The 72,089-nt window shown below is 35.2% G+C and overlaps 3 protein-coding genes across 4 annotated transcripts in view; 1 reads left to right on the forward strand and 2 right to left on the reverse strand.

The window, feature by feature from the left end:
• The window catches only part of LOC127806239 (double-stranded RNA-binding protein 6-like), a 14,791-nt gene extending 10,506 nt beyond the window's left edge, over nt 1–4,285 (reverse strand). The window contains exon 1 of the mRNA XM_052343390.1: nt 1–4,285. This exon is cut by the window's left edge and continues 7,316 nt beyond it. The gene's annotated coding sequence lies outside the window, so the exon portion shown is untranslated.
• Nucleotides 4,286–39,335: 35,050 nt separating this feature from the next.
• Nucleotides 39,336–48,067, forward strand: LOC127806053 (uncharacterized). Its single transcript, XM_052343033.1, has 3 exons — nt 39,336–39,737; nt 40,082–40,481; nt 47,420–48,067. The coding sequence occupies exons 1-3, from the start codon at nt 39,542–39,544 to the stop codon at nt 47,691–47,693; spliced, it is 870 nt and encodes a 289-aa protein (XP_052198993.1). The 5' UTR covers nt 39,336–39,541; the 3' UTR covers nt 47,694–48,067.
• A 1,317-nt stretch (nt 48,068–49,384) lies between these two features.
• LOC127806054 (auxin response factor 18-like) lies at nt 49,385–53,261 on the reverse strand. Of its 2 annotated transcripts, none has more exons than XM_052343034.1 (4): nt 52,812–53,261; nt 51,439–52,571; nt 49,826–50,715; nt 49,385–49,725 (listed from the first exon to the last, which is right to left on the reverse strand). In XM_052343034.1, the coding sequence occupies exons 2-4, from the start codon at nt 52,528–52,530 to the stop codon at nt 49,656–49,658; spliced, it is 2,052 nt and encodes a 683-aa protein (XP_052198994.1). In that variant the 5' UTR covers nt 52,531–52,571; nt 52,812–53,261; the 3' UTR covers nt 49,385–49,655. The 2 variants fall into 2 exon arrangements, with proteins under 2 accessions (XP_052198994.1, XP_052198995.1); XM_052343035.1 differs by having other exon boundaries at nt 51,439–52,686.
• Nucleotides 53,262–72,089: the final 18,828 nt, after the last annotated feature.

A 72,089-nucleotide genomic window follows, 5' to 3' on the forward strand; every position in this document is an offset into this window, starting at 1 on the left:
GCATGTCCATGAGAAGAAAAGACCAGGACTAGTGAAGTTGTTAAGTGGTACCAAAACTCAGCAACACCTAATAAAAATCTAAAAAAAATAATAATATCAAAGTATGAGCCCCAAGGAACTCACAAGTAACAAAGTGATGCAGTATGGGAGGAACAATCAGCAAAAACAAGAGCAAAAATGTGCAAAAACAGTGTAAGATTAAATATGGAACCAAGATATGAAATTAGGGTTTAGGAAAACCTCAAAGTTTGAAATAGAATAAAAAAGGAAAAAGGTTCAAATCGGCCCTCCAACTATTTCAATTAGGTCAATTGAGCCCAAAATTAAGTTTTGGACCAAATAAACCCAAACCTTTTATTTATGGGCCAAATAAACCCAACTTTTGCCTAGCTCTCATGCATAACTTTCACATGCTGCTAACCTTAGGGAAAAAAAAATGAAAGAAAAGTAAAGCCCTAACTTCTCTCATCTTCCACAGTTCCACCCAAAACAAAAGCCCTAACTTCTCTCATCTTCCACCCAAAATCAAAGATCACATAATCGATGGACTCATCAACAAGATTGGCTTCAAGTGTTTCCACTGCATCATGATGATGCCAGAATAGCAATTAGCTTGACTTCAACTACGAGGGGTGTGCTAGGTATTGCTACTATGGTATGAAGGCACCAAGATGGGTATCTTGGAGTATCAGCAATCCAAACAAAAGATTTTACTCTTGCAAGGTATTTGTTTGCCAAAACAGTATTGTTTTCCCCTTATTTTATAAAAGAGTTTAATAAGAAGCTTGTATGAATAAAACTACTTGATTTTATTTTTGATTTTTCTCTTTTAAGATGATGAATTGTTGATTTTTTGAGTGGCATGATCCTGAGTTTACAATGAGGTCTGTGGAAGTGATAAATGAGCCTCTAATCTAGAGACTCTGAAGAATGCAAATGAAGAAAATGAAGGGATGAGCTTCAAGTCAAGAGATGAAGGTGACAGTGGAAAAGATTATAAGATTTTGAAGCTCAAGAGAAAAGTGAAGGATGAAAAAGATCAATGTAGCAAATATATGTGGAGGGCTAATGTATTGATTTTTTGTTTATTGTGTTCATGGATTATATTTGTGATTGTTGGTTTTGCTTGAAATGGGGTAGAAGCTGTGGTAGTTTTTCAAACCGATCAAATGATTCCATTGAGAAAAATGGTCGTGTCATAATCGAATTCTAACCGGGGCAATTCTCCTAGAATGGAGAACAATTGAGGGGCATTGGGGAGAGAAACAGAGGAAGAATTGAGAGGGAAAGGAGAATGAGAGAGAGAGAGAGAATTGTATTGAAAATTTGTCAAAAGATGGTCTGGGGGATGGGATCAGTCTATTTTTTATACTGATCCGTCTCACCCAAGGTGCCAAGGGCCACTTGCCCAATTACAAGGTTGTGCTTACCACATTGGCTCCCACTGACTTCTTCAATAACGAAACATGGAACACAAGGTGTATCTGAGAATTTGGGGGGTAGTTGGTGCTTATAGGCTACCTGCCCTATTCTTGCCAGGATAGGGCCCAAAATACTTTGGGCTCAATTTGGAGTGCTAGCTCTGGGCCAACATCTTCAAGTGGGCTTGTCTAAGCTTAAGGTAGACCCTATCCCAAACCTCAAATTCTCTGTCACTCCTCCTTCAGTCAGCATATTGTTTAGTCCGATTCTGAGCAATTGTCAGCTCCTTATGTAACACCCTGATCACTTGTTGCCTCTACTACAATTAGGATTCCACCGTATTCACTGTCACCTCTCTGGTTATAGCCAACAGTAAAGGAGGTTTATAGCCATACAAGGCCTCAAATGGAGTCATCTTGAGAGCACTATGGTGGCAAGTATTGTACCACCACTGGGCTAAGGTCAACCAACAATGCCACCCCTTAGGCTATAGAAAACACAAGCATCTTAGATGGGTTTCCAAGCATTAATTCACCCTTTCAGTCTGTCCATCAAATTTAGTTTAATTCTCTCATGCTCATTAGGACTATGATAGGATACCAGATAGCAAATTCAACAACAATCGAATAACAATGGTTTTCAATAATTTGCAGCAAGGAAAAATAAGAACAATAGGGCATTCGAGAGGCCCTTAACTCTCCCAAGAACTTAATACCAAAATCATCCTCTCAGTATTCTCCTAGCCTCTCTTATTTATAGTTTGTTATCCAGCGACACTCCCCTCCAACGGCCTCAGCTATCAGCCATGCTCCCTTGGCTGCTCTTCCCTTTTTTGCCCTTCAACTGTTTTTGTCACTTTCCCCCTCTCCCAATATCCTATTCTGCCCCCTGCTTCTTCCCTCCTATTTCTTTGCTGGTACATGTGACTAACAAGGGTTCTATCATTACTTCCGCCCATGAAACTCACCTTGTCCTCAAGGTGAGACTCCACCAAATTACCAGCTTTCTCATATTTTTGCTGGCCTAGATTTTTAAGATCAGAAGCACATGGCGCCCCAATCATCGGTAAGGTGCCCTCCTTGGACGTTACCAAATCCGCCATCCTTGACATCAGATTCCTGATCTTCTTCCTCGGCTGCTTCAATGCCTTGGCCGCTTCCCGTCTCGTCTTGAACTAGACGAAGTTGTAGCCCTTGGTCTTGCCCATGACCCGGTCGAAGATGACTTTGCAGTCCTCAATCACGCCATATGACTCGAAGGCAGAGACTAAGGTTTCTCGAGTCGTGTCCCATGGGAGGCCGTAGACAACGAGCTTGCGACGAGATATGTCGCAATCCGCGGCATCGCAGAGGCGAGTGAAGAGGAAAGTGTCGGGCACGGCGGCACCAACAAGGAAGTTAATCCGTTGGTACTTGGTGTAGCGCTCGAGAAGTTTCTGGATCTTCTCGGGTTTGGTCTCACCGAAAGAGGAATCATCGTCGGCGTCCGAATTGGACTAAATAGGCATCGCGGTGTCTTTGGTTGGGACTGGAGCTTGGTATTTATGAAACTTCTTCTTCTTCCTGCATTTCTTCTTGACGCTTTTGCCGTCACCTTGCGGTTGTCTAGTCACCAGCTTCTTCTTCTTCGCATTCCCCTTCTTCGCCATTGCTTGAGCAGAGACGAGATGGCGGCGCCTTATGGCTTCGTCTTTCAGGTTTGCTTTCTTACCCACACGAATCTCTCTTCATCTCCTTCGCTCCCACCGGGACCACAAAATGGCCCCTCCTTCGAAACCTAGAGTCGCAGACTCCCGTTTCTCGGCCTTTGTCAACTGGGTTACAAGGAGGTATCGCTCAACCTGAACAACCCAACTATCCGAGACATCTCCTTCAAACACAGGCATCTCCAGCCTCTGACCGTGGACCTCCTGTCGCCAGCTTCCACCCAATCCTCTATCAACTCCAGGCGTCACCCCTCGGCCCACTCCAACTCCAGGAGTCATCTCAGAATCCTGGGTGAATTTCGATGGCCGATCTCCGTCCTTCCCCTTGCTCTTCCTCGCCCGATCTTACTCTTCCCATCTCGCTCACATCCAAGCGAACTGTTCCAGCAAACTCGCTACCTTCTCCCTCACCGCTTGAATACTCCGTTGCATGCCTCCCACCCTCATCTCCAAGTCACCCACTCGATCAGTCAGGTTCACCATTAGGATCGGAGATGCTCTGATACCAAATTGATGGGATTCAACACAATAGGTAGGATTTTCCAGAGAATTAGGTGAGTTTCTGCTATATTGCAACTCTCAATTACAAGGAAAACAATGGAAATAAGCAACAAAACTAGGCATTCGAGAGGCCCAGGACTCTCTTGCCAGAAACTCTAAATTCCTCACACCCTCTCTCTCTTCTAACCTTCTTTTTATAGGTTGTTATCCCTCCAGCCCATACACATGTTGGTTTGCTACACAAACCAGCCAAGTGCCTATTCTACCCCTGGCGCACATGCTGGCCGTTACTCCCTCTCGCAGTGTCACCCATATTCCCTTGATTCTTGTTACGCCTTTGGCATGTTTGCAATATCAGTGGCCTAACAGACTAAAGAGGACTTTAATGTTAAGGAACAACTGCATTAGAGAGGTAGGTTCTTTATGGTATTGGGGTTGATCGGCCTTAAACTTGCACTCTTTCCAATTCGAGATCAGATACTAGCCAATCACACCTTGTGACAATTACTTAACCAGACATTTCTTTCACTATGAGTATAGTTAGCCAATTCCTACAATCTCCGTGTGACAGTCATTGGGATGCTATGATTCACATCCATAGATATATCAAAGGAGCACCAGGCCAAGGATTGTTGTATGAAGATAAGGGGCATACTTAGGTGATTGGTTATTCTGATGCAGACTGAGTAAGATCTCTTTCAGATAGATGCTCTACTTTAGGGTACTGTACTCTCATTGGTGGCAATCTGGTATCCTGGAAAAGTAAGAGGCAAGATGTTGTTGCTAAGTCAAGTGCAAAAGTTGAATATCATGCTATGGCTCTAGTAACATGTGAACTTATATGGTTGAGGCAATTACTTCAAGAATTACAATTTGGAGAAGTGGTGCAAATGAAGTTAATTTGTGATAATCAAGTAGCGTTGCATATTGCCTCTAATCCAATTTTTCATGAGAGGACTAAACACATTGAAATTGATTGTCACTTTATAAGAGAGAAGATTTTGTCCGAATGTATTGCTACCAGTTTTGTCAACTCAACTAACCAACTGGCCAATATCTTTACTAAGTCTCTTAGAGGTTCTTGCATTAGTTTCATTTGTAACAAACTTGGTGGATATGACCTGAAACAAGTCTTTGGAAAATTCAGGAATGCTTGCTTAATTAATTCCAAGAGGTTTTAGAGAATATATACAAGTTCTAGCCTAATCTCTTTCCTATAAAGTAGGAAAGGATTTGAGCTATCTACTCCTAAAATCTAGGAAACACTATCTCCTAAAAATTACGAGATAAAAACAGATACAAGATAATATTTACAACAATTATCTACCACTAAAAACATCCTAGGATAATCTTGATATCTACCAAGTCTTGTAAAGCTTCTCCACTCCTTATCAATTTAGACGACTTCTTCTTCTTTTTCTGAATTCTCGTCCAACATGACCTACATGCCCAAGCTTGAGGAGGAGTGTTAGAATAGTGTACATATATTATACTCTACTCTTGTACTACATTAGTATACTTGTACTACACCTATACTGCATGGTTACTTCCTATATATAATTGACTCGGCATGATCAATAATAGATACACAAAAACATTCACCCATAGGGTTTTACAAGCTCCTTAACTGAGGTTAATTGATTAACCCTTGGGGTTGGGTCTTTAGGCTGAGAGAATGATTTATTGTCCAGCAAGTATAAGCCATCAACTAGTCTACTAGAGCCAATCATTTACCTTGTGCTCAAATCTTGGAAAACACAATGAGTAGGGAAAAAGGTAACTTTACAGTTTAGGGAATTTGTGATAGAACTTGTAGATAGCAAGTTATTTTCAAAATTAGGAACATGAAGAACAAATGACAGTTTGAGGTTTTTGTTGCAGTTAATAGTCCCTTTTCTAGAAATAGGAGAAAGGGTACCATATACAATTCTAACTTTTTCCATGTCGAATCATGGAGTATAGGTCAAGTAGGAACTAGATCTAGTCATATAGGCTAAAGCCCCAAAATCTATGATCCAAGTTGGTTGTTCTATAGAATTTGAGGAATAAAATACTATAACAATACCTTGAGTAACAGCACTAGCAGCTATACCTGCTTGGGCATAGTGTGATGAAGAAGTGATGCTTGAGTCCATCTTCATCTTAGTCATCAACTATTGAATGAAATTTAATTCTTCCCTAGAAAGACTAGTTTTTTCAAGTTCTAATTGCGGCCTCCTTTTAGTTTGGACAGTTTCTGACAGATAAATTTGATAACATCCCTCCTACCTTTTATCCTTTCCCTTAGTAGGTCTGTCGTGTAAAGACCTACAAGTCTCCTTTGTATGCCTAGGTTTTCCACAATATTCACACCTTATCAAATTCTTACTAGTACTTCCGTGGCCAGTAGAGGTTTTGTCAAATGATGGTTTCACCATCATAGCTAATATGTTTGTTGTAATAGGCTAGAGCATAACACTCCTCCTACTCTCTTCTTGGTGAACATAAGAATAAGCATGCTTCAAGGTGGGAAAAGGCTCTCTACCTAAGATTTGAACCCTTATTTGGTCAAACTCTACATTCAACCCATCCAAAAATCAAATACTCTTTCTTTATCAATCATTATTTGGATTTTAGAAGCATCATTAGGACATTCTTCCTGGAAATCTTGATAATAATCCAACTCTTGCCATAAACTGTTTAATTCAAGATGGTATTGAAAAATTAACCACTCACCTTGTTTAGTTTCATATACCTTTTTTCAGATCTTGAAAATCTGTGCATCATGTCCTACTTGAGAGTAGGTTTGGGATGCAACACTCCAAATCTCCCTTGCTATATCCAGCATTAGATATCCCTTGGCAATGTTTGGCTACATTGAGTTAATTAGCCAAGACATCACAAGGGAGTTCTCTATCTCCCATTGTCGAGCTTGTACATCTCTAACAACAGGTTTTTGATTTTTCATGCCAATGATGTAGTCTTCCAATCCTCGGGCTTTGTTGAACAATTTGCAAGAGCAGGACCAGTCTAGATAGTTACTTCTACCTAGTTTCACTAGACTAAAGGTATTGCTGTTTTAGGCCCCTAGCTAGGCACTATAGCCCTACAACACTAAATGATCTAACCTCCTCTTGGGACACTTTCGCTCAAACTATTGTCTTTTCTACACCTAGCCTAGTTGTGACTCTAATACCATGTAAAAATAACAACAACTAGGCTTTGAAATTGTAGGTTGCAAAAGAACTTTGATGAATAATGCCCTAATTTAAAAGATAGTCTCCAAGGATAGAATTGAAGTATTCCTTGGCATTATCAGTCCTCACGATTTGAATCTTGGTGTGAAATTGACTTTGAATCATTAAATGAAAATTTTCAAAGATCTAACTAGCCTCAGATTTTTTTTCATAAGAAATACCCAAGTAAGGCATGTATGATCATCAATAAAAGATATAAACCAACAAGAACCAGTAACATTTTTTACTCGAGGGGCCCCCACACATCACTATGAATCATAGAAAAAGAATGGGATGCTTTGTAAGGTTGGCTAGGATAACTATTCCGAATATGTTTAGAACATTGGCAAATTTCACACTGAAACAAATGTGGATCTTTATTCTTAAACAAAGAAGGAAACAATTTGCTAAGATAGACAAAATTGGGATGAACTTGTTTGCTCTGGAGGTCATTCCTTTTGAGGAGATAAGAATCCCAAATATGCCTCAACACTGCCAATCGTCGTCCCCAAATTCAAGTTCTGAACTTCACATAGATTGTTTGAGAACTTGGCCACACAATTGTGATCATTGGTAAGTTCACTGATTGACAACAAGTTGCAGTCTAAGTTAGGAACCAAGAGAACAGATTTTAGTGTAAGTTCCTTGGACAAACCTATAGAACTTGTCCCTAATACCCTTGAAAGGAACCCATTTGCAATCTTTACAGTCTAGTTCTGATAATAGGGATTAAATCTTGTCAGTAGCTTGATATCTCCAGTCATGTGGTTAGATGCTCTTGAGTCAACAATCCACACATTTAATAGATCACGTTTAGCATTAAAAGCACTTACTAAATTACCTTTGTGAGCTATGGAACCAAAGGCAACCACTAAAGGTTGAGTAATTGGTGACTAGCTAAACATCTTTTTCATCCATTCCATCTATTCCTTGCAGAAAAGTGTTACGTTGTTGTCTCGAGTATAAGATAAAGTCATTCCTAGAAGAATCAGTGAAGGCAGTGCGCATAAGTGGCTATTGAAGATTTAGATAGGAAATTGTATCCCATGTGAAATTAGTGAAAGTTATGGGGTTAAACTGTAATTATCTAAAGTCTTCATTGGGATGTCTACCCTATTCTATAAATAGAGGGAAAGGGTTAGCCAAGAGAGACAGAATTCATTATTCTATGCAAGTACAACTTATGTTTCGTTCTGAGAGGAAAGGCTAGAAGGAAAGAGATACTCCTTTGTAATCTTGGTGAGCGATTGAGGGTGTACTCGGGTATTGCTTGTACTGATCGATTTCTGAATAAGATAAAGGTTACTCTTGGGGTGATTTGAAGGCTGAATGTAGCGTTGCTTTTTATGCAATCCGAACCAGGATGTATCGTGTGCCTTTTGTTTGTGGTTTGGTTGTTTCTTTCTCTGGTTTTTAATTCCTTTAATTCTGTCTTTCATTACAATTGCATATTTTATGTTGTTTGGTTTGATTTCAAGTGAGGAGTGTGAGAAATTAGCACTTGTAAACATTGTTTATCAAAAGAGCTCCTAATCATAACAAAAAGGTTTGGTTCTAAAGTTGTAGTGGTCTCTTCCATAGAAGCTATATTGCCTTGATTCTTCCTCTCATGAGCAAGTTTCCAATCTACTAGTTTACCGTGTATGTCCCAGCAAGTGTCCCTTATGTGACCTGTTTAATGATAGTGATCACACCCCATTTTTTCTATTTGGTTGGTTGTTGATTCCCCCAAGTGGTTAGGGCTGAAGTTTCCAAATTTGGAAAGGCAATCTTCATTTAGAAACGACGTCCCGAATACTTGGTAGAGATTTTTAAAATTCTCCCTCTCACTCCATCTAGGTTTTTATTTAAACCTATAAGGAACTTGTATAATCTTTTCTTTTCAACAACCAGCTTATATATAACTGCATCTATCAAACAATTCCACTGGATTGTATCATACTTATCCAGTTGAAGCCAGTACTTATTGAATGAATTAAAGTACTAGGTAACATTGGACTCTCCCTGTCGCAAATCCTCGGGTATACTTTCAATTTCAAACAGCTCCAATGCATTTTCGACATGTGAGTAAGCCTCCTTAGCAACTTCCCAAATGTCATGTGATGTGTCATATAGCAAAAAATTCTCATCAATCTCATTAGTAATGGAGTTAATAAGCCAGGACATTACAATGTTATTCTTGGATTTCCACATCTGAAACTTTGAGTCTTCCTCCCTCGTGTTGCTTGTGGCTTCAATTATGTAGTCATCCTTTCCTTTCCCACAAATGAAGATCATGACGGATTGAGACCACTATAAGTAATTCTGCCCATTTGACTTGTGACAAGTGATAGTAAACATGTTGTTGTCTATAACTCTCATGTAATTGGTCGAATAAGAGATGATCTCTAAAGACAATTTCTTTTTCCCGGCCATGTTGTGATTCTAAGATCTGACGATTGTAGGAGTGATTAGAAGGTTGGCAGCCGGCGTGGCAATCACTGTCTAGGTGTGGCAGTCACTGCCAGTGTGGATGTGGTGGTAAAAGGAAAGAGGTAAGGGTTGCCTAGGGTTTAACAAGAGTGAAGGATTCTTCCTTGCTCTGATACCATGCAGAAGTTTTAGGGAGAAGAACTTAACTTTATTCCTTACAGTGATCAAAATATATACAGCATACAACTTTACTGGTTTCCTAGTATGTACACCAAAATTAGGAAATTATATCTACACTACTTTAAGAAACCTACATCTAGTAACGAGAAGGAGAGAGAGATTTATTCTCTCTACACAAACTAGGAAATGTGTAGAAGATAAAGAAGAATTCAAAAGAGGACTGTCATGAAGACTCTTAAATTATAGGAGATAAAATTTATAAAGATAAGATTATCTAGTTCTAATTATTCTCTTAAATTTTAGAGATAGATTATTTGTATTTTAGATAACATAAATATCTTGTAAAGTAGATTAGATTAGACTCCTACATCATGTAGATGTCTTGTGTATATATTGATATCATATCTAAGGGAAATATAACGATTTATTTTCTCTAAGATTAATTTTTTGCATGGTATCAGAGCAGAATTCTCTTCTCTTTTTTCCCTGTTAGTCCTAGCCAATTTCCATCGATGCACTAAGGCGTTTCTGCCCAATTTGTTCCCTTTCATAGTCGTCAGACTTGATCAACTTGTGTCATGGCCAGAGTGAGCAGCCAACCCTCTGAGATTGTCCCTTTCCAAACCACCAATTCTGTGAACATGGACAACAACAGTCCATTCACAATCACCGGTCATAAACTAAATGGCCAGAATTTCATTCAGTGGTCACAATCCGTTATGATGTTCATATGAGGAAAAGGGAAGGATGATTACCTCATTGGAGCAATCAACAAACCGAAAGAGGATGCAGCACAATACCGGATCTGGAAGGCCGAAAACAACACGGTGATGTCTTGGTTGATTAACTCGATGAACAATGAGATAGATGAGAATTTCTTGTTATACAATACAGTCCAAGAAATTTGGGAGGCTGTTAAAGAAGCCTACTCCCACGTTGAGAATACTTCCGAGTTGTTTGAGATAGAAAGTGTTCTCAATGACTTACAACAAGGTGAGTCCCAAGTCACTCAATATTTCAATTCTTTGAATAAATTTTGGCTTCAATTGGATAAGTGTGATACTATCCAACGGAAGTGCACTGAAGATTCAGCCAAATACAAAGAAATAGTGGAGAAGAAGCGGTTGTATAAGTTCTTGATTGGTTTAAATAAAAACCTAGATGGTGTGAGAGGTAGGATTCTTGGCACACAACCTCTACCAAGCCTTAGGGAGGCGTTTGCTGAGGTTCGCAGAGAGGAAAGTAGGCTGAAACTAATGTTAAAGCCCTCAAATTCAGGCCTGGAACATTCTGCCCTATTTACCTGAGGAGGCAGCCTATCAAGTCCCAAGCAGAAGAAGGGTCGTCCTTGGTGTGATCATTGCCACAAACCTGGTCACACAAAGGATACATGCTGGGATATCCATTGCAAGCCCCTGGATTGGAAACCAGCACATGAAAGGAAGAGTAAGGGTAATTTTACAGCAACCGAAGAGACAACTTCGGCCTCAAACTCAAGCTTATTTAGCAAAAAACAGATGGAGTGGCTGCAGCATAATTTTGGGAAAACCCAGCTACAGGGTTCTACGGTGGCAGCAGGTTCTATAGCCCACAAAGGTAACCCTCTACATGCTTTTATTGCCAATAGTAAGCTATCTATCCTATGGATTGTTGACTCAGGAGCTTCCGATCACATGACTAGTAATGGTGGACTGTTAACAAACATTCAGCCATGTGACAAAGAGTGGAAGGTAAGGATTGCTGACGGATCATTAGCAAAAGTAGCAGGAATTGGATCAGCTGTTCTGTCCACTGGTTTGACACTAAAAGATGTCCTATTTGTGCCTAATCTAGACTGCAACATTTTATCTGTTAGTAAGCTCACTATTGATATGGAGTGTGTTGCAAAATTCTCAAAAGATGTATGTGAATTTCAGGATCGGATTTCGAGGAAGATGATTGGATTGGCAGTACTGAGGCATGTTCGGGACTTTACATTCTTCAAGGGACTGACTCCAGAAAAACTAAAGTAAAATCCAGCTATTGTCATTCCACTTCACCTCTTTGTTTCTCTAGTTTTCATTCCAATAATAGTGTAATTATGTTGTGGCACTATAGATTAGGACATCCAAACTTTGCTTATCTTCAGAAATTGTTTCCTTCTTTGTTCAAGAATTCAGATTTACACATGTTTCAATGTGAAATTTGTCAATATTCCAAGCATGTTCGGACTCATTATCCTAGTCTCAAGTATACTCTATCCTATCTGTTTTCTTTGATTCATAGTGATGTATGGGGGCCTTTTAGAGTCAAAGACATTACCGAGGCTCGTTGGTTTATTTCTTTCATTGATGACCATACCCATCTTACTTGGGTCTTTCTCATGAAAGAGAAATCTGAAGCTGGCCACATTTTTCAAACCTTCCATACCATGGTGAAAAGACAATTCAATGCTAACATTCAAGTTCTTAGAACAGATAATGCTAAAGAATATTTCAATTCAATTCTAGGCACTTATCTGTCCCAACAAGGCATCATTCATCAAAGTTCTTGTGTTAATACACCCCAACAAAACGGGATTGCAGAACGCAAAAATAGACACCTATTGGAAGTGGCCCGATCCTTATTATTTTCTGCTCATACTCCTAAACATTTTTTGGGTGAAGCTATTCTTACGGCTACCTATCTTATCAATAGAATGCCCTCATGCATCCTCAAATTTCAAACTCCTAGTCAGCTTCTTCTTGCCTCTTTTCCTCACACCCGGGTGCTTTCTCACCTTCCTCTCAAGATTTTTGGCTACACCTCATTTGTTCACATTCACTCTCAATTTCGGAGTAAACTTGACCCAAAATCCATCAAATGTATATTCCTTGGCTATTCTACACACCAACGAGGTTACAAATGTTATTCTCCCAGCCTTAAGCGGTGTGAATTTCACATCCATGGATGTAACCTTTTTTGAAACACAACCTTATTATCCCAAAACCAATATTCAGGGGGAGAATACTCCAAATCCTCAAGAATATCAGTTTTGGGATTCTTTTTGAGATCCTCAGCCTAACCACCAGCAACTAGAACTTGGAATTTCTCTATCTAACCAATAACAACAGCCTGAAAATCAGCCACTGCCACCTGTAAACCCTATAAATTCGTCTCCCTCTCCTCATGAACTTCAAGTTTATTCTAGGAAAAGGTCTAAACAGAAAGAATGTGGGGAACCAACATGTCCTGAGGCTGACAAAAATTCTGATCTAGATCCAGAACTGTTGGAAAAGGGGAAGACTATGCCTGCTGGACAAAATTCTGAAATTTCAGAAAATTCAGCCTTGGATGAGGATTTACATTGGCCTATAGCATTGAGAAAGGGAGTACGATCATGCACTCAACACCCCATTCACAACTACATTTCCCACAAAGGTCTCTCACCTAATTTCAGTGTTTTTATATCAAATATCAATAAGGTGCAGGTTCCTAGAACAGTTCAGGAGGCTTTTCAACATCCTAAGTGGAAGGAGGCAGTTCTTGAGGAAATGAAGGCTTTGAAGAGAAATGGGACTTGGGTAATTACTGAATTACCTCTTAGAAAACATCGTTTAGGCTGCAAGTGGGTATTTACAATTAAATACCGAGAAAATGGAGAATTTGATAGGTATAAAGCTCGTCTAGTGGCAAAAAGGGTTCAAATCTTATGGTATAGATTACCAAGAGACTTTTGCTCCAGTAGCAAAATTGAATACAATCAGAGTCTTACTATCCCTAGCTGTAAACTTGGATTGGCCACTCTACCAATTGGATGTGAAGAATGCTTTTTAAAATGGAGATCTCGAAGAAGAGATATATATGGAAATCCCTCATGGATTTGAAACTAATCTCACAAGGAATAAGGTATGCAAACTAAAGAAATCATTATATGGGCTCAAACAGTCTCCTAGAGCCTAGTTCGAGAAATTTACAAAGGCAGTCAAGAAATATGGATATGTTCAATGTCAGGCAAACCACACCTTATTCATCAAAAACTCCTTGGGGGGTAAAATATCCATACTTATTGTATATGTTGATGATATAATTGTTACAGGAGACAATATTTCTGAAATCAAGAAGCTTAAGGAAGTGTTGGCAAAAGAATTTGAAACCAAAGATCTTGGAAGCCTAAGGTATTTCTTAGGTATGGAAGTTGCAAGGTCCAAAGAAGGAATATCAGTTTCTCAACGAAAGTATATCCTAGATCTCCTCACTGAAACAGAAATGTTGGGATGCAAACCAGCTGATACACCAATGGAAACCACTTTAAAGCTGGATGTGGGCAAAGAAAGTGCTCCAGTGGACAAAGGAAGATATCAAAGATTAGTGGGAAAGCTTATATACTTGTCTCATACAAGACCAGATATAGGCTTTCCCGTGAGTGTGGTAAGCCAATTCATGAATGATCCTAGAGAAAGACATTTGAAAGCTGTTTATCGGATTCTGAGATATCTTAAGATGACACCAGGCAAAGGGCTAATGTTCAGGAAAACTACTAACCGAGGGGTGAAAATTTACAGTGATGCTGATTGAGCAGGATCAATTTGTGATAGAAGGTCAACCTCCAGATATTGCTCATTTGTTTGGGGAAATTTAGTTACTTAGCGCAGCAAGAAGCAATCTGTGGTATCTAGGAGCAGCGCAGAGGCTGAATTTAGGGCTATGGCCCATGGGTTCTGTGAGGGTATATGGCTAAAACGATTGCTACAAGAGTTACATGTATCTATGGCACAACCAATACAAGTATTATGTGACAACCAATCGACTATCAGTATTGCCAAAAACCCAGTCCACCATGACCGAACAAAACATGTCGAAATTGACAGGCACTTTATCAAAGAGAAGTTAGAAGAAGGAGTTTTTCAACTGAACTATACTTCCACAAATAGCCAAGTTGCAGATATTCTAACTAAGCCACTACCAAGAAGAGTGTTTGATGAGCTAAGTACCAAGCTTGGCCTGAATAATATATTCAGCTCAGCTTGAGGGGGAGTGTAGAAGATAAAGAAGAATTCAAAAGAGGACTGTCATGAAGACTCCTAAATTATAGGAGATAAGATTTATAAAGATAAGATTATCTAGTTCTAATTATTCTCCTAAATTTTAGAGATAGATTATTTGTATTTTAGATAACATAAATATCTTGTAAAGTAGATTAGATTAGACTCCTACATCATGCAGATGTCTTGTGTATATATTGATATCATATCTAAGGGAAATATAACAATTTATTTTCTCTAGGATTAATTTTCTGCAAAATGAGTTGACTTTACAGAAAATAAAGGTTAGGAAAATAGGAAATAGAATAATTAGTTGGTTGATGGCTAATATTGCTTGACTCTACATAGGCAAAAGACACCTTGCCTCTTCGGATTATCCTCTATTTATAATCTCAGAATTTACAGTTTATGAAACTAAAAAAGGAAAGAATGCATGAGAAAAGTATATACAAGAATTATCCTAATTATAGCATTATATAGTCACGATTGTTTTAGATTGATTGTTTTGTTGTCTTCCTTGATTACTGCCATAGAATCTGCCATTTACAGCCTTGCACCACTACAGTAACCTTTCCATAATAACCATATATTTACAACTATAATAGTTGTCTTGCCTGCCCTCTTTACTCAAGATTCCAACAGTATTAAAACACTATTTATTGTGCTTCGTCATCTTAGGTCTTATTTCTTATGCTTGATTGCATATTCTTTTATATCAGTGAGAGGAAAACCTATGTAAGCTGAAGGTCTGCCGGATCTCTCACTCACCGAGAACCTTTGGCAATGATGTCCACCCGCTAGAGACCTACTCCAATTTGAGTTCTACTTCATTTTTCTTTCTTTCTTCTAATTTCTTTTGTAATTTAGAAGAAACTAATTCTTTGTTACAATTGTTTTTTGCTATGTGTTCTAATATAATTTTTTTTTCTTTCTTTTAATTTATATTGCAACTTAGAAGAAACTAATTGCTAAGAAACAAACGTTTTCATTGTGTGCTATACTAATTTTTTTTTTCTCTCTTCTAATTTCTTTTGCAATTTGAAATAAACTAATTATTTTTTTGTAATTGTTTTGCTATGTGTTCTGATATAATTTTTTCTTTCCTCTAATCTCTTTTGCAGTTAAAAGAACCTAATTGCAAAAGAAACTAATTGTTTTTTGTAATAATATTCGTTGTTATTATAGGGTTGATTATTCGTCATTTATGATTTTATGAGTTTGCATCTACCTCATAATAGGTAGGTACTAAAAATAATAGTGTATAAGTATTTTATAAGTATTTTATGATGTGACTTATCAAAAAATGATGCTAGTATATAAACATGTGATATGATAATCAATGTCATCATGTGGTAACAATAAATAGATGTGGACATCATGCATCTATTACCAAATTAGTTTCCTTTCCTAGTGGATTTAAAACAGTTCATGTATGGAAGTAGTTTCTTTTTAAATCAAAGTTCAATGTTGAATATAGTAGTGAATAGCAAGTAGACTAGCACAATTTAAGTATCATGACAACATATAGTTTTTAACATAACGTGTTCAAGGTACTTGCCTGGCAAACCAAATAATCAGTCCAACTAAGCCCTCCATGTGCTAGCTCCTTAATACCTTGTTTAAATCTATAGCTTTGCCGTGATGATGCCACGCCCTAACTGGAACAAGTAAAGGTTTACCCTCAAACAACTTGAAGTCACAAAAATTAAGAGTCACCCTAACAATCGAGTCAATAATGCGTGAATGTGATCACATTGAGTAGGCTTACATTAGCAAAATAGAAAAGACTAGGCTTCATATTAAACCTGAGAATCCTCCCAATTTACAAAATCATATTTATATCTTATATTAGCTTGTGGAAAATATCTAAGCTTTCATAAAACTTAGAGCTTGCTTCTCTTAAATTAACTTGTCATTTCTAAAATTTTGATGAAGAAAATTGAGAGGAAATACCAAATCAAAGTTGGATAGCAGTTGGGATTCAAGCATCCCCAGCCAAACCTTCCTTTTATGCACATTCCAACATGAGAATCCATAAGCTTCACAACCCAAACATCCACACTGATACATATGCATCTATATACTTACTCATAAATCTATATATATAAACCAACCTCTTATATTATAATTATACCAGTGAATTAAATTAATTAAGTAAAATAAAATAAGATAACTTGACACGAGATTAAGGCTTTCAAGAAACCAATTTTCTATTATTTCTATACACACACACAAGTATATTAGGAATAATCCACATTTTAAAATGCATGATAATAAATTCATTAAGTAAATAAAAATACAATATACCCCAAAATCGAATATGTTCTCAAATCAGATCCCAATATGTGTGTGTGTATAAGTATGGATATATACACTAAAAACAGTAAAGCCGCATTTTGACTTTGTAACACATAACTTGGACTAATAAAACATATATCCAAAATCGATTTTCTGCATTTTCCAACATAATCCAATCAAAGCATTCGAGTATTTTCACAATCCCAGCCAAGGAGCCTCCGTAAGTCATCACAATTTCGAACCATATAAATATATACATGTTTGTGTGTGTGTGTGTGTGTGTACCATATATTAATAATAAACCAGTGGCGTAAATATATATACATAAAATGGAGTACACACATCCTGTAATCAACTGGCATTTCAAGCATACTGTAAGAAATAAGAAATTTAGAACTATATGAATAAAAAATAAAAAAATATACCAAGGTGGGCCACGGCCGACTGCTCAGATGGGGGACGACGATGCCGGTGGCCTGTGGCAATGGTTAGAGTGGGATGCTTGCCCGAGAACAAAAGGGAGAAGTTCGTGCCTGCGAACGTCAATGGAAGCGATGGGTTCTGCGGTGGTGCTCGCGACGGACGGTGGTCGCTGTGGCGAGGCGGTTGTGCTTGGTGACGAAGGAGACGGCGGAAATGGCGGGCACGGAGGGCTCGAGGTGGTGCCCGGTGGAGTGGCAACGCTTGTGGTGGTCTCCGGCGTCGACGACGTCCGCGGCTCCGAACAGAAGCGGAACGGGGAAGTCTCTGCGTCGGCCATTGCTTAAACAGAGAGAACCCAAGGTTGCCACTTTATACGCCAGCCCGCGGCCTAACTGGGTTCAGGGTCGGGCCTCTTCTGCAGCGGGCCACAGCTCTCTTCTCTCTGGGCCGGTCACTTGGCCAGCCCAATCCCCTTTTTCTCTTTTTTTTTTTTTTTTTCTCTTTCATTTTTCTAATAAAATAAAAAAGTAAAAATTTTCCCTTAAAATAAATTTAAAACTTTTTTATTCTTTAGATTCTTCTATGGATACGGGCAATTAATTATAAATATTTGAAATAATTTTAAAATTAAAATTTCTAAAATAAAGTATTCTTAAAAGAACTATTTTTATTCCTAAACTACAATACCCCTCCAATGTATCTTCCCCCAATTATATGCATAAGGAAGGCTATTATGGTTAAAAAAATAATTAAGATAATATCAACTATTTTATTGTAATCATTTTTCTTATTTAATGATATTAGGGGTATTTCTCGTACTACTCCTTATGAGTTGGGAATGACTCAGCAATCCGGCTCAATCGCCTGAAGCCCAATAAGCCGAGCTCATCAGAACAAGGTCATATATCACTGAAATCCGAGCTCAGATTGCGAAACTAAGTGAACTTCTAGCAAGCTCCCGACAAGACTTCTAGCGAGCTCTCTACAATATACCCAACAAACTCCTAGCAATGTTTCCAACTCGCTAACCTAACTGTATAGCTCGTCGGTCAAACTATTCAGCTCGCATAATAGCAAGAATACGGACACAACCGGAGGAAGAGACCCACTTACTTTATGCGAGGCAAACCAGATCTCTGGTAATACGGAGCCCATTCTCGATTTTATGGAATTGATAAGGACACTTTGTCCCCATAATGTCACTTTTCCACTCTGAGAAATTATGTAATTGTAAACACCTCTCACTATAAATAGGGGTAAAAAATACCATTATAAAGAGAGAACAACAAGAATAACATACTATTACTCTGCCGGAATACCCAAAGAACAGTCGTAGAATAGGTATCATTCTAGCCGAACCACGTAAAAATTTCTTGTGTCCATTTTATTTTGTTATTCCTTCTTGCATTTCAACTTATTTATTTAATACGAACCTACGAATCACGGTTGGCTGATTTTGAACATCAACAAATGTCTTGAGACACATAATTAGAAATGTGAAAAAAAAAAATCAAATTACCCAAAAGAAACCAATTAGAATTGTCAAAACATGGTTTTTTATCAAGGCGATCAATGGAGGTTTGGGTTTTAGAAAAAATTAAGTATAAGCGATAGATTATAATTTCATAATTCGGCACTAAATATGTAAAACCATTAGCTCATCCTTTAATTGAATCTCAAAAGGCCCTCCTCAACCACTAGCCCAATACCATATTAGCAAATGAAGTATGTTTGGAACTCTGAATTTGCTGGAGGGTTGCTGGACAATGTTCCCAGTTAGATTTTTTAAAAGAAGTGTGTTGTACTCGTTATCTTATTCTTTTAATTTTAAACCATATGCGTTTTATATTTTTTGGTATTTTATGAGATTATTTTAATTTTGTTAGATGTGTATTAATTATTGAATTTTAGTTTTTATGTTTCTCAAACCACTAAACTTTGTTTTGAGTGGTTTGAAATACCAAGCAATTTGATTATGATTTGAGAAGTAGTTAAATAACAATTGATGATATAATTTGAAAAACACATCTCAAACGGACCATCATACACCCATACTCATAATGAAAAAAAAAAAAAAAAGTAGAAATTGTAAAAGCTAACCATGTCTAAAAAAAAATCGTTTTTAGCCATTTTTTAAAAAATATATATATTTTTAGTCACTCAAATAAATTAATTATAATTATAGCCACTTTATCAGTTTTGACCCTGCAATTAATTTTGCAAGTCTGTCATTTTTTTTTAAGTTTTAACCTAACCAATTTTGACCATATCACATTTTCAGTTAAATACAGTTCTTGAAAAAAATGAAAAAAAAATTATTATAGAGTGTAATTAGTTTGTTTGAGTGGCTATAGAGTGTAATTAGTTATTTGATGATTGAAAATAATTTTTTTTTAGAAAAGTGGCTAAAAATAATTGTGTACATTTATTTTGTGTTAGAAAATTGGCTAATAAAAAAGAAAACCTTATTTATTTTACTCATATTACATCATATAATCTAATTTCAAAAATTTTAAATTATTTCTATTTATCTTTGGTCTTTAAATAATACTTAGAGTTATAATTGATAACAGTGTCATCAATTTTGTGCCGTCTCCTCGTTAAAGGACACTAAAAAGGTCATATATCATTATTTTCTTTACCTAATACCTCTTCTAATAAAAATACAACATATATCATTAGTCATAACTCCTTACATTATTCTTGATCTTTACAAGAGATTGCCAAAAAAAAAAAAACCACTTTTTTGAATGCTTGAGTTTGCGGATTTTCCTAAATCTTTGATTGATGAAAGGGTGGTTTTAAATAAATTTTTAGTTCTTTATTTCTAATGTTAATTCTGACTTTCAATAAAAAAAATTAAAAACTCATTAAATACTATTAGATATTTGTTGTTTTTAAATAAGAAAAATTACATAGCTTTTGAGTAAATTTTGCCCTTTTTTTGTTTTTTTTTTTACTCATTAAATACTATTCAGTATTATTTCTATTTTTTGTTTTTTTAACTTTGATTTTACATGCAGTAAGTATTCTTTATGTGTATATAATTAAATATACAACTAGTATAATCTTATTGTAAATTATTTGTATCCATATTCTTTTATTCTTTTGTCACGAATTTAATTATTATTAAGTTATTAATCAATTCTATATTTTGTATAGTATTCTCGGCTTTATAATTCATAGGTGACATGACAATTCAGCCTGGAGCATTTATTTTGGGACAACTAATGCCTTCATTTATTCACTTTTTTTCAATTTTAATTTATGAACATATATAGAATAGATAAGTAGTATATATTTATTCATTTATGAAAACTTTTTTATATGTGAAAAATATTATTAAGTTATAATTATTATATATTTATGATGTGTGGTGGGTAAGTCCACCAACAAAGGTTCAAGGCCCACAAGAGTGAAGATTTAAAAGACTAAAGAAAATCCTCTAAAAAGATTTGACAAAGTCGGGAAAGTTAAAAATATTTGGAAGATTATTTTTTAAGGTGTTCCAAAAAAAACGTGTAAATAGATAATTTTGATCACTAAAAATCCTTTCAAGAATCTCGTAGAGAATAGGTCTTATCTCTTAGAAGTGCTAATTTTAGTCGATTTCAAAATACAATATATGTTTATCATCAATCCTATTCTATAAATAAAAGAGTCCAAATTCTTCAAACATAAGTCATTTATATTAAAAAAAGAGTTTTATTATTTCATTTGAAGATGGGAATCTAAATTAAGTATTAGAGTGTTTGTATAGAGAATGTTATGTGCTTTATGATCATTTTAAGTATCGAAGTCTCAACTATTTGAGAATAATTAAAAATTTATTATTACAACAATTTATATAATATATTTTATTTTTCATAATTTTTAGATTATGTATTTATTTATTATCTATCTGACCTCTATTTGTTTTTTCTTCCTCACCTTTTGTGGCATTGAAACTTGAAAGACTAAAAATGTTAAAACAAAAAAAGAGATAATAGAAAATAAAAAACAAAAAATGGCAATTCATCATTTTGAGTTACTAATTTCTTGTTCCCTAAACTTTTATTATTCAGCGTTGATCCATGTGGGAGACATTAAAATTTTTATTATATTAATTATTATGCACACAAGATGATAATTGTAATACCCCATATTCGTATGAGGTTGCCACGTAATTTCAATAAATTTAGAATATCGAAAAATTGGTTTGATAGCAGTTATAAGTGCTGAATCAACTGCAGGAAATGTCTCGGAGTGAAATTATCAGAGGAAAATTATATGGTTTTGACGAGCGTTCCAAGATAAGATTTATGGTGACAAAAAAAATCGGATTGGAAACGATTTTTGGTACAACTAAAATACAGCTGTCATTGAGACTGTAAAACCGAATCATTGTAGGAGGCTCCCGAAAAATCAACGGGACCCTAGGGGGGCTCCGATTTTGCGTAACAAACAACTCTTTAGTGGTTTCGGGATGAAACAACAGCCCGGTATGGACACTGGGGTAAAATCGTCCTTTTCAACTAAGAATTGGATTATTAATTGTGGATTTTCGGTATTAAAATGCAAATTTAGTCGATGTTTGAGGGCATGATTGTAATAAGGAAGTTTCCCAAGTGATATAAGATGAAAATTGGAATTTAATGGTATAATTTCTTATAAATATTAGTGTACTATACATAATTATACATATATAAGCATATATATATGCATATGCGCGTGGCCAGCTTCTGAGAAGCTTTAATGGCCACGATTTTGGCTACAATTGGAGAGATTGTGCCAGCGAGATTTGAGGAATGGCAACAAGATTTGAGTAGCTAGATTTAAGGAAGATATGGCAGACTTGGGGCATTGGTTTGCCTATAAATAGGAAGAGAATTGAAGAAGAAAGAAGCAAGAAATGGAGGAGCAGAGAAGAAGAGAGCTTGACCAAGAGAGATAGAAAGAGCTTGTGAGATCAAGAGAGAGAGAGAGTAAGATCGTGAAAGAGAGAGTGCGCGGCTGATGAGTGGCCATTTCTAGTGGCCAAAGGCGGCTATGGCCGCGAAGCAGAGCTTCGATGCTCGGCCGTGGCGGATGAAGAAGCAGGGTAGCAAGCAGGGGCAGCCTATTGCGAATGGAGGCGAGCTCGGATGAAGCGAGAGCGACGACCAGCGATGGCGATGGAGACCGAAGGCGGCCAGAGTGGCCGTAAGCTCGTGGCGGCAGCCATGGCCGCGAGCTCCAGCCATGGCCGACACAGTGAGCTGGGCTGCGAGTAGCGGCTGGACGCGGGGCTGCAGGTGGCCGCGAGGAAGACCGCCGGTGGTGGCAGCCGCAATGTGCGGCGAGGGTGGCCGCGGCAGGCGGAGGCTGGTTCACACAGGTGCAGGGGAGGAAGAGAAGAGAAGGAAGATGAAGAAGAAGAAGAAGTGAAGGAAGAAGAAGAAGAAAGAAAAAGAAAGAAGAAAGAAAAGAGGAGAGGGAGTTGCAGGCAGGAGAGAGCAGCTGGAGGAAGAAGATGAAGTGGAGGGAAAAGAAAAAAAAAAAGAAAAAGAGGAAAAAAGAAAGAAAATGAAGAAAAAAAAGAGAAAATGATGGGAAAAATCCTAGAAAATTCTAAAAAATAGGAAATTATGTTTCGGTGATATCCCAGAGATTTTGGTGAGAAAAAAGGCCCGGGCACGCGTTTCAAGGATAGGGAACGCATACCGAGAAAATCCGAGATGCTAAGTTAAGGTGAGTAAAATTTCTTAAAAAAATTTAGAAATTCAAGAATATTATTTTATGAATTTTCATAGTGAAATAATTGAGAAAATATTTTAGAAATATTTAGTTTGGATTTATTAAGAAAAAATAGGAAGAAATAGAGAGAAAATTAAAGAAAATGCCAGAAATTATGAAAAAATAGGTTTTAATACTTATTTAAATAAATATGGTGATTAGGATGCTTTGAGGCTTGAATTAAAGTGGCTTGTGAGAATTTTGAGGTTGGCACGCAAATTGAGGCGATGCACGAAAATCGAGGCGATGCACGAATTTCGAGGTAGCCCGATAAGTTTAAGAAGGTAAGTGGTACTCCCCAATTAAAGTTAGTTTTATGAAAAATGCTTGGTTTGTAAGTGGTTTATGTTTCTCAAAAATGTTTTCATCATATTGACATGCCCTGATATATATCCATCACATAGACTGCATACATGACATGACTATGAAATGCATGAATACACGTTGATATCATTGATCACTCGCATTTGAGGCTGTAGAGAGTATGAACTGGCACCGCTGCTTTACCAAGGGTACACCCATACACCTCAGCTTCGAAAGAGGGGGCCGCAAAAATGGTAGGTAGCATGAGGGGTGCAGTTGACACCTACAAGGAAAGACATTGCATTCATATACGAAATATGTTTTCTGTACCCTTACTTAGATGATTCATCATCTAACTTGGGCTTTGCCATTGGAATATTCAAACGTTCCAGGTGGAGATTGTAGTAGATACCAGGATAAATGAGGCATGAAATAGCACTTAACATAGTGCATGAAGAATGAAATGTATGTAACATAGCCCCTGTATTTAAGTTATGCTACTTTAGATTCTGAACATTTTGTGAAATATTGAAGATGTAAGAATTTATTTATGACTAATGTTAAGATATCAGGTTTCGATCATTGCTTCCGCATTTGATAGGTATAGTAATTCTCTTTAGAGAAAAAATGATTTGAAGTTCTGGGACAGATTCGAGGTATGATGTGGTTTAGTTTTAGTGTTTGAAAGAAAAAAAATTATTGTCCCAAAATTGTCCCAAATTATAACGCGGCCGAAAAAGCGGGGCGTTACAATAATAAACAAGCTATTGTGATACCAATCATAATACCATAATATGATAAATTATTTAGTGTGAGTTGTGGTCATTTTGTGCTATGTATGTAGAACAATTCTTTTTCATATATCACAACACTTGCAATTTACCATACAAGGTTTATAATTTCATAATCATCTACAATAATGTCTCGTAAAGACTTTCTTATTAATTTAAAATAATTTTGATGATAAAAATCTAAGTGCAAAATTTTAATAAATTTTCTCGTTACATAGCACACAAGTACAATCAAATGACTTGTGATACTTAAAAGTTACTTGAACACACTTAAATGGCTTGAGATGATAACTCTAAGTGTTCAAACATTTGTTAATTGAGTAATACATGGAGTAAAGTTTAAATTACGAATATTATTTTATGAGACAACATTACTCAAGATTTAAGAGAAATATATTTCAAATGCATAGTTGATGTTTAGGTGACAATCAAGTTGGAGAGTGAATAAATGAATACTCAAGTGAAATAATGATACTTGAGTTCCAAAAATCATTCAAATTGACTATTTGATTTTTAGAAGGAAAAACATCAAGTACTTAAGGTCTTTAATGTCCTGAAATTGAATGATATTGTAAAAACACTTGAAGAACTTAAGGTTAAATATTTGTTGTTTGATAAGCAAATCATTCAAGTGTTTGAAAATTTTAAATCTTGTTAATCGAGTACTTAATGTTAAGAAATTGAGTTTTGAAATCAATAATTGAGTTATTAAGATTATAAAACATCTGGGTATTAATCGAGTAATATTCTAAATTAATTGATTAACATAAACATTACTCGAGTACAACATTATCTTAATTAAGCAATTATATCAAGAAAATTTAGGTGTAACTGATATTCAAACACTACTCGAGTAATAAACATCTTTTAATTAAGTAAAGTTCAACTCTAAAATATTTTATCGACTAAGATGTATTTTAGTCAAGTACCATGTGTGTCAAATGAGTTTTACTTCTATGCACTCAAGAAGTTGATTAACTAAGATTCATTTGTCAATTGAATAATACCTATTTTAGTTGAGTGACATATTTGTTAATCGAATAACATTATAAAGCAAAAAATATTGTACTCGAACTTTTAATCAATTAAGAAGTTAATCTTAATTATTCGAGTAACATAAAAGTTTAATTAAGTAATAATTGTTTGACAGAATGTCAAGTCATTGTACTTGAATTATTAATTGACTATAAGAAACTTTTAATCAAGTAATGATACTCTTTAGTTGAGTATCAAAATTGTTTAATCAAGTAATAACTTTGGGACAAAATGACAAGTTTATGTACTTGAACTTTTAATTGATTAAGAAATTATTATTAATTGAGTAACATCTATCTTAGTCGAATAACAATATAGTTTAATCGAATAATAATTGTTAGACAGAATGCCAAGTCTATGTACTCAAATTATTAATCGAGTAAGAAAAACTTTTAATTGAGTAATATCACTTTCAGTCAAGTATCAAAATTGTTTAATCGAGTAATAGATTTGAATCAACAAGTGATTGAAAAGTCAATTGACTAAGAATTGCATATAATCAAGTAATATCATTTTTAGTTGACTAACAAATCTTTTTAGTTGAGTAATGACTTATGCAATTGATAATCGTAATCGAGTAAAATTATTCAGTAATTGAGTAACGTTTATCTTAATCGACTAACTATTGAGATAATTCGAGTAACGTTGTATCTCACTCGAGTAATAATTTGTCTTACTCGACTAATGGTCTATGAAAATTCAAAATCTATTGCAATTACAAAATACATTAAATGTGCACAATTTTTCATTTTAGAAAATCAAATATTTATTAAATACTGTCTGAACAATATTTCATGGAAGTGATCTATGTTTGAGTTTCAAGATATATTGTAATCGTTGGAATGAGAAAGAAATAGAATGTTCTTGTAGGTTATAGTTTTAAAGGTATTATCCTTTGGACAAATCATCAAGCACGTTGAAGAAACCAAAACTATAAACATCCATGGCATGCACAAAATTGAAGAGAGCAAGTCAAATGGAAAAATTCTCGAGGATAATGAAAAAAAAGAAAAGAAAAAAAAGAAAGAGCTAAGCTGTAAATATTAATCCTTGTTGTTTATCTGTCTTCAAGTCTACAAGTGTTTTCATACATAGAGAGTGAAGAAGTTTTCATTATCTATCTTTTATACTTTCCATGTGCATTCTTAAAATCCCTCTTGGTCATTCTTTCATATTATTTCAGGGTTATTTATTTTGTAAGTTTTTGCTCTACACTTTTCTTTCTCAATTTGTTGTAAAGGTTATAGCTGAGGCTTGAAAAAACTATTATAAAGGTTATAACTAGGACTTTAAAATGCTACTAAAAAGAAAATAGTACTCGTCTCTTTAAACAAATACTTTGTTTGATGAAGAGCTAAGTTAGTGGAGTACATCGATTTAAATTGAACCACTATAAATTCTGTGTGTTATCTAATTTATCTCTTATATTTGAATTTCAAATTTCAAGAATGTTAATAAATTTGTTGTTTTGATCTAATGAGGAAATTAGTAAATTTGGTTGAAAGATGATGACCAAAACAAATAAGAATAATACATAAAGTAATCGAGTTAGTCAAGCTTTTAATTGAGTAAATCATTTAAATTAAGTCAAATTATAGAATTTGTTAATCAAGTAAATCCTTATATATAATAGATTATTTCAATGATCAGAAAAACCTAAGTCATATTTCCAAGTTAAGTTACTTATTTAATCGATTGTAAGATTTTTGTAATTGAGCAAGCATCAGTTAGAGTAATCGATTACAAATATATGCTTAATCAAGTAAAGATGTAGTGTATTGGACTAAATAGAAGTTTGTATTCGAGTAGGTAATGTAAGTTTCTTTCAAGTAAAAAATATTTGAGTAATGTTCCATCTATGCTCGAGTGAACACTTTTAGTAATTGAGTATATATCCTTAGAAACTTCTATTAGTCTTTAGATGGTTTTTGTATTCGATTGTTTAAAATTGTAATTGAGTAATATATGATATGTACTCGAATAAATTATTTTTATAATGGAGTAAATATGTGTAAAAAAATAAGTCAAGTCTCTGGATCTTAATTTTAATTGAGTATGAAAATTTGTATTCAAGTAAAGATCCCTTTGTATTCGAGTAGATAGTTTTTTGTAATTGAGTATATGTTGAATTTTTTTGTGACAAAAATTTAATCGAGTAAAAGAAAATTTGTACTCAAGTAAGTAGCAAAAGTAATCGATTACAAAATCTATATAATAGAGTAAAGATCAAACTTAGTCGAGTAAACAAACGTTTATACTCGAGTAACACTTGTTTGAATTTGAAAAATATAGTCGTTACAGCTCATTAAATGCAATCCGTCTTTAATTTTTAGTGCATAAAATGATTTTCAGACAACATGTACATAAATTATACGAATTTCTAACTGATTATTTGAGATTTGTAGAGACAAAAAGCGACAGTTGTGACTCAAAAACAAAAAGAACATTCTATTTGTTTAAGAACATATTAGCTGGAGCATTCAATACTAGAAGATTATAAAAGAGATTGAAGTCTAATAAGAATACAACACTGTGAACTCCAATATAGTGAACTTTCAAGATCTTAAAAAGCCTTCAAAAATCATCACTACTTGAGACATTCAAAAAGAGATAGTGTTTATTTTTTAAATTCTCTTATCTCCATGAATCATCAAAAGAAATCTTTGTAAATTGTAATATCATTTTCTTCTCTTGAATTCTTTTCTTCACATTTCTTTGTGAATGTGTAAAGGTTAAATCTTACCCTGGTAAAAAACATTAGTTGTGGTTAAACCATTTGAAAAGCTATAATTGTAAAGGTCTGCATATGAGCCTACTTTAAAAGCTATCCAAATAAACTAGTTTGACTAAATTCTTGGTGAGGAATCAAGGTAGTAGACTAAGCATAAATCGAACCACTATACATCTTTATGCGCTGCAATTTTTAATTCTTATTTGATTTAAGTTCTTATTTTTTAAAAGGGTGAAAAATACTTAATTCACCCATCTTAATCTAACAAACTCTACAGAGAATTTTCAATTTATGACATTATTTTCATTTATGACATTATTTTCAAACCTATAAAAAGGCATAAAATAGTTTTGAAACACTAAGGCTGCGTTCTCTTTGCTTTTCAATTTTCAGTTTTGAGTTTTGAATTCATTTTCAGTTTTCTATTTTGATAATCTATTTTTAGAAAATTGAAAACGCGTTCTCTTTGTCATTTTGAAAAACTATTTTTCAAAACAGAAAATTAGAAAACGCGTTCTTTTTGAAATTTTGAAAATATTTTTTTAATGATATTTTATTCAATAAATTTGATTATTAAGTAAATTATAAATATTTAATATTAATATATTATTAAAAAAATATATATTTTTTAAAGTTAATGAATTTTGTAATATTTTTTTCCATTACAATAATAAAATATGAATAAATAAATAAATAGATATATTTTGAGTTTAGAGTTTGTTTTGGATGAAAACACTCAAAATAACTTTTTGTTGTTTTGAGTTTTCTTTACAATTTTTTTTTTTGTTTTCAAAAATACATTTTTAAAAATAGCAAAGAGAACGTGTTTTCATTATTTTAGAAAATTGAAAACTAAAAATGACTTGAAAACAGTAAAGAGAACGCAACCTAAATTTGCTCTCCGTTCTTGAGTGCACACTCCTATATTTCCTTTTAGGAAGTATCTATCCGAGCTATTAAACGAAAAAATTCAAACCTCTTATTTGATAACAACTTTGTCAACATATCAGACCTATTGTCATCAATATAGATATTTTCAAGCTACAATTTCCAACACATTTATAATCCAATGATATCTTAAATCAATATATTTGGATCGAGAGTGAAAAGTAGAATTCTTACTAAGGTGAGTATCACTTTGACTATCACAAAATAGTTCATATTTGTCTTGTTTGGAACTAAGTTCCTAAATAAATTTATTCATCTATAGCAACTCTTTACAAATTTCCATTGTTACAAATGGGCTTAACTCAAGACAACCAATAAGCTAGTTTAGTGTTAAGCTAGTTTTGGGAGTCAAACTTCTGTTAACCCAAATTATTGGTTAATTACAAATTACAAATAAGGAGTTTATTGCAAATTACAAATTAACCCAAATTCAATTTCAAATTATCAATAATTTGTAATTTGGATATCTTCCAAATAAGCTAATTTGGTGTTAATCTCTTCATAACTGCTATTTCAAAAGCCCCTTGTTGGTTTAGCTTATTTTGACCCCATTTGAATTTTATCCTAGTTTAAAGTCAAGTTGGTGATTTGGTTGTCTTGAGTTGGTTCCTACTTTGACAAATTTGTTCAACATTTTTCAATGAGACAAAAGTCCTATGGATTGGCCTCAATCCCATCTACAAGATCTAGTAATGGATCAGGGAAATCTAATTTGGTTTGCTCAAATTTTGCATGCAAAGTGAGCTATTTGACTTAGTGAAAAATGACCTATTTAGCAATTTTGAAGAATTATTCTTAGGTCCTATTTCTTTATCAATTTACTTTTGATTCTCATAAATTCTTCTCGAGATCCGATAATTTGTCTAAATATCACTAGATCCTCTCTTGGATTTAATTTATAAATTTAAAATTAATATTTTCACTAGCTCAATTCAATCCACCACAAAGCGAACTTTGGTAAACCAAATTTTATAGTCAATTTTGAATAAATATTCTAAGAGACTTTAGTGGACCAATAAATTTCCATTTGATTGACTAAACTCAACATTTAATGTTTTATCAATCTTGGGTCAGCCACAAAATTTCTTAAATAGATTTCTTAAAATTTATATAACTTTTTGAAAATTATCTTCAATTAAAATATATTTTGATCAAAAGTTATTAGTTCTACAGGCTATTTGGAACGAATGAGTTTCACAAAATTCATTTTCAATTCCAAGGTTTTGTGTTTCGAAGAATTGAATTATTGAAATTGAGTTCCTATGAATTGATCAAAGACAAAGCAAATTCCAACAAAATTGGTAAAATTCGCAAATGAATTCTACCACTTAAAACACAACTTATTTTTAGACTAAAATACCTTTCATCTTTTCTCATATTTCCAATCATGTAACACCATCTACACACAATCTATATAGATATACACAAATAGACACTTTTCTGCCCACAATTCACATACATATGCTTGTGCATTATTCTTGCTACGCACAAACACTCTCACACACACACACACATATATAAATCGTTTGTGCGCATGTATGCTTGTGTATGTATAAGTGCATATATAAACCGTGTATATATATATTTGTTTATTATTCTTGTATTGATTTTGATAATTATGTTTGTTAAAATTTATATAAGAGCATATTAGATATTTTACTATGTAACACTACCAATTTTGATCTGAAATAATTTTAAATATTTGACTATGATTATATATTTTTTAACTTTAACAAGATTATTATACCAAAAATATTTTAGACAATAATAAAGAATGAAATTTTAATTCTAAATTCATTTCAAACATAATTTTGTGAAATTTAATTGAATTTCATATTTTAAGTTATATAATTCCGACTACAATAATTTATTTGCAAATGAATTTCACATAGAATTCATACAAAGGTAAGAGGGTCAATCATTATCTGATCGACAATATGTTCATATTATTTTTGGGATTTTTCACAGTTTCAAGATTGTCCTAGCAGCCTTCATGTCTTAGTGTGTCTTGAATCGGCTCATCTTGGAATAAAGGAGGTAGGGTTTAGTCTCCCAAATGGATCATTCCATGCTCAAGTTAGTTATTATATTTAGAAATGACACAATAATGATACAATAAATATGTAATAAATGTCATATCTAAACACTTAAATATTGTGTCTTTACATAGATACACTATGTGGTCAGTGTGGCTAGGATGAGGCAACATAGATCGAGTAGACCGATTATGGGTCTTATCTCGCCTTGGTACAAGTTTAGGTTGTTTGATGTTAGGCCCGGGTATGTGTAACCTTTTGAGTCCTATTTGATTTTGAGACCCAATTCCCATATTTGGGCTATTATGACGTTTTCCAATTGTGCCCATTATCAAATTTTAGATCTTAAGTTCGAACTTAAACTCATTTGCTTGTGTCCAAATAAAAAAAAAAATCATTAAAAATTTACTAGAAAACTCTCTTTTGTTTTAGCAATTATTAAAATTAACATAGAAAAGCAGAGATACAATGATATACTAGATGTATCAATCCATCAACCTATGTATTTATAGAAGTTTAATTAGTTTGATTTTATTTATGAGTTTCTGTATTCAAATTGGGAAAATAAAAATCATAGAGTATGATATTATGTTATTTCATTTGCATATTCCATTTCCAAATATAATTATTAATAGCTTAAATCAAACTAAAAATGGAAAATTTCATTCTAGATACATGAAGATAACAGTTACCCACTTCGATTTGAATATCAGAACAGAAACTATAATGGCAAATCTTACTACTTATCAATACTTTTTGCTATGGTTTTTATTTTCTTTCATTTGCTATGCATGTGACTTGGAAGTAGGTAGTTACAAACTATGTTGCACATAGCAGCCGTTTCCCAATTTTTGAAACGTTTTTTATTTCTATTTTGGACTCTATTTATGTCTATTTTTTCGAAAAATGTTCGTTTCCTCATTTTCATTTTCAAACGGAAATGTTTTCAATTTCTGTTTTCGTGCAATTTAAGTTACAAACCGTTTATACAACACCGTTAAAAAAAAAAATGACCTTTAGCTATGATTTTTTTGGCTAATAATGTTTTTGCTATAATCGCCACAGACACAAGGTTTGCGGAGCCTTTGTGGCAGTTGATAAATGTTTAGTGACAATTTTTAACTGCTGCAAAATTTAAAATTTTATTTTCTATTTATTTTGCGACGATTTTGAAATCATCGTTATTTTTATGATTTTTTTGTTACTTTTACAACATCTTTCTTAAACTATGAAACCAATTGAACGTTTGGATAATTAAAAGTTTTTTATGATTTAAATTTTTTATTTAGTCATAAAATTATGAATTTTAATTGATTTTTAAATAAAGTAACAAAATCATGATGTAAGATTACATATGTACATTATTATTGCTAAGAAAATGTTCCAATAGGGGTGAAATACACTTATGAAAATTTTAATTTTTCTTAGTAATCTTTTTTTTTTTTTTTTTGGTGACAATTGGTTTGAAGTGTGATATTTTCCTATTTTTTAAGATATACAAGGAGCAAATAAAACTAAAAGAACATAAGTTTTATAAAGGTTTAAGCTATAAAAGTGTGCCTCCTCCATCTTCAAGGTACCAAAACAATATCTAACTTTTATTTAAGAACTAGTAATCTCCATTACAACCCCAATCTTTATACAAGAGCTAGTAAATCTCTTGATTAATGCAAACAAGACAATCTCTTAATTAAAGTAACACAAATATCATAGAAAAATTTAATGCGAACTTATAGAGCATTCAACAACAAAGACAATAAGTGAATTCAACCACATATTTTCAAGATTCAACACACCTTTTTCCTTTTAACACAATAGTTAAAACTTTTTGTCTCTTGATTTGAAAAATATGAAGACTTCTTATAAACAACTTCTTCAATTGGCTAGTAGAGATAAAATGAGACAAAGGTTGGATGTCTTTATCGAGTACAAAAGCCATCAAATAAAGTGCATAGAGTGAAAACAAATCTTATAAAACTTGTTGTGTCCAAGAAAGCAAACTTGCAATTAGCTTAAGTTTAAGAAAAAAGGTCCATAGAACAAAGCCATCCTAAAACTTGGTTGAAAGACATGGGAGAGAGGATAATCTCGATATAGCATCCCAAAAATTTGGGGATAAGTAAAAATAATTAATTTGGATGTTTGAGGATATTTTAGAATATTTGGAAATTTTTGAAAAAATATTTATCTATGATATTTTGCAGAAATATGAAATTATGATGATTAATTAAATTAATTGAAAGTATTTATGAAAATATTAAAATAATAATAATAATAATAATAATGATAATAAAAGAGCTAATCAAATTAAATTAAATTGAATTAATTAATATATATATATATATATTTGTATGCGTGTGTACGCGGCCTTGTTTTGGCCATTCTGAATTTGGTATAAAAGGCGAGGCTTGGGCAGCAAGTTGTAGGATTAGAGCATACAAATTGGAGTGAAGCAACCACCAAAGTGAAATTAAGAGATTGAGAGGGAGAACGAAGGGCTCGGCCAGCAGCTCACGGGGGTGGAAAAAAAATTGAAGAAAAAGTGGGAAAGATTTGGTTTAATCTGCGTTTTAAGTATCCAGGTAAATTAAATAAATTATTGAGGGTTTTGTATGTCAAGATTATAATTTTTACATGGTTAAATCTAGGTATTTTAGAGTTGTAATCTTATTAATTTCTATAAAACGTTTTACTTTGCAGCGGGAGTGTAAGGAAAGCCAGAATCAACCGGTTTCAGGCAAGCTCCTAACTCTCTCCTCATGTTTTTCATTTCTTTGGAGAATCTTCGTTATTTTCCATATTTTAAACCCTTCCTGACCGTGACTCGGTTCCACGCATTAATAATAATAATTCTCATGGTAACCACTTTATGACTTTTATTTTATTAATGAGTTTATTGTTAATGGAAAGAACTAAGCAATAACGTCTTGGTGTCTTTCATTTCAACCGTCACGGAGCTTCGTATCACTCCGCTTCCCTTGGGAATGATGCTGAACCCACTAGGGCTAGGTTCTTAGAACATGATATGGTATTATGAAAATATATTAAAAGTTTATTTATGTATGTTGAGATGGTTTTCTACGAATGAGAAGGAATGAGAATGATATCATGAAGTTATGTGGTTATGTACATGAAGAGTTATGGAGAAATATTATATAATGTTAAGTTTAGAAGATATAAAGTTAACAGTGTCGGTAAGTGTGTCTAAGGGTATGGGGTACAAGCTACTGACTGTCGACCATAAGTCGTGGCAGTTGATGGCTGGATGTATGGGCGCTAGTCATCGATTGTTACGATAAACGCTAGACGGGCCAGATAAGATGGTACTGCCAGATTCCCGCCTTGGCTTGTGCATATCATGATGTGTGTGCTGCATAAGGCTTGTGTTGCGTTCACTTGGGAACATGCTTTGTGTGTGATGGGATGTGTGAGCATTGGCACGACCCGGTTGATCTAAGAGCCAACTTGGGTACCTTAGGTGAATATGTGCATTTAGAGCATGCTGCATGTGTGTATTCTTATGTGGGTGTAGTAGGGCCTGATGCTTGGTTTATGGGAGCCTTGTCATCATGTTTATGCTACATAAGTCATTGCATTTCTTATGTGTTGCATTGCATGGTTCTATTGTTATTGTTATTCTGGGTGGGAGTATCGTGCCAGGTGTCGGGAGTACCGACTCGGGTGAGCTTCGGCTCGGCTTAGAGATTAGCTCGGGGGTGGCTCGAGGGAAGACCCGATAGATTAGCTGGGAAGTGCAAGACTATGTCATGGGTGGAATATGAGGCACGGACCCGGTAGATCAGCCGGGGAGTGCAAGTTCTGAACTTAAGATTGATTGGTTTCATGTTATACACATGTTATAAATGTCAGGAAAAGCCGACCAAGGTCAGGAAAAGGCGGGTCCAAGAGAATGATGAAATGATAGCCTATGTTAGGCTGTAACAGGTTTGTATGTGGGACCTGGGTGCCAATGTGTGACTTATGTGGGCCCCTGGTTCCTTATGTGCAGTTAATTTTATGTTATGCATTTAGAAGTAAGGCATGTATAGCTTATGACATGGCGTGGTTGCATTGGCATGGGGTGTCATGGGGAGAGTCCAATCTTTAACCTATAGCCTTCCTTTCACGAGCTTGTTGAGTCTCGCGACTCACATTTGCTTTCCATCATTCCAGGTAAGAGTATCCCGAGATCGCAGGTGCATACGATAGTGTAACGCCCCGCTTTTTTGGACGGGTTATAAATTGGGACAATTCTGGGACAATAATTTTTTTTTTCAAACACTAAGGCTAAACCACATCATTCCTCGAAACCGTCCCAGAATTCCCATACATTAATCTCGAAAGAGAATCATTATACACATCAAATGCGGAAGCAAAGATCGAAACCTGATATCTTAACACTAATCATAAATAAATTCTTACATCTTCAACATTTCTCAAAACATTTAGAATCTAAAGTAGCAGAACTTAAATACAGGGGCTACGTTACATACATTTCATTCTTCATGCACTCTGCTAAGTGCCATTTCATGCCTCATTTATCCTTGTATCTGCTATAATCTCCATCTGGAACATTTGAATATTCCAGGGGCAAATCCCAAATTAGATGATGAATCATCTAAGTAAGGGTACAGAAAACATATTTCGTGCATGAATGCAATGTCTTTCCTCGTAGGTGTCAACTGCACCTCTCATGCTACCTATCATTTTTGCGACCCCCTTTTTCAAAGCCGAGATGTATGGGTGCACCCTTGGTAAAGCAGCGGTGTCAGTTTGTACTCCCTACGGCCACAAATGCGCGTGATCAATGATATCAACGTGTATTTATGCATTTCATAGTCATGTCATGTATGCAGTCTACGTGATGGATACATATCAGGGCATGTTAATATGATGAAAACATTTCCGAGGATCGGGTTTCTTAAACATAAATCATTTACAACCAAACATTTTTCGTAAAACTAATTTTAATTGGAAAGTACCATTTATCTTCTCAAGCTTATCGGGCTACCTCAATATTCGTGCCTTGACTCGTGCATCGCCTCAATTTGCGTGTCAACCTCAAAATTTGCACAAGTCTCTTCAACTTTAACCTCAAAGCATCCTAATCACCATAATTATTTAAATAAATATTAAAACCTATTTTTTCATAATTTCTGGCATTTTCTTTAATTTTCTTTCTATTCCTTCTTAATTTTCCTCAATAAATCCAAACTAAATATTTCTAAAATATTTCCTCGAATATTTCACTATGAAAATTCATAAAATAATATTCTGGAATTTCTAGAATTTTCTAGAGAATTTTACTCACATTGACTTAGCATCTTCGACTTCCTTGGTATGCATGAAATATTCCCGAAACACTTGCCCGAGCCATTTTCCTAGCTAAAATATCTGGGATATTGCTGAAACATAATTTCCTATTTTTTGGAATTTTTCAGAATTTTTCCCAATTTTTCCTATTTTCTTTTCTTTTCTTTCTTTCTTCCTCCTCCTCCCTTCTTCTTCTTCCTCCTCTTCCCGCTTGTGCGCGAACCGCCATGCCCAAAGCCGCCCGCACGCCTTCCGGCTTGCCACTGCCTGCCTCCGGCCTCCCCGACCGTCGCACCATCGTTGGGGCTGCCCGTGGCCTCCGTTGGCCATGGCTAGTGCGGCCCTGTTGCAGCTAGAGCTCGCGGCCATGGCTGCCATGGCCGCGACTTGCTGCTTCTGGCCGCTTCTCAAGTCTTCGCTCGCCGCCACCGGTAGCTTCCCAAGCCTCTAATGACCCCGCCAACCTCGCTGGATGACGCCTTGGCTGCTGCCGACCGCCCCGTGCGTTGCCCTACTTCGCCAAGCTTGCTGTCGCGACTGCCATGGCTGCCCAGCTCATTGCCTTGGCCGAATTCACCCCCCCTCTCTCTCTCCCTCTCGCATTGCTCTCATCCTTCACTTGCTTTGCTGCCTCTCAATTGGCCAAAGCCTTTGCCAATTTATAGACCTCTCTGCCTTGGCCGCTACTCCATTCAATTACATATATATATATATATATATATGAAAGTATAAATTACACGCAATCTCAATTCTGACCATATTCTTACTGCCATTATATTCAATCTTGTGCAAATCTCGGATGCAGCTGAATTGTAGGAAATCCTTGGCCAAGAAGATCTCACAGAGGCTGTCATTCACACACATATACACGTGCACATATATATATATATAACTATTCATTACACTTTAAATTAAGAGAAATTATACATTAAACCCCAAATTTTCTCATAATATTACTTAGGTAATTTTCTTATTGCAACCCTACTCTCAAACATCAATTAAATTTGCATTTTAATATCGAAAATCCATAATCGATAACTTAAATTTTACTCGATAATGTTGATTTTACCCCAGTATCCTCACCGGGCCATTGCTTCATCCCGAAATCACTTAAGGGTTGCTCATTATGCAAAATCGGAGCCCCCTAGGGTTTCGTTGATTTTTCAAGAGTCTCCTACGATAATTCAATTTTTTAACCTAAATGGCAGTTGCATTTTAACTGTACCGAAAACTGTTCCCGATCCGACTTTTTTTGATACCATAAATCTTATCTCGAAACGCTCATAGAAACCATATCATTTTCCTTAGACAATTTCACCTCGAGGCACTCCCTATAGTCGATTTGGTACTTATAATTGCTATCAAGCCAATTTTTCGGTATTCTAAACTCATCGAAATTATGTGGCATCCTTATACGAACATGGGGTATTACATATAGGGTTGGGTCCAAATCGTCGAGTCATGATAATAAGTGCAGAGTTCTCCTGAAACTAGGTCCTGGGTGTTGTTGTGCCTATGTTTGATTAATATTTATATTTTTGAGATTGTCATATGTTATGTAAGCCCAGGTAGGCCTAGTTGATGAATGGTTTTGTAAGGATAATTATGAGATGTGCTATGATAAAAAGATTGTGATTTTAGAAAGAGTTGTAGTTGTGTTACTGTTCGATACCATTTTAGTAATGACCATCTCACAGATCCTCTATGCTAGCAGAGGCTCCAGGAGGCTGGCCACTACACTCGACTAGTCGAGTAATCAAGACATCGCAAGACTTGGCTAAAGGGCTTGTGAGAGACTTAGCCGAGGGACATGCGATAGACTTGGCCAAGGGGCTTGGGAGAGACTTGGCTGAGGGCCATGCAAGAGACTTGGTTGAGAGATGTACTGTGAGAGACCATCAAGAGACTTGTGCGAGTAACTAATTGAGTGACTGAAATATTGAATGACCTCAACTCGAGTGCCCTCACCTGAGAGCCTTTTTCAATGCCTTCGAGAGACCCTCCCAATAATTCATGAGTCTCTCAACCACAACTATTCAGAAGACTATGCTTTGATATCTTTTCCTACAAATTTGGAAGAGAGCTCAAAATGCTCGCTGAAGTTTTCACTTACAAATTTGGAAGAGTGCCCAAAATGCCTGCCAAAGATTATAGTTCTCCCTTCACTTGTCAGTTATTCCTTTTTATAAAAAGGATACTTATTCTCTAGAAAAGGTATGCTCAATATTATATAGAGACAACAATTTTGCTTGCCTCATAAACTTTGGGCACAAGATTGAGTTAAGCATTGGAGGGGTACGAGTGAGATGATTTTTTCCTTGCAAGTCATTTAGAGACTACACCTGAGACACTCTTCCGCATAAAGAAATTTATTGTCATATATTGGCAACAACAAAACTAATCTTCAAAGGTGATTTATCCTTAGAGAATAAAGACTTTCAAGTCAACATGGTTTAAGATGATAACTCTTACATGAATCGGCAAAAATGACACAAAATATAAAATAACTAAACTAGAAATGTCTCAAACATATTTTACTTTTCGAAAGTCGAAGAGATAAAGTAAAATATCAAATAAGAATGAATGTTTTAAACATTAAACGATCATATATAGGTACTTGGTTCAAGTATGTATAGAATTATTGTTCTTGAATGAATTTGTGATTTCTCATTATAGTGTTTGGACGTCTAGAGTATCCTTTCAGATGTTTGTAATCTATTCAGAGGTCTAAACAAATTGGTACAAAATTTTGAACAAACTTTGAGAACAAAATTACTTATTGGTTAACCTTTAAACATTTATGTCCTTTAGTTCAGATGTTTGTATGAAACTTTGATAATTAAGATACACTTTGAATATGCTTCAAACTTTTTTATGTAGAATGGGTCTCACTTCTCTATATGAAGCATTGATTTAGGGACACATGTTGAAAGTGTTTTGGATTTTTGTAACTTCTTTCTCGAATATTTGAATAAATATATTTAGTTTGATTGTATTTTAGATAAGATTTGAAGGTCTAAACTTGCATTTTAAAATATTTTACATATTTTAAAACCTATTTTAAGATTGTATCTTGTATTTTTTGTATTATAAAATATTTTTATTATTATCAAAATTAAAATATTCAAGATCAACAATAGTTTTTTACAAATACTAACTATTATTAATAAATATAATCCTTTTAAGAATTGAAATTTCTTTTAATATTAATATATTCTTCCTACATATGATTGAACTAAAGGACAAGACAATTGTTTCTTTGTGGGGAGTGGTTCATTCCTGGGCCCGGTTTCTCCTCCAAGGGGAATCTCTGATTTTTCTCTGAGAGAGAGGGAGAGGGAGGGAGGGGAGCAGATTGAGCGCGAGGTTTCGGCATCTGCAAAATTTCTTCCCAAAGCAAATCAGTTAGATAGAGGTTTTTTAGGCGAGAAAGACAAAGACGAGGACGAAGAAGAGATCTCAGAGAAAGAAATGCGGACACTGCCGTTGGGATTCTCACTGTCGCCAACGGCAGCAGCAGCAGCAACAACAACGCCAATTAACGGTCGTCTCTCTCCCAAATTCCATTCAAACTCCACAAATTCTAAGAAGCCGAAGCTGCCTCTTCCTTATTCTCTTTCTCGTTCCTTCCCACAAGTTTCCCTTCCCTCTCATCTGCCCCCTTCAGGTCTCTCTCTCTCTCTCTCTCTCTGCGACGATTCTTTAAATTTGTGGATGCCGTTTTTTACTCCTTGGATTTTTCAATTTCTTTTCCCTATGGGTGAATTGTTCAATTAGATGTTTGTTAGGCACTTAAAGTTTTCTGACGGCCGGATTAGGAAATTATGAGCCGAAACTATGCAATTGTGGATCAATTTAGGGATTAATGAATTGAGACGGGGCATTTTTGATGACCTAGACATGTCCTTGTGCTATTGAAGTTTCTGATATAATTGCAACATAATTCTGTGGAGCGATTCTAGATTTCATTTTATGAGAGATTCTAATAATTGATTCTACTTTTGGGTGTAGGGCTGCTCTGCAGAGCCAGTCAAGTGGTTGAATTATTCCCAACTGTGTCGCCTGAAATAGTGGTTCGAGAGGCCAGGTTAGAGGACTCCTGGGAGGTGGCTGAGACTCATTGCAGTTCCTTCTTCCCTGAATATTCGTTTCCTTTAGATTTTCTGCTGAGGATTGACAGGATATTCGCAATGGTATTGGGGTTCTCTGTACCTCATGGTTGTCGAAGAACTTGTCTGGTTGCCGTTACTGGCAGCTCGGTTGATGATTCTTTCCTCTGTGGAACTGAAGATTGTAAAATTGGAGCTCTTGATGGTAGATTTAGTCTGAGTAAAGGGTATGTAGCTGGAATATTAACTGTAGATACTGTGGCTGATTTTCTACCAAGGAAAGGACCACTGCGGCAGAGAAGGTAAGATTGGTTTGGTTTTTGCTTCTTGTCGGTGAGACTATATCTGGTGTAGCATCGTTTAAGGAAATATAAGTACACGAAGGTTTTACTTATCACCACCTAGGAGGAACAATTTTGACTTAAATTCTCATTACATATGCTTAATTATCATTTTACTTGCCCAAAGAGAAAAGAATTTAAATAAGGGACAAGAGTGGCAGAAAAGCTACTACTTGTTTGATTTAGTGGCGTGTCCTTGCGGGTCCTTAGTCCTAATGCTTTGATTATATGATGACCATTAATATCCCATGTAGCTGAAGATCGCATTATCAAGGATCTGGAGACCCAGACTTCTTCTGTGTAAAGATATACACATGTATGGAGGGACAAATACAGAATGGGGTCAGGGTTGCTGTAACACCCCCAATCTTCAAAAATCCAATTTAATGGTATATTATGGGCCAACAACAATATTATGGTACATTTTGGGTCAGAATTTTGAAGTGGAAGTTTTTTATGGACATATTCTTGGCCCCTCTCAAGATGAAATTCTCGCTTCATCACTGTGTACGTATGTATTATGCAGGCATGTCTATGTATGTACAACTTATATATATATATATATATATATAAAGAGAGAGAGAGAGAGAGAGAGAGGCATATGTATGTGGTACGTTCACATATAAAAATATATTAGGATGGGCATTGCCCACCAATTTGTGTAGCCTGATTAAATTGGTAACTTGTTACAATTTGATTTACTGTGATAAATGGATTCACTAGTTACATATATATCAATATATGGGCCTTGAATTGTTTGGTGTATATTTTCTTATGTATCCATCATATTATTTGTTCATGACCACCACAATCACATTTTGCCACTATTACTGGAGTTACACAATCCTTGTCTATGATACATCATTACCTGCACTAATTTGATGTCACAACCTGGTCTAGAGGTTACAATATTGTGTACTTTGGACTTGAGCTTGATTTTTAAGCAGCCTCAATTGATACAAGGTTGCCCGATCCTATATTAATACTTGGTATGTCTGCAATCAGGTGATATGGGATTGAGAACTTTATCCCTCTTGTCTCATCCATTTTTTAGTCCATGTGGCACTGGTCAGGAATCAGGATACTTTGTACTTGGGTACCTCTTACAAACCTCAGACTCTCTCGTCAGTTCAAAGGAGTTTGTTTCCTAAGGCTTCCTCTTAGATGGATATATATATATATTTGTTTTTTAACTGCAGTACACAACACTTTATTAGGGGAGGATAAAGTATTGTTAATTGGTGTTACAGGTGTAAAGTGGATAGTCAGTGCATGTACTTCATATGTGTTGGGTGGTTGCAAGGGAGTTGCAGTTAGATATATGTCATGAATCACTAGAAGCTCTCCCTCCCAGAGGTCTAGCCTTGATATGCGATTCTGTTTAGCCTCATAAAGTGCCACAAGTTTTGCTATAATCTCTTATTGCACATAATTTCTTATCCATAGGTAATTACCATACGGATGTTCAAGAAACCTCCTTGGCTCAGATAGAGAAGTTCTCAGTCCAAGTCCCTTGTGGGACAGTCACAGCATATTCTCAATTCAATTAAGAAACTCTTCCCAAGTGCTCCATATCACTCACACCATACAAGGACACATGAGACGATTTCTTGACTGAAAAGACTAGTATTTGCCCCACTTTTCATAAGGGTGCCCATTGTTAAGAATGCTCACAGCCCTTCCTTGGCTTGACTGCAGGCATTTTCTACCGGCCAATCACCTCCCACAGGTTCCTCCACTGCTACATCAAGTCTGGTCTCCTTACACACTCCCCTTGGCTTTTGGAGCCATTGGCATCAGAACTCAGAAGACCCTCCAACTGTGGGATCACTCCTGCAGCCTAGGTATGGGGGGCCAGGTATCTCCCTTTGCTTACTTTCAATGACCTAGGATTGGAGAGCTATGTGTTACCATCAAGCTCTCACTGTGGCTTTCTCAGGGGCGCTTGCCCATGGCTCCTTATGGGAGAGGGGGTTCAATCATATGCAGAATCATATTTTGATGTTTGATCATCATGGTGCTATTAGCCTATTACCATTGCAACCTCCAACGCAGCAAGGTCTCCTTGAATAAAAGTGTGTTAGGTGGCCATGATAGACTCCACATCCTTTAGGTTTCAGCATTTTGTAGTGTCCTTAGGAGCCATCAAAACTTTTTTGGCAAGTTCCAAATAGACTTTTAGAACCTTCTTTTGCTACTTAGGGAACCTAGAACCTTCTCTCTCTCTGTTCTTGATGTTTATTGTGATTCTGGAAAACATCTTTTGTCAGCTTATTTTCAACTTGCTCACAATCATTCATCCCTGGGCCAAGTTGGGTGGACTGGGAATTCCCTTAGAAAGTGGAGGTAACTTTGGCATCAAGAGATACCTAGCCTGTTATGACCTGTGGCTGTGGTAACTCATGCATTAATGCGGACAAGTTGGAGAGAGCACAATAAGGGGCCCAGAATCCCCTTTGTTCAGATTAACTATGCTTCTATTTTCTATTTTGTATAATTTTTTGAAGTTTATTGACTTTTTGTAAGTTTGTTTTCATTGTAAAGAGTTCACCCTTGCTTGCTTTTACTTGGGTGGGTCCCTTCTCAATGTTTTGAATGGCAAACCTTGACTCATATATATGTATATACATGTATGAACATCCCCTCATCACTACTGTGCATGGGTTTCCTCAACTAAATGCATTCACCTTGCCATATTTATCACACATAAAAGTTATTTGTGTGTGATAGTTGACATGACGATGAGCTCCCGTGGTACATCCTTTACATGTGTCCACATCCTATTACCGAATACCTTTGCGTTTCTCCACGAGTGCTCTGAGTTTATTGAACTGAGATTGTATAAGCTTCAATTTAACAAGAGCTGGAGGTCATGTTTCTTTTTGATATATATTATCTATCAGGAAAAGAAAAAGAGATCTGGCAGTTATGGTTCTTGAAGTACCATTCTCTTGTATTCCAATGACAACAGACCAAGCCTTTGTCCTGCTAGGTACATGGATTCTATCTCACCATTCATTTCTATCCATGATCTATCTTTTGTAAGGTCATCATATTTGTGTCACGCCTAAGAGTTTCCACTCTCTTGAATTCCAATGAGATGGAGTTCTGATGATTCTATCAAGTTTTATGCTATACATCTTCAGTCAACATTTTCATGCCATCAAGAAGGTTTCTGTACAAATTGACAATAATGATTTTGTATGTAGTAGATAGGGAGGTACATATAAGATGAGAATCCAGGTAGACTTGTATTCTGTCAAATTTAAATGGGCTCTAGAAGTATGGGTACCACCATGGACTTCAGTGAGCTGAGGAAAATAGCATTGTTGACTTTTCCCTATGAATGTTGGCCTTCATACACAAATATCCTGTACATCTAGTTTTCTCTCTATGGTATCATTTATTATAGCTTACCCTAGATTATAGCTTACCCTAGAGTCTAGAATTGATTATAGCTTACCCTAGATTAATCTTCAACTATCTGCATTATATAAATCAATTCTGTAATGCCATGCTTGGAACTGGGAATTTTAGAAAGAGAAAAAAAAAAAAAAGGAAAGGAAATACATGCTTTATGTATATATAAAAATGGATGTACATAACCTAAAAAAAAAGATGTACATAAATTATGTCATTCCAAAAATAGCCCCCGTCATTTTTCTTGCTGTTTTTTTCTTAAATGGTTATTGCTTTGTGCCACAAGGAATGTTGGTGGCTTTTGATGTCAGATTTTGTGACCGCAAAGGTTGTCACATCCTTAACACTTATAGACTGCATATTTTCACATGATGAAAGAGCGCTTTGTGTGTGTGTGTTAAGTCACTGAAATAGCATTTTCAATTTAGCTATTGGTAGTTGTCTTGCCTAAGGTGCACCTAGGTGCAAAGTGCAGCTCTGTGTGCCTCATCACCACTAAGGCGCAGGCCCATGCTTGAGGTGCTGCCTAGGCGCACGAGGCGCCTGCCTCATGCAAGGGCAGCAAGGCACATGCGTTGTATATATGTGTATTAAAACCCTATTTCTTGTCCATTTGTCATCTTTGATCTTATTTCTTGTTGATTTGGTTGCATATTCTTGTATATCGATGAGATCAAAACCTAGCGGTGTAAGTCGGAGGTTTGGTGGATCTCCCACTCAGCTGTAAGGATCCTTTGGCAGTGATGTTCACTCACTGGAGAACTACTTATGTCTATATTCTGCTTCATTTTTCTTTCTTTCTTCTAATTTCTTTTGCAATATAGAATAAACTAATTCTTTGTTGTAATTGTTTTTCGCTATGTGTTCAACTCTGATTTTTTTTTTTTCTTTCTTCCAATTTCTTGCTAAGAAACAAATGTTTTCATTGTGTTCTCTACTGTTTTTTCTGTCTTTCTCTCTTCCAATTTCTTTTTCAATTTAAAAGAAATTAATTGTTTTCCTGCAACTGTTTTTGTAGTCTGTTCTGCTATAATTTTTTGTTTCCTCTAATCTCTTTTGCAATTAGGAGAAACTAATTATTTTTTTTGCAATAATATTACTTGTTATTATAGAGTTGGTCATTTGTCATTTATGATTTTATGAGTTTGCATCTCCTTATAGGTACACATTGAAAACAATAGTGTATTAAATATTTTGTAAGCATTTTAAATAAATGTGCACCTCATGTGCTTGAGGCTCGTGCTTTGCCTCGTACCACGCCTCATGCCTACGCCCCAAGCACTAATTTGTGCCTCAGTGCACCTTGTGTCTTTGACAACTTTGCTCTCATTGCATTTCCTAGATTCCTTTATAAAGATTGTACAGACTTAAGAGAATGTAACTTCTCAAAGTAATCTTTGTTCTACATGCTGGGAGGGGATTTCCAGGGTTAAAAGACCAATGCCTATAATATATGCTCATCTTGGGTGGGGCCATTACATTTGTACTCTTTTCTCACCCAAAGAGTTTAATGGACAACAATGTTAATAACAAATATGGGATATAACCTTATCCTTATATCTGGTGATATGGGTGGTTAGCTAGTTATGTATCATTATTTTTATTTATTTAAATTGTGGAAAATAGTGTCAACTTCTTGGTAATGTAGGACCTTCTGTATGAATGGCATAAAACTTGTGTTTACACTGGTTTCTTTATAAAATGGATTGAGGCCAGGACCCAACTCTGCAGGTATGTGCAACCCTATTTGTATCGGTGAGTTACTGCCTCCATGCTTTACATGAATCTTGTATCACAAATCTTCTTCCAAAAATTTCGTGATCACATTCATAACCTGTTTTTTGTGTCCAACCATTTTTACTGAACAATTGTCATCATGCATGATCAGAGATTTCTAGGGCTGCGTGTTCAAGTCATAACTAGCAAGTTTTGTATGTTTGATTCTTCTCCTCAATGATGTTGTTTATATCAGCCATATAGATTTCTACATTAGAAATTTTACAAAATTATGTAAGATATATATAGTCTTCAAGTACTACAAATCAATGATATGTTGAAATTATTTACCCAGTAGTTAGGCGTTCTCTACTTGTTTGCTGTAGAAAAAAAGGATGCACTTAAGAAATTCAAGCAATGCTAAACCACAAAGTGGCGCAGATGGGAGAACTGAATGGTTCAGTCCACCTGAAAGCATGCAGTATTTCCAGAATATAATGATGACCACAGTGAATTTCAAAATTGAGCTCAACACAAGAAAGAACTGGGTTGAAAGAATTTTTTGCATAAGCACATTCTAAACTTAATATTATGTATGATAAGTAATTACCTGGACCTGCTTCCTCTAGGTTCCTTCCTTCCAGACACATCATATCCTGCTGTTCCCATCTCCTTTTAGAAGGAAAAAAGGTGTTACCTGTGCATGAGACTCCCAAATTTGTGAGGTTGGGGGAGGGTTGTATTTGTACACAACCTTACCCGTGCTTTTTTGTAAAAAAGTTTGTTTCTACAACTTGAATCCTTGACCTTCCAGTTGCAAATAAGCAATCTTACTGTTGTTACCATATCAAGGCTCATCCTCCACCTTTTAGCAGGAAAAAGAAGACAAAAGTTCATCTGTCATGGCATGTACACAATATTTGATCAATGTTTGTGCAGAAACTAGTTTTTCAGGTTCTACTGTGTTTTTTGCTATATCTCCACATTATACATAGGCCAATAGACGTAACTTTCCTTCCCTGCTTTTCTTAGCACGTAGGAGCTAAAAAAATGATGCTTGTTTATGATGGCATCAAGAACCTCAAAAACAACTTAGGCTATCCTCAGTGCTTGAAAGCTTTGTCCAATTTGCATACATCATTTCTGTAGTGTGGCTAAATGTGCCATACTGGGTTGCTTCACTACTTTTGCTATGCTATGGTGGCGATGGGCTATTAGAATCCTGCTAAGCTTGGTGCTCCTCGTTCCAAGAGTTCGTTCAGCTGTGAACTTGAAAATGGCTTGAAATTGTCATGCTTACCGTACCACTAGCCAAGTAAGAATTGCTTTTGATTCTCTACAAATTTGAATTCGTTTGTTAATGACAGTCACCGAGCCATTTCTTTTCTTCATTTTGGTGGAATGAGGAGAACCTTAAGAGGCTTGTCCTCTTTGTCTACTTGATCAATATCAGCAAATTATTTCTGTCACCTATGAGGATCTTGCCTTCAGTTCTTCCCAACGCTGTCAATTAAAATACAGAACGCAGGTTCCACATCTCATAACTGCTGAATATCTATTTTCATTGAATCCAAAACCTAGTTGTTTGAAACTATCGTTGACTGTATTTGCCGTTGCATTTCTTGACGTCAGAAATTAAGTATATATGCACGTATATTTTGCAAAACTTATATATTTCTCATCGTTGTTGATTTTGTTTTCCAAAACCAGAGAACGAAAAATTTTCTTCTTTTACAAGTGAGGCATGAATGTGATCCTTGCAGGACAGGAATTGCATACCTATCAAACGTGGCAGTTCGGGAGAGATTTCGAAGGAAGGGGATAGCTAAGAAGCTGATCACAAAGGCAGAGTTTCAAGCCAGGAGCTGGGGCTGCCGGGCCATTGCGCTGCATTGTGACCTGAACAACCCTGGTGCCACAAAGTTGTACATAGGCCGAGGTTTCAAATTTATCAAAGTGCCAGAAGGTGCAAAGTGGCCCCAACCGAAGACTTCCCCAGATGTCCAGTTCAGCTTCATGATGAAGCTCCTAAACTGAAGCATCTGAAGGGATAATATAAATGGATCCAAATATTATGGTGAAATTTGAATGTCTCAGTGTGCTTGCTATTATATGAATAGATAAGCTGCGGGATATAGGAGCAATGTATTTATGGTGCTGCAATCTTCAAGCTGTGGAATGACTTCCTCAGATATGCACTTGCAGGATCACTGTCACTCTGGAAAAAGCCTGGAAATGCATTTACTCTCTCGATCTCTCTCTCTCTTCCCCTTTTTCCTGTGGTTTGTAAATCTTTTTTCTTTTTCTTTTTTCTTTTTTTTTATGGCGTTCAGAACTGTAAAAGGAACACCCTCTATGAAATAACTTATTACAAATCCACGTATTACGTAAATATACAAGAATTGATCCAATTGCATAGGCCTGTTTGGTTGTGCAAGTTCTTGTGCTTTTTTTTTTCCTTTGGTTTTGTTGTTTCAGAACTTTGGAAATGTCTTTGTTTATAAGGATTTTCTTTTCTCATTTGTGTTGCTAGACTAGTAGTCATCAGAATACATTCATATTAATGTATTTAAATAATAATAATTTAAAACTTTAAATTTCAGATGATAAGATACACACTAACATTATATTAATTTAGGTTTTGAATGCGATACCAAGAACAGGAGGGCTTTTAATATTAATTATTTTTATATTGAGTGTTGTGTTTGATGACAATTGCGTATGTATGGGGAATGCTCCTGTTATGAGTTTTTTTGTGCTGTCATTGAAATTGTTAAATTGTGAATGGGGAACCTCATTTTCAGGGTTGACGCTTAACTGCCAAATTTCACAATAGAGCACCACCACTGGGAAACGAAGCATGTACTACTCCCAACTCCTCCATTCAAACCTATCTCTAGTTGGATTGATTGTCAACTTAGAATGCTGAATAATGATGGTCGCATGAACCATGTTTTAGTCAAAGAATTATAAAAAGTGGAGTTCGCATTGAAAACTTGGAAATAATTGATGGAAAGAATTGATGATTGATTGTTTAAATGTTGTGGGTGGGGTGGGGGGTGTTAATATAGCATAGCTATTATTTGTCTCTTCTTGATGTTGAAAAATGATGGATCTATTCTATTCAAGTGAGTGTTTGCAATTGGGAGAGTGTCAGTGTCATTCTCGCTCGCCCCATGAATCCCAATTCCGAATCCGAGCTCTCAAACTCAATCCAAGAACCAAAAAAAAAAAAAAAAACAAGAATCCTACCACGTATCTAAATAAAACATTGAACAGAAATCAAATTTATCTTAAACCCATCTCAAATCATTATTACCCCAAACATGTTATTAAAATCAAAATAAACAAATTACTTACAACATCTTTATTAAGATATCTATGATTAAGATCAAAACATCAAACAAACGTTAATAAGATTGCAAAAATTAAAATTTAAAATCACAATATATCTCAACTCATAGATATATGTTACCAAGTGTTTGTAAATGATCATATATATATATATATAAATATATATGCGGTTTCACGTCCAAGGGAGAGAGCAGAGCACTATCCCCACTACTACCCGACACCCAATTTTTGCATTTTAAACTTCTTCCAAAATCTGAATTGATAAGAAAAACCAACTTAAACCAAGAGGCCAGCAGCCTGGAAGGAAGACACATTAACAGCAATATAGCATGTCCAAAGTTGCAGCAGCAAGTCATGAGATAATGCAATATTACTTGGAACAAACAATGCAGAAGGTAGTGATTTAGAAGGCAAACAAATCCAAAGCGCATATATATATATATATAAATACATATAGCTAGCTACAAGTCTCCGCCTACAATTTCCAAAATTGGCTGAAGCAGGTGGTCTTTCCCACATCCCCCATCAACAATTCAAAGGAGAAAACAAAAATAGTAACCTCAACTGAAACTTGAAACTTGGCAATTCATCAGCAGCTGTACATTCCACAACCATTTCTTCTTCCCTGAAGTTGAGGTTGAAGCCTTACCTTCCCCTGTTGTCGCTTCCCGAATCCATTACGATAATTAGCCGCTTTGCGATCTTCGAGAACTCGCTGCAAACCCGAGATAGCCAGAAACGAGTGTGATTAGTATTTCAATCTCTAGCAAGAAGGAAGTTAAGTTAATGGTTTGAATTCCTTCTTAGTACTTTACCTGAAGGGTTCATCCCCAGCGTGTTTGATGACACCTGCAGCGTCCCGGTAGAGTACATCGCTCAACATCTCGGATCCTTCCATGCTGAACATGTAGGCTAGCTTTCTGTACAGCTCTTCGTATGACCCGAGGGCCGAGAGGTCAAGGGTTCGGCCCACGTCCTCTGATTCCAGGAACACCTTACAGTGACCAGTCTCCAAGCCAAACTCAGACTTGTTGAGATCCCTGCACCAGGGGGACCCGCCCTCGGATGAGTTCTCTGTGGGAACTGCTGATCCGGAGCCATAAGAGAAATTCTGCGTCTTGTCTGGATTCCCATCAGATGAACTGGTCCCGACTGTCTCTCCGGAACAGCTCTGAGAGGTCTGCTGCTGCTGCTCCGGAAGAATTAGCTGACCAAACAGCATGAACACAGGCTTCTTTGTCTGATCATTTTTCTTCAAACTTTGGTTAGAAAGGCCCATGCTAAGCAGGCAAGATACGTTTCCGTTCTCTTCCTGATTGTTCATGATGCTGCCGGTGGGAACACGCGGTGGTCGGGCAGCACGGTCGAGCTGCTGCAACCCAAGGGGAAACGGACCCGACTGCAGTTTGCTGAAGTGGAGATCTGCCGAAGAGAAACCAAATTGAGCATGCCTGGCTCCCTGTATGCCTGCAGGAAAGTTATCTGATACACGACGAAAGGGGCTGCTGGGCCTGAGGGGACTGCTGGGAAATGACGGCATTGGAAATTGCCCGATGAAGGAGAAATCGGGGGGTTGCAGAACCCGCAACTTCTTTCTTGGTGACAATTGGGTGAGATGGATGGCGGGCATGTTTGAAACCAATTCAACCAACCATGGGCTAACTCGTTTGACATTTTGAAGCAAATCTGGTTCATCCCATTCAACCTGCAAAATGTTTTTAAGCATTACCACAAGGCAACTAACTGACATATTCAGCCAATTCCCAAATTTCACCTTTCAAATCAAAAAAAAAAAAAAGATAGAAATTTCATCTAAACGTAAAGTTCTCTTCTTCATAATTTTTATCACCTTAAACTGATATTTATCCCAGATAACTCTGCTGCCAGTGTATTTTGTTCACAAGTTTACCTATTCATCCTTACCTGCTGCCCGGAATCAGTATTCTACCTGAATAAGAAGCTAAGAACCATAAAATTACGCCTACAACAGACATGCATGAAAACCATATGTTTCTTCTGTTTGCTTTTTGAAGTCAGCTGAAGTGCGTCGCAATATTTCAAGACAATCAAACATCAACTGGAGGCGGAGGGAAATAACAAATGTCAAATTACATGGAACATACACCATAAAAAGTTATATGCCATTTGGTTATTTCATGCAATCTCAATTACATATTGAAGGGAAAAACTAGTTAATAATGGAAAATGTAAAATACAGAGAAAAAGGAAAGATGAAGATACTGTTAGTCCATATAAAACTACACAGAAATGTCTCTAGATCACTAACATGGTTTCTTCCTTGACAGTTCTGTGACAACCGTGAAATCACAATATATAGAGGATGCAAATGAAAACAGCAGGTAAACAAGGGAGAACAGGTTAATGGAAGTATAGAGGTCTTTCACAATCAGTAGCATGTGCAAGTTACCTGCAGAAGCCGCCATGGAGAATTAGGCCAGTGGATAGGGTCGTCAACTTGAACGTTTGATATGGTCCCCATGAACCAGCTTATGCGAGATGAATCCTCTGTTTCAAAAGCCATTTTAAATCTCATCCCCACGCACCACTGAGTTCTCATTGCACTTCCCACAGCTGAAGCCTTCACACAAAACCCTGGAGCACTGCCACGAGGGTAGTAAACAACCTCAAAAGGCTGCCCAGTAGCAGCAAGGGTGGCTGCTTCCACAACAGATTCAACCCTCACTCTTCCCTTCACATTCTGATCCGCATTACCAGTTTTGATATTTTTGTTATCATTTTCTCTCAAGAAAGAGGAATAACCCCCAAAAGGAGAGCCGCAATTCCCCCCCAAGGCGTTCCACCCGGATTGTGGCTCTGGTCTGCCAGAACTACCCCTTTTTGCCCTTCGAATCCCAACACAAAGATCCCCATTATCTACCCTCAAGAAAACAATTGAATCCCCAGCAACAAGCTTCTTCTGATTCACAAAGTTGCTCCAACCTGTCGTGAGGAGATGACGACGTGGAGTCCCTCTGTAAATATGCCTAAATTTCCATATTTGTCCGTGAAGATCCTTGGCAATGATGGTCTGAACCGGAGGATCAGCCGAGTAATCCAGCCGGGGAAAGATAGTCTCTGCACAATACCTGGGAACAGAGAAACCCCCACCATTGTTTGCATCAGACTGAGTCAAAGTCTTTGCAAAAGAGGCAGGCTTCTCTTGGCTCTCAGTTTTATCAATTCCCACGAACCCGTCATCATCACCTTCATCAAAACCACAATCATTGTTCCTCAACGGAACCAACTTTATCTTGGCATAAACCTCATCAGTATCATTATCAGCCAAAAACTTGACCCCCAAAACTCTGCAGAGAATAAGTGGAGGGACACTAGGAAAATTCCCAAAATCAATTTTCTCAAGGGCATGCTCAGAGTGGCCCTGAGGGAAGTAAAAGACCTTAGAGTTCACCGCCGGCATATGCACCATCCCGCCGGCGCAGGCATGCCATAACTGAGAATCCAAGCATTTTTCTAATTCATTCATCACTGGTTTGTTCATGGCAGTAATTGTAGAATTCCCAAGCAAATTAAACGCCCTTTCTGCCAATGAAATCCAGTAAATGGTTTAGTCTAGCCAAATGATGAAAGAAAACAAGAAGGCACCCGGCTGGTTGCCAAGAAGATTCAGGAAAGAAGCATCATCTAGGGCACATCACTGGTTAAACACAAAAACCCAGTACCCGAGAAGTTTCTCTCTTTGGTTTCCTGAGTGACCAAACAAGATATAAATAATGCGGGAAACCAGGAAAAAGGGGGGGTAGAGAGAAAGATCAACAGTACCTGAGTAGCGAAGCTGAAGAGGATGGAAAAAACAAGCACATATCAGGCACCACAGGACGCCAAAATGGATCACCAACCAGCAAATTCCTCTATCTGCCGCTGCCCAGAAGCCAGAATTTTGGGTTTTGATCCGTAGGAACAAAAGGAACCCAGATGGATCTCATGCCTTCTCGTTGTCAAAATCGAAAATCATTTTATATTAGAGAGAGGAGAGGAGAGGAGTTGGAGAGTGTAGGGAGTAGAAGAAGGATCTGCAGAGATATTTAAAAGGAGAGAGAGAGAGAGAGAGAGAGAGTGAGTGCGACCAGACACTGTAATTGTTCTGCACAACACATAAACGCTTCGTTGCCGACCAGACGGTTGGCACAAAGAGAGAGAGAGAGAGAGAGAGAGATTTGACAGAAAGTTCCAAAGGAGGAGTTTTGGTCTGTGAGGGAGAGAGAGAGAGAGAGAGATTTAATAGAGAAGAGGCTGAGAAGATAGCTTTGTATTGCAAGCTTCCAAACACCAACCAACAGCTGAAAAGAGAAAGAAAATGAAAAAAACAGAAAAATTACTCTCTTTTCTTTATTTTTTATTAGTTTTTGGATGATCCCAACTCAGTACAACCCCCCCCCGCCCCCCCTCTCTCTCTCTCTCTCTCTCTTCTCCTTTCAGATCCGAATCTCCCCTCTATCTATTTCTTCCCCAACCACACCTCACCATACGGCGCGTGTGTTGCCCCCTCTCCTTATTCATCCAACCAAACAACTACTAATACTTACTTTTCTTTCATTCATTGTATACTACTACTGCTACTATTATAGATATAGAAAGCCCTAAACCCCCACCCCTACCCCATTGTATACTACTACTACTACTACTACTATTGTCGGTAGGTTTAATTAATGGGTAACCCAAAAAATTCAAACACTTAACCATATGTTTCATATAAATAACCATTTGAGACATTTTAAGGGTAGAAAGACAATCAACCCACAGAGTATGGCAAGAAATTTCAGTCCACGCGCCGTCAGAGCGACTGGGGACGATTTATAAGGGATCGGCAGAGAATTTTTACAACACTATAATAATAATAATTAATAATAATAAATACATTTTTATTTATTGATCATTGACCTTTCATTTCTTTCTGTTTCTTTAATAATCATATCGCGATATTTTAGCAGCATATCGCGAGTCCCTCGCGCTTAACTCTCAGACTGCTCTGAAATCAAAGCAAATTGCTAACCGCCACCACTTAACCACGGTTACACCAGAGTTTGATGCACTACTAATAATTAAATAAAATTAGCTTAATAATACTAATTTTTTTATTAAAAAAATCACAGAAAAAATATTTCTTATGAAACATACAAAATTAATTTAAAATTATTACTGAAAAATAAAAAATATTAGTTTAAAAATATTAGTTTTGAATTTAAACTGGAGTTTGGTAAACCCTGGTTAGAGAGGAGTTTGCGGAACCATGGTCAACCGCGTCATGGGTTGTTGGGATGTGCTCCGATTTTTGGGCGTTGGAGTCGGATTTAATCGCAGTAATTATAGGGAGAAAAGAGGGGCAAATTCGTATAAAACGACGAATTTGGGTTTGACTCTTCTGGCTTTTCTAACACCTGGAATGACAAATTTACCCTTCCACAAATTAAGAAGAATGCGTTTCCACAGCCATCGCGGCAGCGCCTGTTTGTTTGGTCCTTTTCCGCTTCTTAATAAAGTACAGTTATTTTTTTATTAACAAGTTTAAGAATCCGTTTAACAATTTTCTTTTTCTTTTTTTATTTAAAAAAAAACAATGTTCGGTTACAAAATAATTTTGTTCCCAAAGTAGTGGCTGAACACATGCATTTACAGTTTTGTTTATTAACATAATTAATATTCTTTTGATAATTAAGTTAGCACGAAATTCAAGATTTAAGTAATACAATGATATAGTTACGTGACTCTTAGGATTCACACACATTAATATGGGGTGTACTGTAGAGCTAATAAAAGACCACCATTTGATTTAAACTCATGGCATAGGCTTGGGTCCAAGTTTAACTTTGGGTCCACTCTTTACACTACTTCTTTTCCTTGGATTTGATATTTTGTTGTGAATTAGAGGTGTGCAAAACTTTGGTCTAATCAAAATAATTTAATTAAATCGACTTAAATTCGTCAATTTGATTCAGTTCATTTTTTGTGACAATTCATTTTGGTTTGATTTTTTTATTTATTTAAAAATTTTAGTTTTGATTCTATTTTTGGATTGAAAATAACCTAACTAATTGAATCCACCAAAGTTATAAAATAATGTCATTTTAGACCTAATATAAAAGAAGAACAAATATAAGGACCGAACCGATTCAATCCTTTCATCTTCCCCTTGGCTTTGCCCTTTCCCCTCCCCTTTGTTTCTATAGTTGTCTCTAACTCTCTCTTTTCCTTCTCTTCTTATCATTGTGCTCACCCATTGACGTCATCTCAATAGTTACCATCGTCTCAAATGGCCCTTGTTTCCTTCATCAATTCACAACATATGGCCTTTGGTCCATTCGATAAATTTTTTTGATAACTTTCTCGTGTGTCGATATATATTTTAAATTAAAATTTAGATATACTAAAATATAATCATTAATTTTTTTTAATTTTTAGATATGTGAATCATTGAAATAAGATTAATGATGAAATTCAATCGTCAAAATCCTCATGGACGGCGGCCGTTTACACACCTTGGCTCCCGACTAGATCTAGGCGCTAGACTTGCATCTGTGGCTTGGTCGGGGGCCAAGGTGCTCTTGGTCATGCGTTATTTTGGGGCTTTAGAAAGGTATTTTTGTTCTTTCACTTAAAGATCAAGTTTATTTAAAAGAAAACTAATACAATATAATCATGTGTAAATTACATCAATCACTTTTGAGTTCAGTAGAAAAATAGAGAGAGACCCATCAATGATAAAAATCTTCCTTCATTTTACAACTCCAATTATTATTATTAAAATTATTATTAATGTGATAAAAAATAATCATTGCATTTTCTTTCTCTTCTCTTTAAAAATGTGAAGAAGTTTTCATAATATTAAAATTTTTAATATTTAACAAAATAATAATAAAAGAAAAAATGTGGTTAAAATTATAAAAATCAAAAGACATTTTCATCCTTTTTTAAGTGTCAAAAATATTTATATATACATATATATATATATATATTCATCAAACCTAAAAGAAGTAAAGTGCAATTTACCTTATAATTAATCATCCAACTTGAACTTGTTTACAGCTAATTAAGGGACATTTAATATAATTTTATAATCTAAATTAACTACAAAAAAAAAAGTATAGTCTGGATTAAAAATAATTTTATTATATATATATTTATAGAATGAATATACAGTGTGGGAAAAGTCATGCATTAATAATGTAAAGCAATAAAAATAGTGAGAAAATTGTGTACAATAATCACGTGTAATGAGTAGAATGTTAGGGAAATTAAGGGTGTTTGGTCAATGTTTTGTAACTACTTCCTTTACAACAAGACAATAAAACCATATATATAATAATTAATCTCAGAAGAAGACAATAAAACCATATATATAATAATTAATCTCACAAGAAGACAATAAAACCATATAATTTTGGTTAATTAATTATATATTATACTTATTTTGTATGAGTGAATTCAATATACGCATGCATACTTTTCTAATTAGAACTAATTAATCCTAGCTAGCTACCTACCTCTATTTTCAATTGATTTGACTTCAAGAGGAAGATGTTCATGCATGTTAATTAGTATATATATATGAGCCATATCAGGTATTGATTTAATTGCTATCATCGATCGATCTAACTATACAGCATAGCTGCTGCTATTTGAATCCCCAGTGGCTGGCTGGCTGGGTTTTTCATTTGTTTGGAATTTACAATATCTGATCAGGTGAAGTGAATTTAATTATATATGTTGATTAAGGAATCACTCATCTTTTAATTTATTTATTAATTAAACTAATCAGGAGGAAGGTTCAATCTGCATGCAGGATAGTGACTTGGGGATTAGAGAATATATAATTAATTAATAAATAATTTGCTGAACAAAACAAGAGCCAAAAGGTTACCAATAAGGATCGAAACATAGAGAACAATGATGGCTAATTAAGAAAAACTAAACGACAGCATAAAAGGGTATGAAAGCGTTAAAATGTTCGGCCACTGGGCAGTGAACATAACGCAACGAGGTGGGTCAAATTAACAGAAGATAGCGTTCCCCATATCATCAATTTGCCTTATAATATCACCCGTTGTTCTGTATACATACAAAATATACATTGATGATGTCTCCAACTCCAACAGTAGTGGAGGAGTGACATTTGATGACAACAAGTGTTCAACTATGAGTTCACATTACCATTACTATTATTATTATTATTATTATATATTTTAATTACGTACACTTCGTGCACTTCACCTAATTTTATTTGAAAAAGTTCCAACCAAACAACAAACAAACAAATATTACCGACAAAAGTATATATAGTATAGTATATTAATATTATTATTCATCAATGAATAAGATCGATCCTATTATATATTCTGTTTAATTATCATAGATGAAGTCGTTCTCAGTGCAGATCGATCGATGTCCCACCAACCAGCTGCCATCACCGTCACTCTCATCTATATATATCCTTTATCTATATATAGAAGCAAAAGATATGATGACAGCGTAAGCATCTTAGACTCCATCAGCCAGCCATCAGGCATGCATGCATGCATGCATGTGTATATAATTCATTTGTATTAGCAGGTTGTTCAACCCCTTAAGCAACTTAATTTTCAATGCTTGATGATCTCTTCGATCGGTTAGCAGCCCTCAGGTGCTTGTGCTGTTTGGCTTTGTCAAGCAACCATTCTCCTTCCCCAGTGGGAACACAATACTAGTTAGTTAGCTAGAAAATGTTATTTGTAGATAAGCATTCTTACAGAATGCTTTATAGGAGTGATATATCGTGATATTTTAACATTAAATTATTATGATATATCACGATATATGCTCATCCCCTTCTCCTCTCCCTCTCCCCCTTTCCCCTGCCGCTGCAATCGACCACATGTCGCCGTTCTTCGCCTCAGCCACCTCGGCTTCTCTCACCACCTCCTTGCCTCGTTGTCGTCTCACCTTGCCTCGTCACCGTCTTGCCTCCTCTTGCCGCTGCAACCTCTGTCTCCTCGTCCCGTCGCTGCCGCCTCTTCTTGCCTTATCGATGGGGTCAACGATTTGAGAGGGAAAGAGAGAGAGAGGAAGAGAGAGATGGTATTAGGTCATTTATTGAATGGAAAAAATGGGTAGCTTGACGATTTAATACAATTATTAAAGTCTCACCATAGAAAGCTCCCCCATAATAATTTGAATTAAAAAAGATAAACAAATTTAGAGAATTTTGTTTTAGAAATCCAATAAATCCTTATATGTGGCAGAAGAAGAAGCTTGGCGTCAGCAAAATTGCCTTTTCGAAGGGCCTGAATTTTGTGCAGGCAATTGCAATTAATTATAGTGGAATCAATATGGAATATTTCTGTTTGATTCCAATGCTTGCCGTGCTAGAGGCTATAGCATTGAATTGGATGATCACATCACAAATTAAAGTATTTTTGAGCTACTTCTATAATACTTGGCAACTTGGCAGCTTCACGATAGTGCCTATAACATTCAAGAATCCACCTCATTTAAGTTAACATGGGATGGGTTTAATGTTTTGATTTCTCTTTAATTCTAATTTGTCCAATTAATATTGGTTAAACTTTCAGGCTTAATCAAGGACTTAAAAACTGAACAAAATTACCTGCCAAAAACAACCTTTAAAATTTTTCCTTCTCCATTTGTAAAACTTTTTTTATTTTTATTTTAATCACGTAATGAATTACTAATACTCTTTACTAGAAAAGTTAATGTCTTTTGAAATCAACTGGTTGTGAGAACATTTGAATGAAATAACAATTCTTTATTCAAGCAGATGGATAAAGCAGTTGTTTTAACGAAAGAATTTTAATCTGAGTCTAATATAGCCTGGACCAAACTGAATAAACATCCCTACAAAAAGGCTTTGCTCTAGTCAGAGTCAGTGAGTGATGGGATACAAAAAGTTTATGATGAGAGTATGACAATACAACATGCATAGATTATGAATTTGAAAATATATAGTAGTAATAAACAACAAGAGCACAGAGAGAGTGTTGGAGAGGCACTAAATCCTCTCTATATTTGGGAGTCTTTGCCTTTTTATATCTGAGAAAGTGTAGTTATATTAGAGTTTAATATGATTTGTAATCATCTATATATAGAAATAGCTATATATCATGGATGTGATATGGGTTGTCTTTAGTATGTTGTATCGCTTTTGATAATTATCTTAATATAATTTGTGTGTTAATAAGGTCACAAGTAATAGTATTAAAGAGGCATAATATCTCTCTCTATCGATGTAAGTAGATGCTTATATGTTCGGGTATCAACATGTGAAGGCATTCGATAAGTATTTTGTATATTATTTTATTTCCACGTCTTGTAGTTGTGCAAATATTAATAATGTATAATTTTTGGTTGTTTTCTTGTGCCAACGACCAATAAAACTTTTTTTTTTCTCATATCAATGACCAATTGACCTTTCTCTCGATTGTGCTTCTTCTTTCTCATACTGACCAATCGATTAACATTTTGCTTGTTTTCTTACCAATTGACCTTTCTCTCGATTGTGCTTTTCCTTCCTCATACTGACCAATCGATTAACATTTCACTTGTTTACTTATTTCTTGCGACGCCGACCAATCTCTTGCCTCCCTCACGTCAACCGATCAACTGACCTCTCTCCTCATTTGCTATCAACTGATTGACTCTCACCTCTCTCATTGTCGATGCTGATTCGTTGCTGGAGTAGACATATAGAAAGTCAAGGATGTAATTTGTCGGAGTTAAAAATTAAAAATATTTTTAATTTTTTTAAAAAATTATTAATTCTATAAATATTAAAAGTAAATGAGAGCTAATATTCTCATAAAATTCATTTTTAATTTTTAAAAATATTATTAATTCTATAAATATCAAAAGTAAATGAGAGCTAATATTCTCATAAAATTTAAATGAACTTGTATTGTAATCTTACTCAAATAACAAAGTAATTATTATATTAACAACACGAATTAAAAAAGAATTAATCATATGTTTAAAATTTAAATTATTCCATCTTAGAAAATGTGTGAAATTATAAAGTTTTTATTGTTGTAAGCATCTTTTGAAAAGTATATTCTTCAAATTTACTCTTAATATGTTTTGTTTAAAAAAAATTAATTATATTAATGACATTTGATCTCACAATCTCTATATAATAATTAATTTTTTAAATAATTTTATTATTATACCAAATTTCATTTTATTTAGAATTTTATCTTAAAAAATAAAAAATAAAATATTATTGTCAATTCTCCCCTAATAAACTTTTATTTAAAATTTAAATTTTTTTTAAAGGAACACTAGCCACCTCTCTGTAAATAAATAAAATTACATAAAAATAGAACAATAATAATTTTGATAATATTTATGTATTAATATATTATATATTTATAATAATATGATACATAATATAACATTAGGTTGAATCCAGGATGGCACCAAACAATTTGGAATCGACGTCAACACCAAGCAATTGAACGACGATAATGTATTGATTATTCTTATTAATTATATGAAAACAATGACCACAAGCAATTGAAGTTTTAAATGGGTGACGACATCAAGTATTGATTATCAAGTAATGAGCAACCTAACAATTTTTGAGCAATTGAAGTTACGAATCAATAGCAATACCTAGCTATCTGTTTGCAAAGGGGAGCAATGATAAGAGAATGGTCAAAGAGAATAAAAATACATGTAAGTTACAAGCGAGAACTATGAGAAGGGTTTGTAGAAAGCAAGCTCACAAACGAATGAAAACAATTAAAAGGGTTTGGACACGTAATTAAAGTTATAAACAGTCTTGATTTTGCAGTAAAACATTTAGGATTTTTATATATCAAATCCCGTGTAATTAACTCACAATTTGTTATCTATTAAGGTATGCGATTATTTTAAAATTGAAAGTTTAAGAATATGAAAGATTTACTTTAAAATTGAGGTGGCCAAACGATTAAAACAACAAAATTGAAAGATATTTTTATCACTTTTACTTTTTAAGACAATAAATAATGAATAAAAGAAATTCATTAAAATAAGCTATCTACAATAAAATAAATCCGCCGATGCCATGTGGAGTTGGCAAATTAAGATAGAGGTGGATATTTGAGAGAAATTTTGGTGCCAGCCACGCTAACGCGCACCGGATGTTGTGTACCCACAAGCCAAGGGGCAAGTTGGAGACCGGCCTGCCGCTGCCGGCCGCCACCTTCCCACGTGTCGGTTTCATACGGCACAAATGACGTGCTTGACCTCCGTACGATGGCACAACATGGGACCCACAAAACTGGGCCCTACTGCAGGATCTCTGTCTCTGTAATTTTTGAGTGACGCAACAAAGGAAGGAAGGAAGGATTTTCCTTCCTTTCTGTCAGACATTGTCCCGTAAATCATCATTTCATCATAATATATAAGTATAATAATTAAAAAATAATATTAGTAAATAAAGATTTATTTTTGAAATATTTTGAAGGATAAATTTGGTTATTTGAGCTGAACATTTTTTAAAATTTGACTAACTAATCTTTAAAATTTTTAAAATTAGTCACAACTCCACTTGAACTTTTAATCATTTAAGTGAAGCATAATAGTTAATTTAAAACAAAAAATTAGAGATTAATCAATCGAATTTTAAAATTTAATTATTTGAACTGTTGTTTCTCAAAATGAACCCCTAATTAAGTGTGAACTATGTGTATATAGAAAATATAACATGAGTGCCTCTACGAGCATGTCTCAGTGGTAAAGTATGTGAAATTTCACATGAAGCATTAGGGATCAAATTCTTATGGTGACATTTGTCTCATATGGAGGTGTGAACTGAATGTCTTATTTTATGTGGGTATAAGCTGTAATTGTATTCAGATTTACTTGATAGACAAACCAGAGAAAAAGACAATTCATTTCTAGGACTAATTAGATGAAATTCAAATCTTGTGTTATCAAACAAATAGATATATATATATAATAGGAGTTTCCATTAACATATATAGTATCATTTAACATAATTAGAGTTGATAATATCCCACATTAAAAAAACAATGATTTATAAGCAACATGTGGTACAAGATATAAGAGCTTTTAGCGGTGACTAAAGCCTCCAGGGGGTGGCCAGTTGTTATAAACCACTGGTCAACAAAAGAATGGTAGAAAAAAAAAAGAAAGATTTAGTGGCGGCTGGGATTGTCTGCCACTAACGCTCCAACCTGTCATTTAGTGGTAGCAGCAATTGCAATCTGTTGTCATTTAACAGGTTGAGTTGAGTGAGGCCGACCGTCACCGCTATTAAAAAGTATATATATTGTACGTCTCATGTCTAATAATTTGAAATTATAATAAATGCTTCATATTTGATATCTCAAATTTTAAATTAGGAGGCATCGGTCGGTCATTAATTATCAAATGACCAAATTACTCATTTTCATAAATTATTAAAATTGTGAAAAAAATATATATTTTTAAATTATATAAAATATTAAGTACGAATATCTTTTGAAAGGACCACGGGTTTTCTATTCATCAAATTAGATGAACATAAAGAAAAAAAAAAGTACGATAGTTGTGGCGGTGCTGATAGCGGCCATGGCGGTGGAAATTGTAAAGAGATGAAGAAAGAGAGACAAAAGTGATTTTAATTTGACTAAAACTGATCACTGATACTTTATACTTTACAATTTGAGATATTTAATTTTTATGGAGAATTTCCTTTAACATAATTTTTTACTAAAAGAACTAAATTTTCACAGTAGTAAAAAAATTAGCGCAATGCTCTAATTAATCTTAAATAAGAACATACAATTTTATTATCAATTAAGAATAAAAATCCTAAATTTACCCTTAAGCAAAAGAAAGTAACTATTGATATTTCGCTCTTAGTTTTGATGATGCAAATATAAGATTAAAATTTTAAATATCTTTCAAACAAAAATCAATTTCAATTATGCTAAATTAAATGAATTCACACTCTTTTTCCCAAGACATTCATGTTCCTAAGATCGACAAAAATACATTGGTTCTCATGTCTCAACATGTTAGTCAAAGTATGTTCCAAAACATATGTTTTTCATGTTTTAGGAGATTGAAAAAAAAATATTAACATTCAAATAAATCTCTAAATATTAAGAACTAAAACAAAAGTTTCTAAGGTAAAACTAACAAGATCTATCGATTGATTGGTTTAGATTTGTCGACTAATGAATAATCCTAACTTCTGTCTGTCGACTGATGTCTTATAATTTATCGATTGACAACATGCTCATTGCCATGCATTCGTCGACTAGGTAAGCTATTTTTGTCTCTACCTGTCAACTGATTTCTCTTGATCTGTCAATTGATAGAATGTTTGTTGATCCTAAATTTTAAATAATTGCCTAATCTATCGACTAATCATCTAGGGTCTGTCAACTAACATAATGCATATCAATTCTATTTCATTTTATATCTATGTTGTATTTGTCGACTAACATATTTTTTTGTCGATTGATTTTTGAATTTATGCACTAATTTGTTGACCGATGCTTCGCTTCTGTCGATTGTCTTTTTCGCAAAAACTCATAACGGTTAGTTGTGAACGTATTAAATGCTTTTCAACTATAACACCCCACTTTCCAAATGTGTTATAATTTAAGAAATTCTGGCTATTTTTTTTTTTTCTGAGAAACAATCTCAACATAATACAAAACCCCATAAAGTTTTCATCTACCCAGCTAACATGAAAAATAATACAATATATAAGCTAGATTAGGTACTTAAACGATAGCAAAAGTAAGAATTGAACCTTAACTTTAACATTAACCAATAATGAGGTTATATATCATCCTTCAAAGCGTTCGGAATTTAAAGTAGTAGAGCTTAAATACATAAACTACATAAACATACAACCAATACATCATGCACTTTGCTAAGTGCTATTACATGCCTCTTTTATCGTCATTTCTGTTACAATCTCCATCTAGAATGTTTGAATATTCAAAGAATAAAGTCTAAGTTAGATGATAAATCATCTAAGTAAGGGAACAAAAACTCTACTATTTCGTGCATGGATGCAAAATACAAAATGTCCTCATTCCTTTCGTCTGAATAAACCGCACCCAACTGCTACTCTCCATTTTTATAACATTCTTACCAGACCAAGGTGTATAGGGGCACCCTTGGTAGAGTAACGATGCCAATCCTTAATCTCAAACCCATGCGATGCATGACCAATAATGTCATCGTGTATATATCCGTATTTCATCATCAATACATGTGAATGCACTCTACATGATGTATAACATAACAAGGCATGTCAACATGATAAAACCACTTACATAAAAATCGGGTTTAAGGTCGAACCACTTGCCTTGAAGGTTTACCATTGAAAATTATTGTTTCGCCACAAGCAAGCCTAGATTTCTACAAAAAGCACTAGTTTCAATAAACCAAACCTCCAATATTTTTACATAGGGTTGAAAGGCATTAAATGAGGGGCAAAATTGAAAATTTATAGCGAAAAATGAGCCTTCACATGCCCTCACACACCGCCGAAAGGTGGCGGACGTGTTGCCACGTGTAGCCCTTTTTCGGCGTGTGTACTGCATGTGCCACCGACAATTTTGACATTCTTTCGTATTTCGACCATAACTCCCTCATTTTAACTCCGATTTGTCATTCGTTCCAACCTACGGGTCTCTCTCTTTCCCATCTACAAGAATATTACAAGAAACTGAACTTACCTCGCCATTTCTCTGACTGTTTGGCACGAACTCTGGCGATGCTTCGAAAACTCTAGCAAGGCTCGTTCTCTCTCGATTTTACTTTGACCTTCCTCTTTCATTTTGCAGATTTTTCTCCTATTTCTCAAGCATAAATCCCTCACCTCAAATCTCTCAAATGGATCTCTAATTTGATCCAAAGATGTTTTGAATTCAAATCCACACATGGCCTATTTATAAACTTTCTAGGCCAATCACGCGTCGTTACCTCATTACTCGATCCTTACCATACCTCTCACTTTTCCTCATTACTCTTCACCATACATTTCACTTTTCTCCATCCCTAACACCTCACCTCATTACTCTTCAGTACTATACTTTTCACTTTTTTCCATTCCTAACACTTTACCTCATTACTTTTCACCATTCATTTAATTAATTTATGCTATCATTACTTTTACGAAAAATTCTTGAGAGCTAGACAGGTTGACAGACAGGCTTACAGAATGGGGGTTAAAAAACTAAAATGCCTTCCCCCACATTGTATTGCACTTTTTCCAATGCAATGTAGGTGATGACATTTTAGTCTTTTAACTCCCATTCTGTAAGCCTATTTGTCAACCTGTCTAGCCCTGTAGAAGAACTCTTACTTTTACTAATTCATTTTTCCCCATTCCTAACACCTCACTTCATTACTTCTCATAATTAACCAAGGCCATACCTTCACAATTAACTTCATAATCCCATTTTAGACTTTGCACAATCCTCAAATCTCGAATTAATAATCATCGAGATACTTAAAATCTAAGATTGATAACTCCAAGTTACTCAATAAGTATGTTTCCATTGACTTTCTGAAAATCCCTTACAACCATTTGATTTTTTCAGGCTGTATCTAAGTTATACCGAAAACTGTCACCGTTTTGATTACTTTTAGCGTCATAAATCTTGTTTCAAGACACTCATCAATGATATACCATTTTCTTTAGACATTTAGGTTCTAGGGTACTCCATTCCTTTGATTTGCCTATTTAAAATTATTAAACTATCTTCCAAATCTTTAAACTTGACTCTTCTAACATCACAAAACATGGGATATTACTTATTTTGATTTGGTGTATTACATCAACTACCTCAAACGGTCATATTTTTGGAAGCTAACACCCACAACTATAAATACATGATTGGTGAATCATTTAAAACTCTTAGAAGAGTTTATCTACCAAGCTCACAAGTGCTCAAAAATATTTATAGTACTTAAATCTTTATTCTTTTGTAAAGGGTTTGTTTTGTATTGTTATATCTCTTCAATCCTTATTTCTTTTATTGAGAGAAACTGTAAATAAGAAGAGAAATTCTTAGAATCTCTCTTTTCATATTTATTGTATATCCTAGCAAGAGCTAGATGGCGTACTTTGTGTGTAGGAGAATTGTTTATCTAATCTTTGGATTAGAGGACCTACTTAGTTTAAGTAGAAGGGGCATTTTTTAGTGGATTGATTTTAAAATTCTTAGTGCTAAACTAAGGTAGTGGAGTATGTTTGGTTAAACCGAACCACTATAAATCTATGTGTTCTATTGTGCATGCTCTCTTTGTTTCATTAATCATTCCAAACATTTATCTTTTCCTTACTTGTATTATATTTTTATTTTTCATCAAAAAAAATTTAAAATTTTCAAGCAAATTTAATTAAATATCCCAATTCACGTTTCTCTTGGATAATGGTGTCATTACTATACACTTATATCAACAACAATTAATGATTTGAAAAGTTATAAACTACTTTTGGTTTCATCACTTAAAGACAAATTGGAGACTATTTTGCTTGTGGTTCAAAGTTGGACTGGATTTCACTTAAGTCATGGACTGATTTGTTTTTTTATTTCTTTGGAGATAAATTGAGATTTTATTTGGGTTTAGGGATTGATTGGTTTTTTATTTTTTTCTCAATTTTTTCCTCTCAAATTATCATTTTGTGCCATTTTCTTCCACTTAAGGGTAAGTTTGGTATTTTAATTTTTAATTGATTTGTGATAATAGAATTAGGTATAATTGCTTAAGATTAATTGAGTATTGGGGTCATGTTCTATTTTTAACATGTAAATCAAATTTTTTTGACAAAAAAATAATATTAAAGAGAATTTTCGATAAAAAATAAAATTACAAAGGGACTAAATGTCCTAGATTTTAAATTTTGAAGGTATTTAGTGGATTTTACCTTTTAATTTCAAGTGGTAAATCGTCTAAACAATACAAATTTTAATCCTACCAAGTAAGATTATTTAATATTTAAGGGAAAATTATACATGATATGCCTGAGATTTAATGTTATATTGTCGTTTCCTCTTGTTAGTTAAACGTATTTTAATATTTTTAAATGACCAAAATGCCTCTTATATTTAAATAGTTTGTTATTTCTTTCTCTTTGGTGATTGAATTGTCGTCGACTATTGTTACCCCTATTCTTCCATTGTGCCCTTCTTTTTCTTATTTTCTCATTCTTACGATCTAATCGTGTTTGCTCTAGTCATTACTTGTGCAACCACTACCGTTGACTTTACTCTCATCCAACATGACATAACTCTTCTTCATCTTTTTTTTCTCTTTTTTTTTTATCTCTCTTTATTTTAAGTGATTGAACCCAAATGCACGTCTCATCTAGCTTCAATTGTGAACCTAGAAATATTTATTTATTTTTATTTTTCTAAAATTAAATGAGAGAGATGAAAAAGAGAAAGAATGAAAGATAAAATGATCATTTTGTCCATTTATTTATCAATAAGGGATGTTTATTTTTAAAATATAAAGAGTAGTTCTTGTAATTACATCAAACCTCAGAGATGATTATTATAATTTTTTCAAATATAAAAAATGTTACATAAGGTATTATTGTTTTTATCTACCTACCAAATAGGTTGTCGGGGTAAATTGAATAGCCCCTTTGATTATTTGGTCGTATCACCCCTTGAATTTTAAAAATTGTCTAATTAATTATTAAACTTTTTAAAATTAGTTATGACACTATTTGAATTATCCACTACTCCCCTAAACTTGAACCCTTTGAAGGGGTGATAAGACTAATTTTTTAGCAAATTCAAAAATTAATTAGACAAAATTTTAAAATAAAAATAATATTCAAAACAAAAGATTGAAGGTAAAAAAATGTACAATCAATTTACCTCTACTCCTTAAACTTGAACCCTTTGAAAGGGTGATATGACTAATTTTTTAGAAAATTTAAAAATTAATTAGACAAATTTTAAAATTAAAATAATATTCAAAACAAAAGATCAAAGGTCAAAAAATGTACAATCAATTTACCTCAGTCCTATTAGTGGCATGGAGAGCTTCACGAAAAAATGAGCTTTGCTACCACTGAACAACTTTTATTGAGGGCCACCTTGTCCTTCTTAAATGTGACATGAGTGGCAAGATTCTAATTACAATTCATTAATAGGTATTTATATGATACCCATAGGTACATTTACCTGCAAATAATAGGCATTTGATTTATCCTAATAAATAATTAATAGCCATTGGATTAGTTTGGTTGTGAACTGGATTAATTGGTGGGCAAAAGGGTACTCAAAAGCCAATTATAGTTTTGTAGGACTCTTTTCGCAATTTTTTTTCTTAAAACTGTGTTGGGGCTTTTATGATATTTGTAACTTAGTCAGGGGGTTTTGTGATTAATTTGTTGAACTACATTCCATCTCTAGTTATGGTTCTTCTCCAACTATGATGTTTTTTTTAGCAATTTTTTATTTCACCATTATTAGGTTTGTTTGATCTTTAGTTGTTCCATTGTTGTGATTGATCTTGTTCATCTTTGATACAAGGGTTTTACTCTCTCTCTCTCTCTCTCTCGAGGAAGCAGGAACTGATTACGAATTCAGCAAGTCTATCGATTTACTTTGGTCAAGTATTTGGCTTAAGGTATTTGATCTGAGCGTATCAAATACTAGCTTTGCTAGCTAAAAAGTTGTACTAGTTCTAGCTTTAAACTATTCTTTTTTTTTTTTGGTTCACTGTTTGGTATACTAGCTAAAAATTTTGCTTGTTGCTTTTGATGCAAACATTAGTAGTAGTTGTCTAGTAGGTTGAGCACTTTGTTACTGGCAAAATTTGATGTTAGAGGGGGAATTTCTGGTGATATAATAAATTACAACTTTCATTTTGATCTCAATTCTAATCCTCATTGTTAAATCTAATTGGCAAAACTGTTATCTCATCCCCCTTTCTGTATCTGTTACCCTATAAATTTCTAATTATATGCCTCTCAATGTGGAAGTGGTCGAGGGAAACCTCATGGGAAGACAACAATGCCAGTCATCCCTCATGATCATATATATGTTGGTTAGTCAGGTTTTGCGAGCAACTGGGTATGGTATATATCTGCCTTCCAGTGGTAGCAGAGATTGATTGCGCTCGTACGTGTTGGCAAATGAAGTGCCACAAATAGTAATTGCTGAATCCACGCGATTTCGTTTATCTACAGTGAGTGGAGTGCATAATAAAGCATATATATCTCAAACTGTAAATTTGTTGAGTGCTTAATGATCTCAATACCAAGTCGTCTCAAGAATATATCCACTCAACAAAAGAAAGTGTAGTTGAACAACATATACACTTCCACTTAACAAAACTTTACAACCCCTGATGCATGCATCCATCGTGAAGTGGTCTTTTAGTGATCTCACCTCCCATGGGCCCATGTGATGTGATTCATCCTCTTTAGGATAGATGTATGTATGTTTGTATGCTAACCTACTTCTCTTTAGAATTCTTTTGAAGCCACTCAGGACATTTTAAAACATACTTTCAAATCAAAAGAAACAAAAACACTAGCTTGAGATGTTGGTTAGATGCCATTCTTTTATATCAATGGTTCAAAGAGGCTCCAAATAAGAAAATTTATGCTTTCAATTAACCAGTGGTAGGGAAACAAGCTATGGCTTGTTTTCCTTAATCTTTGTTGTTGGTGTTGTTCATAGAGCAGCTTCTGACCCCTAGCTAGTTAATTAACCAATGGGTCTCACATCATATGTCAGGAATACCCACTGTCCAAGAACCATTTGGATGTTCAGTTTGGAGAGTTCTGCACCTATATCAAGAAAATCAAACACTTCTTTTTGTTACCCAAATTTTCTTGGGTCTAATGACATTAATACAAGTATGAAAGAATATTTTAGCAACCCAATTTTTTTTATATATATTTTCTCCTTCTTGTATGGACAATAATAGACTGTATGACCTTGCTCATGACACACGAACAATGTCCAAAGAATGGTTGTTTACTCTCATGAGTATGAAACCTTCTTTTGACGTTTTGCCTATGTCTTTTTTTATTATTATTTGTGGGCTTTTTGAAACAATCTTTGCTTTTTTCCTTTAAAGACGAGTTCTCTTTTTCAAGACTTCCAATTTTCAATATGAGAGGAACACCTTCCACTTCAAAGTTCTCAAGTCTAGCTTTCAAGGTTTCATTTTCTTACTTGATAGAGGATAACACTATTTTCAGAAGTGAGTTTGATAGAAGATCTATACAATTCCATTATTAAAGAAAGAATAAGCAGGGATAGAATAGTGATAAGAGAAAAGGAGAAAACAATAAATGTGATTAAAGGGTAATATGGGTAGGGCAAAGCAGGTGGCATATGCGAACAACAAAATCAATTTGAGGAAGATAGTTGGAACGACATATAAATAGGAAAGATGGTAGAATAGGGAGACAAATTTTTTGGAGTAGTAAAGATACTGGGAGAGTTTGGACCTCTCGAAAGTTCACTTTTTTTTCATTTACTTAGTTTTCCAGTTGTATTCCTCTCCATTCTCAGCAAATCAATATAGATTATCTTCAATAATCTATCATTTCGTATCAGAGCAACAAAACCGATTCCCATGGTGAACCTTACTGAGCGAGTAGGAAACTTGGAAGGGCGGATAGATGGGTTATATAGTGGGCTAGACTCCCTGAAGTCGGAAGTGCAGAAGGTGAGTGGAATCGAGAAAAATATGGTCACGATGATGGATCAATTCCCTCTCTTGATGGCACAATGGGATGAACAGGAGCGAGGGAGAAAAGGAAAATGGGAAAGGACAAAGCTACTATTGGGTTCCTTTTCATTCATAGAGAGAACGCCGGAAGTGAGTATGGGAAGAGACGAAGGGGATGATGGAGTCGAAGGGGCATGAAGGTTTGATTACAAGGGGAGACGCTTAGAAATGCCGATCTTCGAGGGAGAGGATCCAGATGCTTGGATTTTCAGGGCTAAAAGGTATTTCATCGTCAACTAGTTGACAGAGTTGGAGAAGTTGGAATCAACAGCCATTTGTTTTAATGGGCCAATGCTCGCATGGTTTCAATGGTAACAGAGACGGTGTCAAGTGCGAAGTTGGGAAGAACTAAAAGCGATGCTAAGAAGCCGATTTAGGTCCACGCATGAGGGGGCTCTGTTAAAGAGTATCGCATTTACTTTGAGACATTGGCTTCACCTCTCAAAGGCATGCCAGAGGCCTTGCCGGAGGGACAATTCATTGATGGGTTGAAGCCGAAAATCAGCGTGGAATTGAGAGTGTTAAAGCCGAATGGATTGGATCAGCTAATGGAAGTGGCCCAGTGAATTGAGGAAAGAAACATGATCGTTAGAGGAGGCTCGTTAGGAAGTGGCCAAAACAGAGGACCGACTCACTTCAACCCATTTCCAAACCACCATCGATCGAGGAGTACAGTTGCCCCATTAGGGACGCCAAAGTCCGCAACAACCAATGCGGTTGTGCTGCACCGAAATCTGGTTGCTGGTAAGAGGAGTAATCCGCCTTTCAAGAGACTTAGTGAGGTAGACTTGAAGGCCAAAAGGGAGAAGAGGTTGTGCTTTAGATGTGATGAGAAATATTCTATTGGGCATCGCTGCAAAAATAGGAAGTTACAAGTTATGGTGATTTATGATAAAGAAAATGAAGAGCTGGGGGAAGAAAAGAAGATAGAAGAAGGGTGTGAATGAGAGGTGGAAGAGGCTAAGGGAGAGGAGATAGAATTCGGTGGTGGGACTTACCCCACCCCAAACCATGAAGGTGCGAGGGCAGATTGCTGGCAAAAAGGTCGTGGTACTTATAGACAACGAGGCTACTCATAACTTAATTGCTATGGATTTTATTAAAGAATTGCCTAAATCCAGAAATATGGACACGATATTGGTTGTGGTGGATAGATTGAGCAAATATGGACATTTCATAGGACTCAAACACCCTTTTATTACTGGTAGTGGCTGCGATTTTAGTGAATGAGGTGTTATGCCTACATGGGATGCCTCGATCTATTATGTCTGATAGGGATAAAGTCTTCATGAGCCATTTTTGGAAAGAGTTATTTCGCTTCCAGGG

This window comes from Diospyros lotus, chromosome 7 (genome assembly GCF_014633365.1).
Source record: "Diospyros lotus cultivar Yz01 chromosome 7, ASM1463336v1, whole genome shotgun sequence".
Lineage (NCBI taxonomy): Eukaryota > Viridiplantae > Streptophyta > Magnoliopsida > Ericales > Ebenaceae > Diospyros > Diospyros lotus.

Bases quoted from the DNA above. Each gene is read 5' to 3' on its own strand.
- LOC127806053 (XM_052343033.1), top strand. From the start codon at position 39,542: ATGCGGACACTGCCGTTGGGATTCTCACTGTCGCCAACGGCAGCAGCA. The intron at 39,738-40,081 runs GTCTCTCTCTCT...TTTTGGGTGTAG, and splicing joins CTCTCATCTGCCCCCTTCAG to GGCTGCTCTGCAGAGCCAGT. The intron at 40,482-47,419 runs GTAAGATTGGTT...TGATCCTTGCAG, and splicing joins GGACCACTGCGGCAGAGAAG to GACAGGAATTGCATACCTAT.
- LOC127806054 (XM_052343034.1), bottom strand. From the start codon at position 52,530: ATGAACAAACCAGTGATGAATGAATTAGAAAAATGCTTGGATTCTCAG. The intron at 50,716-51,438 runs GTAACTTGCACA...AACATTTTGCAG, and splicing joins CTCCATGGCGGCTTCTGCAG to GTTGAATGGGATGAACCAGA. The intron at 49,726-49,825 runs GTAAAGTACTAA...TCGGGTTTGCAG, and splicing joins GCTGGGGATGAACCCTTCAG to CGAGTTCTCGAAGATCGCAA.